The sequence below is a fragment of the Salvia splendens genome, chromosome 3 (genome assembly GCF_004379255.2).
Source record: "Salvia splendens isolate huo1 chromosome 3, SspV2, whole genome shotgun sequence".
In the NCBI taxonomy this organism is placed as follows: domain Eukaryota; kingdom Viridiplantae; phylum Streptophyta; class Magnoliopsida; order Lamiales; family Lamiaceae; genus Salvia; species Salvia splendens.
In genome coordinates, this window is record NC_056034.1 from 39,015,752 (window position 1) to 39,087,062 (window position 71,311).

The window sequence follows — 71,311 nt, forward strand, 5'->3', positions numbered from 1 at the left end:
AGGCGTGTATTTTGTGATCAAAGATAAGCAAGAATGAATAAAAATACACCTTTCAACAAATGTAAAAAATAAATATGGCGTTATTGGCCTTTACTCGCATTTACTATTTAGCAAACACATGCATTTCATCGTTCAAATAAATTTAAATTATACTACATGAATATCTGTGATTATAGCTATGTAATTAGTTGTATTTGGATATCGACATTCGACTTAATAAAAGTCGTAAATTGTCCGGATTTCGACTTGATAAAACTTCATTTGATATAATATCATCCTGTGAAGTAAATATAAGTTGAGTTTGTGGTTGGCAAATTAGTTAACTCGTGAGCAAGCTCATTAATGATATGCGTTAAATACCGAGTAAATTTTTATATTAAACTTCAATTTGATATATTTATTTTAATAAGGCGTTAAATTATTTTTAGAACGAGGAAATGATTTGAAATGAGTAATTAACGTATAGTTACAAAATTGTTTTAGCTAGTTAGACATTAACAGATTTATTGAATACTCCACAACAGTAGTAAAGTATGTGACATTAGAGCACCCACAACCGTGCTCTTGCCAACGAACATGGTTGTGGGCCCGGCGCCACTATTCCTGCCTGCTCTTAGGCAAGAGCACAACACCCACAGCTGTGCTCTTCCGCAAGGACGAACACAATTCATTTTAAATAAAAACATTTCCATAACATTAAAATTCATTAAAAACACCGAAATAATATTACAAATTACAAATAAAATAAAAAAGACATAATTAAAATCCTAAAAATTAAAAATTACATAATTAAAAAACTAAAAATTAAAAATTACATAATTAAAGCTAAAAAAATCCCCGTGGAAGACTACTCATCCGGCGGCACTATCCCCAATTATTTTTGGAGGCCCAATATCATGGCCTCGTGCGATCGAAGTTGCGAGGGGATCATAGTTGACCTATCGGCCATATTAAGTTGGGCCAAAAGGGTCCACAACGAGTTGGTGGGGGGTGGAGGTGGCGCATAGGGAATGGGAAAGGGAGCGGGGTCGGGAGCATCACCGGATGGAGACGCGGCGCGACGGCGGTTGGCCGCCGCCTTCTTCCTTCCTTGCGGTCGGCGTTGAGAACCGCTTGGGCCGGCGTCGGGGCTACCCAAGTTAGCTCCGGCGAGTTGGCTAACCACGTCTTCGGAGCTGGAGTCGGATAGGGATACCGACCTTGACCGTTTGGAGGAGCCGCTAGAGGAGGATGTTACGCATCCCCTATACTTCGGATGCGATCGCGTCTCCTGCCAAATGTTGATGTACTTGAACGCCTTGTAGTTCATGGATTGGTAGGTCGACATGGCGGAACTGATGATGTCGACCTCGCTCCGGCCGCTCCCCGCCGACCCCTCTTCCTGGAGGTAATACCCCTGGAACTTGTTAATTTCGTCTTTGGCTCGGTAGATGGTGTTGCGCACCATACTCTCATTGCGCTCGATTATTCCCTCCGGCCGGTTTTCATTGTACCGGCGACAGATACGCCACCAAAAGTGATCGCCGGATTCGTTCGTGCCAACCTCCGGATCTTCGGAGATTGACAAATACGCCTTGAACAATTGCTCCATCTCCGCCGGCGAGTACGGTGTGCGGACACCGCGAGTAGGAGGAGTAGGATTTTGGGAGGGGGCGGTCGACCTCGCTCTAGGCTCGGGTGTCCACCCATATCGCCCTTCGGGGGCATATTGGTCGTCGATTGGGTATGGCCGGTAGCCACCCGGAATGCCCGAACTTTGGGTTTGAGGAGAGGTCGAATATTCTGTTTCCGGACTAGGAAACGGTTGTGAACCGAACCACTCGGGGTTCCAACCGTGGGAGTCCGAGGGGTTATTGCCGTGGCTAGACATTGTTATGTTGTATGTGTGGAAGAAAGATTGAGAATGGAGATGTGAGAATGTAGATGAGAATGGAAATGAGAGAATGTGGTGTGAATTTTTGGGTGTGAAAGTGGGGGTATTTATAGATGAAAATGTGTATTTTTGGGGGAAAAAAAGTGGTAGAAAACGATAAAAAACGGATATATTTTTTTTGGGAAGTGGAAAAATATTTTTTTTTATTTTTAATCGGTGTTTTTAATTAAAAACCAATTTTTTTTAAAAAAAATAAATAAATTCAAAGGCAACGGCTTTGTCGTTGCCCAATCGCAGCACGCCACGTCATCGAGCAGCGCCGTGCCAGCGGCAGACGACGTCTTCTGTGCCGCTGGCACGGACGGACGGACCCCGTCCGTCCACGACTGTGCATGCTCTTATATAAGAAGAGGACGTAAATGGATTGATTGAAATGATTTGTGAAAATGTACTAGACAAAGTTGACGCCTTGCCTACACTTGTGCTATCAACCTAATAAATTAGCCAAGATGGAAATCTTCACATGCTCCGATGACAGCTGTGTGCCTGAAAAGGTGAGGCCGGAATCCGAGTCCACCACTCTGGCTGTGCAATCACCTCTATTGAATAGTAGTAGTAGTAAACTCCAACCACATTCCATTCTTCCCACATTCCCAATCCAAACCTATGACCAACCATTACAATCAAACCATCTCTTTTCGAAACATTTACTCAAAATGAGATGTTCCTCTTCCTCTTCCTCTTCCTCTTCCTCTTCCTCTTCGTCGCGGGGGAGGCTGTATAGGGGAGTGCGTCAGCGGCACTGGGGGAACAGGACGAGAGTGTGGCTGGGAACGTTCGACACCGACACGGCGGCTTACATTCTCAGAGGCGATCACGCTAACCTTAATTTCCCCGATCGGAAGCACATGATCAAGGCCAGCGGCGGCGACGCCACTCATCGTCATCGTGGTAAAAAGAAATCAGAAGCGGAAGTGATGGAGATGATGAATGTTGATGGGGATGCTGTTAGGAATTCTTGTGTTCATCTAATGAGCGCAGCGGAAATTGCAGACAAGAATAACAGATCTAGATTCATAATCATATTGCTAGTTGAGCACGTAATACACAACGAAACTAAATCTTACTTGTTGTTGTGTTTTCTTCTACGATTGTGTCCTGCAAGTTGAATCCACTACTATCGAGGTCCACGTGTATTCTGATCCGATACAGGAACAATTCATCGGTACAATCGCTCTATAGAGAAAGCTAGGAATTCTCTACAAAGCTTTACGTATTTTCTCTCTAATGTTACGATATTTCTTATCTCCCACAATGGAGATTAAATAACCATTATATAGACAAAGAGTCATTAGGGTTTCATGATTGTTGGGCTTATAGACTAATTATAATTGTAGCCCAACTATAATTATTTAATCCATATTAATCTAATCTAGCCCATATCCTTTCAATCTCCCACTTGGACTAGCATTAGATATAATACGCAGTTCCAACTTTGTACCCTTGAGCGGATCAAAATACACTTATAGTGTGACCCTTTAGACCCTCATTATCGACGACGATCTAATCGAAGTCTGCACAAAACTCCTAGACTGCGTTGGCAGCGTAGCTCGATATATGAAGGACGTTTACGTGAATTCGGTAAACAAGCCTTTACACAAAGTTTATAGTAACATCCTTTCATTCACGAACCACCCGATTGAGCCTAAGATTTGTCATGTGTCATCCAAATAGCTCAATCACTTTATCTCATCTTTATTAAATGACCCATTCGATCATATTCAATTACTTTAATTGAATATATCTTTGCATTGGCCAATGACTTAATGGTCAAGTAATATAGAGAATTTGAGTGTTCTCTCGAAATTGTAATCGAGGAATGAATCTCATTCTTGGCTCAACTACCATTTCCATTTATCTTATGATGTACCCAACACAAGTCCGTGTCTTAATCCTCCGAGGGGAGGCAAAGCGTTGTACAAGGTCAAAGCACACCACTCAACAAACAAAATGTGTAATGACCTCAGATCCAAGGACTATTACATACTTCATGTACTAATAAACTGTAGACACTCAACAAAACAGTTTAATAGTAGGGTATACCAATACTCTCCAAAGTATACCATGTGTCCATCACGAGTATCTAATATCTCATAGTTGTGAGAACAACTACATTCTCGAAGAATGTGATGCAAACCCCATGCTAACCTATAACATATCATCAATATCTCATTCTTGATGATCATTGGTTAGGGCTATTTTATAATTATACTATATCATTAATGTCTCACACCATTAACGACAGTCACAATTCAAGGGAACAAATATTTAGAATAAAATTCAACATTTAAAACAATTATTCCAATAAGTGCACAAAACTCATAGGAAATAAAATTTTCATATAATGTAATCAAGTAATATTGTCTCAACACAAAATGTTTCTAAGACATATAAAACTGTAACTCCCACTGATTCAAAGCCATCTACCAACATGCATAACACCTAAGCTCTCAAAGTGCTTGTTGTGTTTTGCTATACATAACGGTTTGGTGAAAGGATCAGCCAAGTTATCATCAGTGGGTACTCTTTCTAATTTTATGTCGCCTCTTTCAATTATTTCTCTGATCAGATGATATCTTCTGGGAACATGCTTGTTCCTGTTCGTAGCTCTGGGTTCTTTTGCTTGCGCAACAGCACCAGTGTTGTCACAATACAAAGGTATTGCACTATTGGCACTCGGAATGACACCCAGTTCTTTAACGAACTCTAACAAAGCAACAACTTCTTTGGCAGCTTCAGATGCAGCAATATACTCGGCTTCGGTGGTGGAATCGACAGTTGTACCTTGTTTGGAACTATTCCAACTCACTGCTCCACCATTGAGGACAAAAACATATCCAGACTGAGACTTATAGTCGTCATGGTCTGTTTGGAAACTAGCATCAGTGTACCCAGTAACTGATAACTCTGGTTGTCCACCATAGACTAAGAAATATTCTTTAGTCCTTCTAAGGTACTTAAGAATAGTCTTAACAGTTTTCCAATGTTCCTCACCGGGATTTTGCTAAAATCTGCCTGTCATGCTAAGCGCATAGGCCACATCTGGCCTAGTAGAAATCATGGCATACATAATAGATCCTATCGCCGAAGCATACGGGATCCTTTTCATGTTGTCTCTTTCTTTGTCATTAGAAGGACAATCCTTCTTTGACAATACAATGCCATGTCCCATAGGAAGAAAACCTTTCTTAGAATTCTCCATTGAGAAGCGCCTTAGCAACTTGTCAATGTAAGTGGATTGTGATAATCCCAACATTCTATTCGATCTATCTCGATAGATCTTGATTCCAATGATGTAGGAAGCATCACCCAGATCCTTCATCATAAAGGAACTAGACAACCATTCTTTCACGGATTGCATCATAGAACGATCACTTCCCATAATCAAGATGTCATCAACATATATGATGAGGAAGACAACGTTTCCATTCTCGCGTTTACTATAAACACATGGGTCCTCTTTGCTTCTGACAAAACCAAACGATTTGATTGTTCAGTCAAAACAAATATTCCAACTCCTCGAAGCTTGCTTAAGTCCATAGATGGACTTCTTTAGCTTGCACACTGCATTCGACCTTTCTTTCGATACAAAACCTTCTGGCTATGTCATATAGACATCGCCTTCTAATTCTCCATTGAGAAATGCGGTTTTGACATTCATTTGCCAAATGTCGAAATTGTAGTATGCAGCAATTGCAAGTAATATCCTAATGGACTTGATCTTAGCTACTGGCGAAAAGGTTTCATCATAGTCAATGCCTTCGCGCTGACTATAACCCTTTGCCACTAACCTAGCCTTGTAGGTTTGTACTTTGCCATCTGCATCTCTCTTCTTTTTGAAGATCCATTTGCAACCTATGGGGTAAACCCCATCTGGCAAGTCAACTAGTTCCCAGACTAAGTTGAAGTACATCGAGTCCATTTCAGATATCAAGGCTTCAAGCCACTTCTCTCGATCGGTGTCCGACACCGCCTCGGTATAGGTCTTAGGCTCATCATCATCTAAATCAACTTCATCATCTTGGTTCTCAACCATTAGATTCAGTCTCTCAGGTGCACGACGAATCCTTCTAGGCCTATTGAGTTGGTTTTCTTCTGGCTCGGGCTGTTCATTCTGATTGTGAGTAGGCCCAGGAATATCACTATGATCTTCTTGAGGTAGAGGTGATGCAACTATTGTATCATCTTGTATTTGATGCATCTCATTGTCTTGAGGAGGTTCTTCGAGAGTCCCTCTAAGGTCTCCTCTAATAGTATTTTCCCCTCCCAATAGATCATCAAAAACTCCCACTGAGTTATTGTTCAAACCATTTGACAATACATCATCCTCATTGTTAACTTGTGGTTCTTGAATTTCTTCAAGATCTACTGTATTTTGACCTTGTTTCTTGCAGACATAACTGTCTTCAAGGAACGTCACATTCCTTGATGTTATCACCTTGTGATTTTCAGTACAGTAGAAATCGTATCCCCTAGTTTGTTTAGGATATCCCACAAAGTAACACTTCTCACTTTTAGATTCCAACTTATCAGTCATTTGTTTCTTAACAAAAGCTGGACAACCCCAGGTCCGCATATAGTTAAGACAAGGCTTTTTGCCATACCATAACTCATATGGTGTTTTCTCAACTGATTTAGATGGAACTCTATTCAGAATGTAAATAGCAGTCAATAAAGCATGACCCCAGAGAAATAAAGGAAGACTAGCTAAACTCATCATGGATCGAACCATATCTAATAATGTTCGGTTTCTCCTTTCAGATACTCCATTCATTTGTGGTGTACCAGAAGGTGTCCAGTCCGACTGAATTCCATGCGATTTCAAATAATCAAGAAATTCTCGGCTCAAGTATTCCCCTCCTCGATCTGATCGAAGAGTTTTTATACTTTTCCCAAGTTGTTTCTCAACTTCACACTTAAACTCTATAAATTTCTCAAAGGCCTCAGATTTGTGTTTCATAAGATACACATATCCATACCTTGTCAAATCATCAGTAAAAGTAATGAAGTACGAATAACCACCTTTTGCTTGAGTTGGAAACGGTCCGCACACATCTGTGTGGATCAACTCTAGCACATCATTAGCACGCACCCCTTTCCCAGAAAGTGGCTTATTAGTCATCTTTCCTTTGAGACAGAATTCACAAGCACCATATGATTCAAAATCAAATGAATTTAGATAGTCTAACTTTCTCAATCTCGCTATCCTTTTCTCATTGATATGACCAAGTCTACAATGCCAAAGATAAGTAGCATTATCCGTATTACATAGCTTAAGTCTTTTATTTTGCACATTGAGAATATCCCGTTTGCATTCAAGCATATATAATCCATTCTCTAAAGAGGCATTTCCATAAAACAATCCATTATTAAAAAACGAGCACCTGATGTTTGCAAAATGGAAGGAAAAACCTTCGATGTCCAACATCGGAATGGAAATAATATTCTTTGAAATAACTGGAATGAAATAACAATTATGTAAATCTAGTCTATGTCCTGAGGGAAGATCTAATCTATAAGTTCTCACGCGTTCGGCAGCAACTTTTGCTCCATTTCCAACACGTAGGTCTACTTCCTCAGGCCTCACTTTCCTGCTGTCAATTAAACCTTGCACATTATTACAAATGTGTGAACCACAAGCGGTATCCAATACCCAGGATTGTGAGTTATTCATAGACATATTTATCTCAATGACAAACATAGTTGAGCTCCCACTCATTGCACCTTGTGCCTTGAGTTTTGGGCAGTCTCTCTGCCACTCCGTGAAATTTGACCTAGTCAATTTGTTTGTTTCCATCATACACTCATAAGATAAGTTTGACATATTATCTGAACAGAAAATAAAATGAAAAACAAATTAGAAAAGCATACAAAGATCACAATCGCATCACTAATCAAACAAGGGTTTATTGTATTGATTAGCTCCCACTAATTTTAACATATATTATGTCCCCCAAACATAAAATACGAATTTATATCTAATATAAATTTTAGTGGTCCAAGATCCAAGTCTATATTATTGCAGCCTCTGCAAGGGCTGATGACTACAATAATATCACCAGGTAGGCCTCCAAGCCAATTGTAACAACAATTTTACAATTCTTGGTTTATTAATCTAATTAATATACGTCCATATTACAATTCTTGGTTTATTAATCTAATTAATATACGTCCATAAATTATTCTGGTTGCGAGGGCTACTCAAAATAATTTAAGCAAGTCAACCCCATCACACGATGCTAACTATGCATCTATGAATGTTCCTAAACCTTGTGGATTTAGAGTAAACGCGAGGGCGCAAAACTCATGGTCGAAAAGGCTAGGAGCATCAAACAATTGTGATGGACGACGCATTTGTTTCAAAACAAGACTTATATTTTGTGGGGAATAATTTTGTGATACTAATTTTGTGAATATAATATCCAATATTAAATTTCAAACAATTACTGGGCCTCGCCTACCCAGACATAGTATAACACGGACTACACATACTGGGCGTCGCCTACCCAGACATAGTATAACACGGACTACACATACTGGGCACCGCCTACCCAGACAATAAAACAGTCTCTAACTACTATAGTTGAACTAAATAAGCATAAAACAAATAACATGCTTATCACATAGGATAGCAAATAATGCTCAATGAATAAAATCAAATTTTATTCTCCAATTAAATGTAGATTTAATTATTTATATTAATTCTAAATTAATATAAAATTATAAAATATTAATCCAATCAATATTTCTTTACAAATTAATTGTGGACTAACAATTCATATTAATTCTAAATTAATACATTCAATATCCAATATTAATTCTAAAATTCCCCCAAATCACATGAATCTGTGAAGATGGACGCCGTGAAACGCAGAGTCGTGAAAACCCTAGTTGGGAAGCTGACCTCCGCGTCGGAGCAAACCCGCACAGAGGCCATCTGCGAGCTCCACCTCCTGTCGAAGAACGACCCCGAGACCCGCCCCTTGATCGCCGACGCGGATGCCGTGCCCCTGATCGCGGAGTCGCTCTACTCCCCGTCCCCGATCCTCCAAGAGAACGCGGCCGCGGCGCTCCTGAACCTCTCCATCTCCTCCAAGGACCACCTGATCTTGTCGCGCGGCGTCCTGGACGCGCTCTCCCACGCGCTGCGGCACCCGGCGAGCCCGTCCATGGCGCAGCTCTCGGCCATGGCGATCTTCAGCCTGCTGAGCGTGGAGTCGTTCCGGCCGATCATCGGGCACAAGCGCGACATCATATTCGGGCTGGTGGAGATCGTGCGCGGGCGCTGTTCGGGGTGGCGTTGTACTCGTTGTTCCGGGCGCAGATGGTGGTGAAAGTATTTTGAAATCCAATTTCAGAATTTTGATTTCCAATTGCATTACGTAAATTGAAATCCAATTACATTACGTAAATTTTGATTGAAATCTAATTTCAATTTTCAACTTGAAATCTAATTTCTCATATGACTATACATTCCCAGAATTCAAAATTTATTCCAATTACATTGCCACGGTTAATCCACAAATAATTCGCAAACAAAACAATTATAAATCAAGCCCTGAGCTCTGATACCACTGTTAGGAATTCTTGTGTTCATCTAATGAGCGCAGCGGAAATTGCAGACAAGAATAACAGATCTAGATTCATAATCATATTGCAAGTTGAGCACGTAATACACAACGGAACTAAATCTTACTTGTTGTTGTGTTTTCTTCTACGATTGTGTCCTGCAAGTTGAATCCACTACTATCGAGGTCCACGTGTATTCTGATCCGATGCAGGAACAATTCCTCGGTACAATCGCTCTATAGAGAAAGCTAGGAATTCTCTACAAAGCTTTACGTATTCTCTCTAATGTTACGATATTTCTTATCTCCCACAATGGAGAATAAATAACCATTATATAGACAAAGAGTCATTAGGGTTTCATGATTGTTGGGCTTATAGACTAATTATAATTGTAGCCCAACTATAATTATTTAATCCGTATTAATCTAATCTAGCCCATATCCTTTCAGATGCGGTGCAGCAGTTGAGCAGAATGCCTTCGTTTGGGATGAACTTGATTGATCATCATCTTCACTTTAATCCGGATCTACTTCTATGTTATCAAATAGTAGTGTACTATCTTTGTGTTTGTTTTAATTACGATTATTTAAAAACTGAGAGATTAATTATGTGGAACAAAATTGTTTTACTACCAATTAAGTTGATTTATTAGTATCGAACTGGAAACCACTAATGATGAAGTCATTAGTCTTTATGCAATTCAAGAAAAGGTGATCCAACCCAAGCCCGCCTACTTTCTATCGTGGGCCGATCTGGGCTTGGATCATTTCAACCCAGGTGGCAATATTGCAAATGATAATAATCGCCAATTACTGCAGTAAATTTCATAATCTTTCATTTTAGAGACTCCAACTCCGTTGATATATGCGACCATGAAATAAATTTCAGTTGGCAACTCGTTAATTCAAGTAATCATGAGAATAAATAAAAAGCTATGATGGATCCTGTTTATATAAAAGGATAAAAAGCAATACACTGAAAAGTTAGGACGGAAGAAAATGAAAAAATAGGACTCTTATGTTCCAAAGTTAGGACGGAAGAAAATGAAAAAATAAGACTCTTATTGTGGAACGAAGGGAGTAATATATATAAAGCAAAAACTGGAGTCAAAACAAAGATAAACATTATGTGTAAGCGCTTAGAAAATCCTAATTTAAAAGAAAATAAAAATAAATAAATAAATTAGGAATTTTAAAATAAATCTAAAAAACTGTAAATTATTTTTTTTCCACCCTCTAAATAATGTCAGATGATCAAAATCTAACGTTACTCTAACACAAAACGTTTTCAGCCTGTTTTCGGCATCGCCAGCATTGACTGTTGCATCACATTAATTATAACAATGAAATGAGATATTTGCACCTAATATCATGGAACTTTCAAAAAGTTAGGTTTTTCTATTTGCACCTAATATCATGGAACTTTCAAAAAGTTAGGTTTTTCCCACGAACTTTGAAATTGGCAAATATTATCACGCACTTTACCCCGAGTTTGTTATTTCCCACCAATGGAAAAATTCCGGCAAATAATATCATGATACAGATTTTTTTTCGTAATTTCTCAACAACAACTTCGAGAGTTTCAAGATATTCAATATTTGAGAATAGTTTTTTCTTGAATCACCCCCTCCAAATTTGTTCTTCAATCTATTACTATAGCCGAATTTTTTTCACTGGTGGGAAATAACAAACTTGAGGAAAAGTTCGTGATATTATTTGTCAATTTTAAAGTTCGTGGGAAAAACCCAACTTTTTTAAAGTTCCATGATATTAGGTGCCAATATCTTCAATAAAATATAGTAGTACATCATTATAAGTCAAACTGAAAAAAAAAATCATTAGCAGAAGACAATAACAACCTTAAACGTTTAATTACTTTGTAATCTATGTTGGCGTGTGGCGTTATTTCAGTCGTTAGAGTGGAAAATCATGTGGTCTAATTAGGTCTTAGTTTCCGGTAAGATGATGTTCATTTTTCACTAAGAATGTACTCCACTTGTAAGTGCTCTCATGATCTTGTAAATTAGTGACGAAATCAATAAATATAATTCATGGGATCGACGACAACTTGGAAAGCCAGCGTGACCTCCATCCGTCCCTACATTTATAATAATGAGATTTTTATTTTAACTAAAATCCATATCCAATGAAAAAATATACATGTATATATATGTATTATAACAAGGCATATCGATCACAGCATTAAGCGCTCTCTCTCCGCGTAAAAAATTAATATGTCTGATCACCAACTATTCTTAGCAGACATGGAAAACTACAAACACTCTTTCTCTTTAGCAGATATCGAATTTAATAGCTATTCTCCATTAAATCAAATTTACCAAAACCCTTCAACCTTCATCCCTCTCCCCCTTCACAATCAATCATTCAACACCAAAAGAAAATCAGTGGAGATGATAACTACTTCGCCAACAACATCCAAAAACGTAAGTATTGGTTTTTTAATGTTTAAACTCGGATAATTAATTAAGTTGATTAATGACGATGTTCTCTTTTTTGTGTAAACAGACAGTAGAGAGAGGGAAGAAATTGAAACGTGAAGAGTCGAAAGAGAGGAAGTCCGCGGAAGTTGTTCATGTTAGAGCCAAGAGAGGCCAAGCTACTGATAGTCACAGTTTAGCTGAGAGAGTGAGTTTTTTTATAGAGATCATATTAATGTATACATTTCTAAATTTCCTTTTCTTGTTAGCTGATTATATTTTATATATGTATTGAATTAGGTAAGAAGAGAGAAAATTAATGAGAGGTTAAGATGCTTGCAAGACATTGTACCAGGGTGCTACAAGGTCGGTACTACTATCTGTCTTTATATAGGATAGCGATCGAAAAATAACTAAATCCGAATGCGTAACCAAATGAAACAGACCATGGCAATGTCCGTGATGTTGGATGAGATCATAAATTATGTGCAGTCATTGCAAAATCAAGTAGAGGTGCGCACGAATTTAAGATAATTATCTTATTTACACTTATTAGTGATAGTTTGGTATAAATATTTCCATTTGTCTATTTGAATTCAGTTTCTTTCCATGAAGCTCACGGCAGCTAGTGCGTTTCACGACTTCAACTCCGACGAAATAGCCTTGGAGATGGTTAAGGTAACTCTTTTTCATGCAAATAAATGAGTTTTTGATATATATATATATGTATATGATTAAAATATGTATTTAATTTGGATGTTTGATATTGATGCAGAGAGCAAACATACATAATGGAGTCATATCTGAAGAAGCTCCTTCTACACAGTTTGCTACAACAAGCTTCAACTTTGATTATTGCACTCAGTTTCCAAACAACACATGAAAATATATTCCAAATCCCATTTTTTTGTCTTCTAGATATGGCACAAGGAACGCAAGAATTATACTCAAATGTATCCATTTCATACACATGAGCAAATGAAATTTTTATAACAATTATAGACCTTATCCGGTTAAGTGTTTTTAGATAATGTTGCCTCATGAAGTCAATAAAAAAAGTGAGTACATAAATAATCTGATTAATCTTTTGTCTCAATCATTGTAATTCATTTGTTGGAGGCATATGGATAAATAGTTCTGCTTTCTTTTTCATACTTTGGGTCATTTTCTTGAGTGGATGGCTTGTCATAAAACATTATTATTAAATACTAATTATCTAGACAAAAATCTATCAACATCTTAATAAGGTAGGACCCATCAACAAATATGTCGACGATAATATGGAAGAAATTGATTCTCTAGCTATGCTCAAGTTTAATATGGCATACATGCACTTACTTCTCAAAAGCTTGTGGAGTATATTAAAATAGATAGTTCAAGTTATTGATGCGACTTGAAAGGAACATATTCGTCCTTTTATTTTACGATCTTTTCAAATACCAGGGCTGTTCAATTAAAAATCTTCATCGATCTAGTAAACAAACATCGATCTACACCATTGATCTTTATAATCTTATCTACATTCTACAATTGTCACAAAATGTATTACATATATTAGGGCTGACAATTTTCGACACGACACGATAATCCGACACGAATCCGCACGAAATTATTGGGTTGGGGTCAAGTCTTATTGGATCCGTGTCCTTATCGGGTTGACCCATTAAGAACCCGATAATTTCGGGTTGGGTTCGGGTCGGATACGGGTAACCCATTAAGAAATAATATTATTATTTTTATTATTATTTAAAAAAATATATATTACTTTAATTTTTTAATTTCTTATAAATTAGGTTTAAATAGTATAAAATGAATTTTAATTGTGTAAATTAGGTTAAAATTAAGGTTTAATCGTGTAATATTAGGTTTTAATCGTGTAATATCAGGTTCGGGTTGTTATCGTATCGTGTCAACCCATATTATATCGTGTCGATAACGGGTTCGTGTCGGGTGCGGGTCGTGTTCGGATTTGAAGGTAGCAGGTCGGGTTCGTGTTCGGATTTACAGTTTCCTTAACAGGTCGGGTTCAGGTTAAACCTTATTGGGTTGGGTCATTATCAGGTTGACCTGATAACGACCCAATCCGCACGATTTGCCAGCCCTAACATATATATTAAAATTATTATCAATTCATCATTATAAAGGCATTATTGTGTAGTACATAAAATATTATGTATATATACCAAACATGGCCATAATGGATAGTAGAATTTATTCATACAAAAGATAGTAGAATTTATTTGCTATAGTATTAGTAAACTAATTAAAACACTCTAAGATAATAGAATTCTTTTTTCTTCATAATGTCCAAGGAATTTCTCTACTGATATCCAATAAATTAAAGAACTCGGTCTCATTTTTTAGTAAATAAGTAATTGTGTTCATTTGATTATTATGACATTCAAATATTTGAGTAATAAGAAAATGTCAGTAGGAACACGTTATATGAACTCGGTCACAACGAAAATATTTCTATATTTGGAACTTTGAAAGTTCGTTTGTTGCTCAAAACTCCTAGCTATTTGATTTTGATGCAACATATAAGATTTATTTTCATGGAATCAATTAATTGTTTATTAAACAACTAAACCATCATACTCAATTATATGAACTAGATTTGGTTGGGATACCACCCAAATATAGGGAGAATATTGATAATAATTACAATTTGTGATAAGACATCCCATTTTTGGACTGGAATCTTCCGGAATGCAAATCACCTTGTTGTGCCACAAACGACGCCGTATTTTCTTGTGTTTATTGCATTTTTTTCTTCCTCTTTTCTTTCTTTTTTATGATTTATTAGTATTTTAGTGGTGACAGTTAACTGTTGTTATATAATTAGTTATTTCATAATTATGTTTAAAAAATATTTAGTCTTTTCTAAAATCTAAATAGTCAATTTTTAATTAGTCGTGTTAACAAGTTAGATTAAAGCAAAAAAAAAAGTTAATTTGTTGTCGTTTTGAGAAGAAAAAAGCTAAAAAATTACTATAATTATATGTAACTTTATAATTTGGTCTAATAAAATTGTACGTATAACTTTACTATCATTTGAATTGTACCACCAATATAATTTGGTCACATCAAAATTATTAAAAGTACAAGTTATAATAACTATTTATATACTACAATCATCAGAAATGGAAAATATAAGGAAAAAAAAAAGGTTCGTTGTCGTTTGTGGGAAGCGAATATATGGTGTCCACCATTTATGCTCTTTATATCTTAACACTATTTTTCTCCTCTAATTTACTCATGCCATTATCTTATGATATCTAAAACACAGGGAAATGTTACATCATAAGTAATACTAGTATAGTTAGTATTTATATCCATAGAAACCTTAATTTAGTAGCAAAAATAGATTAGTCTAAGTTACCATGCAAGTGAATGATCATTACCAATATCTCTGTCTATATATTGAGGGAAGGGAACAAATATGTCTATCCATGATACATGAAAGCAAGTGGGTACCTACTAATAATTCACTCACTAAATCTCAAAGATGTTGCCAATTCATGATAAGAATGATTGATAAGGGTTTAATAAACAATAAAATAGTGAAATCTCACCTATATATGCATGTCTATAGAAGTAGATGCATTGAACCCAATAGAGACAGCTTAGAGTGTGGGCATAGGGTGCCATAAAGAGTGTGGGATCTCCGACTTGTTAGCACTAACCCTTCTATTAATTAAGCCCACTTTTCTAATTCAATCTTTCTCATTGACCCTATTCCATTGCCCCTTGCTTTGAGGATATGCATGCACAAAGAGAAGCTAGGCACTATACATGTCTCACCCATACCCCACTCCAATAAACTTAGATTCCTCATATAGAGATTAAGGGCCACACAAACTCCGCCCACATTACTTTATGTATATTATACTTCCTTCGGTCCACTATAAATGAGGTTTATTCCTTTTTAAACCGTCCCACTATAAATGAGACATTTCCTTTATAGCAAAAAAAACAATACTCTATCTCTCCTTACTTTATTCTATCTCCTACTCCCTCATCCCTAACTAAGTTGAGTCGTATTCCTTTTTGGGATGTCTCAACTAAGTTGAGTCATTTACTTTTTTGACAAAAAACAAAATATTCACCACTATTACTTTATTCCATCACCTACTTTACTCTCTCTTTATATTTTTTACTCCTATTTTATTATTTTCTCCTACTTTTTAACATAATTTCTTAATCTTTGTGCCCTAAAGTTTTGATTCAACTTAGTTAGGAGAGATGAAGTACTTTTTTTCTTATTCCTACTTTATTCTCACTTCATTTAACTAATCCACTAAATACCACTACTTCAAAATCTGTTCCCAAAACAAATGTGTCACGTATAATGGAACACGTGAAGTAAGACTTATTATTAGAATTAGGATATAAAAATTTTGAGTTTGAAACAGGTGTATACAATATTAATTATTGGTGGAGGTTGAATTCTCTAAATTATTTATTCGGAACGTGGACAAGAGAATTTTCTAGAGTTGTATGTGGTGATGAGTTTTGCACAACAATTTGAATGAAACGACAATTTATGAGGATGAATAACAAAAAAAAAGTTGATAGGTAGAGGCTTAAACCACATGTAGTATTAAATTAGTCACTGAATCGTAAATACTGATGCATAAATCATAAACCCTAAATTCTAATTAAGCCATAAATATGTGTACTATGTGTTTTTATAGTGTGAGGTGAAGATGCATGGGTACAGATCATCCAAGGTTGTTTCTATCATGGGCATGATCAAGGATACTTGTAAGAAGTTGGGCTGTCAAAGTTGAAGGTTTCATAAGATGATACTCCTTATCAAGCTGTAACACAAGTGTGTAGCAGTTAGGCTGTCAAAGTAGGTTTCATAAGATTAATCCACACCCAACTTTTGAGACACCATAATATTTTGATCAAATTAGATCCACATTTTTATGATGGGAATGGTTGATGTAGAAAAATAAAACATAAATTGCAAAGAAATGAACTTACACTCAAATTCTGTAACTAACATATAGCAAGTGGCTTGTGTGATCCCTTTTTTAACAATTAGATAACCACATAGAGGTTCATAAGTCGCACGATGCACACATCTCATGCATTTTGGTTGAACAAGCAACAAGCTTCAATACTGGTGACGAGTGTTTGAGCAAGAGGATATTGTACTACAAGTCTCTTTGAAACTTCACTTTCTAGTTTTTTCGCTTTAATTTTTGCTCTTGGGAGGGAGGCATTTCCTGGAAAAACCTATAAGAGGTAAATTTTGCATATAACAATTAGTTATACATATCAAGCCAGTCGTGTCAAAACAATAGATAGATAGATAGATAGATAGATAGATAGATAGATAGATAGATAGATACAAAAATAATTAAGACAAGCATTAATAAGAAAAATTTCAACAAAGAGTTGTGACCTAAGAAGAGTGATCTCGGAACAAGCTTTTATTTATCATATACAGGTGGAAGCAAACTTATACGGTAACAGAAATCAAGTGTAAATTAACAATTTAAATTACTCTTTCGTAGTCTAATAGAATGTTCTATTTAATACATTTATTTGTTTTTTGCTGAAATGATGTTAATCCTCCCATAATTCAATACACTCCTGATAGTACAAAAAAGTTCATGAATTTTTATTTTTGGTACAGAAATATAGATAGATGTATATACTATATATGTTTATGTTTGTGTGAAGAGAGCTTGTGTGTTTTCAATGGATGCCATGTCAAAGTGTACAGGATGCCGTTTGAACCTATTAATTAAAAGCTGTGAAACACCTTGCGTGCAACTCTAATCAGCAAAGTTGTATTACTAGTCTCGGCTTCCTAACATCATGAATTATAGTCCCTATTGGAAGTAGCATGGGAAGGTTTTTATAACTAGCTGTTATTCAAATTATTTTAATGTTTCAATGATATCCAGAAAAAAACAAAGATTAATCAAGTGTTATGTTCTAAACCCAGCCAACAAGCCCACACACCATAAGAATTAAAAGAATGAAGAAAATATAATGAGATTTGAGGATCAATTAAAGCAAAGACAAGCACATGGATCATAAGCTCCAACATCAATAACCTAATTGTTATTAGGATATAGAGGTATGTGATTCCTATGACCTTACTTATCTCTCAAGCTGTATCAGGGGAAGCATAGACTTATCAGGCATCAATATACCAAATCATGCAATGTAACTATTCACATCAAATGATCAAATGCATGCAATGGAATACTAAAGAATTTACTTACTTGTAAATATGCCTTTTCCTATAATCTTTATACAAATATAAATGTAAATCTTCAGCGGTCATGCTCGCAAAACTACCACTGAGGCTTTGTTTAAGTAAGTTGCTGGAAGCTACTGGCAAATCTTTTTGCTGTCCTTTCAAATGTTCCATAAAGATGAAACCTGTAAGGAAGCATGTTGACCGTAAACTCGCAACAGAAATGACAAAAAAAAACTTAATTGAACTGATAAAAAATATGAGAAATTAGTGTCCAACAGACAAGAGAAAAAGTATGAACAGAGAACAAACATATGTGCATACTTCATAGGAGAAAATGTGAGCCACTGCTTACCAACAGTTTTTCAAAATATAGTACTCCATAAAAATCAACATTTTTTAAAATAGCTACCAGGTAAACCATGCTTTCCATCAGATACAAAATTGTATTATTCACATAAAGTGATTGACGAGATTACTGTATATGGCCATACATAATATGCCTCATGATATATCAGGATGCTTCTGTATCGCTCTCAAAAGTTACATTAGAAACAAAAGTTTCTACATTTCCGAAGGAGCATAAAAGTCTTAGGAATCTAGGATGCAACAAAAGATGTTTATCTATTGTTAGCACTGATCAAAATCAGTCAAATATTAAGGAATCAAACATTATGGAAGAAGGAACAAACAAAGTTGTTAAGATCTTTTCATTGTGTTCTTATAAATCAATTCCAAAGGAAATTTCAATGTCAATTTGGCTCACTAGATAACTTGATAGGGACAATTGCAAGTCACCCCATGAACGTTCCATGCCACTTAAGCCTTGTTGCATACATCTCCAGGTCGGGGACACTATTAATCATGAAAACAAAAAATAAAGCACCAAAAGCTAGATGAACAGAGGATGAAGGGCACTAAGAAGAACAGGATATCCTTGGAGTGGACAACTATACTACTTTCGCAGTTTTCGTACTCAAAAAGACATAAAGCCACGGAAGGGAGATCCTAAACACTGCTAGTTCTTGAACTTCGATTTCAGTCAGCTCACCCTTTTGTAAAAGAAAGTAGGAAGCGCCTTTTTCTTACACCTTTTTCCACAGTATTTCAGACTTCAGTCATATTTTCCAAAGGTTTCCGACTAAAGCATCTATAATTCAACACAAGAAACTTGTAACATAAAATCTGGATATTATACTAATTACTAAGTAGATAGTCTTATTTCGGTCATGTAGAACAAAACTTTAAATTTGGTGTTTTTTCTAATTACAAAACAATAAGATGAAAATATAGCACATAGTATATCAGGATTACACAACAATAAAGCATGGTAAGAAAGAACATACTGAAGGTCCGCAGCATATGCAAGTCAAACTTCTTTGCCAAATCTTCATGGCCAATTTTATTAGCTCGCATATTTACCAAATTCTTTAGGCCAATTAACAGATCCTAGTGCAAGCAACAACATACTTTAGAACAACCTTATCGATACAATAAAATCCTTGCATGAACAAAATCTTTCTGAATAAAGATTTTTTCAGAAAAGAGACTAAGCTTACAAGTTCAGATTCGGTTAAAGAACAGAGCCAACGAACATCATCTATGTCATTGTTGCCCAGGACATCTTTTGCATCCATTGATTCCATTCCAAGTTAAATCAATCCTTGGCTCTTCCGGTTCAGGCTGAAAATAAAACTATTTAATGAGGCCTAGAACAAAATGTTGTTTTGCCAAATTGAGTGAGATGATATCTTAATTGATCATAATTCCTAAAACTGAGGTGCACTATAGCTTCATAGGTTTTAGTTTCGCAATGTTCTTCAGCTGTTTATTACTCCTGTTTAATATTTTATGCTAAATTGATACTACTACTTTGTAATATGAAACCACCCAAATTCGATATATTTGTAAGTTTGAGGTGCAAAAACTGTGTTTGCAATTTAATAGTAGACTATTTTCAGCGACTGACCAGATTTTGAATAAAATTTGGGGTATTTCAGTGATTATAAGAGAAACACAAAACAAGAAACAGAGAGCATAATTCAGGTAAAAGATTAAGTTATGTTCTATAAAAATCTCTCAGTCCACCTTAGGCCACAGTTTATCTCTCTATCAGAGATGACAGAAAATTCAATAAAATTAAAAAAATATTTAAAACATTTATACCACAACGTAGAAATTTAACCATTACAGAGTATTTAGGAATGATTTGGTGCTCAAAATATACTAAAGCAAAGCATACCTGGACGATAAAGATCTTGGAGGAAGAATCAATTGGGGGAGAATGAATTTCGGAAAAGAAGCAGAAGAATTTCTGGAGGCGGCAGATGGAAGAAGACGAATTGCTATTATATGTAGGTTTAATTTGTTATATGTGCGTCATTCAATTATATGGCCTTTCGCCCGCCCATAGCTCAACCACAAACTCTTCTTGCCACATTATCAGCATTAAAACCCTCCTCATCAGGACAAGCAAGTAGCCCAGTAATAGCCTAGTCGCATCACCCCTAATTATATAAAACAAATAAATGACAATCACACAAAATATGAAATTAAATGTACGACACAGATACGGAAAAATTCAATAATATTATTTAAATTAAAAAAATACATTAATTTAAAATAAATTTACATTAAAAAAATACATTAATTTAAAAAAATTACATTATTTAAAAAAAATTACATTATTTAAAAAAACACGACCTCCGCCTCACTCCTCGTCTCCGTCGCCCCCCTCCCCTCACAGAAATTAAGATAGAGAGAGTACTCGTTAAAACAAGTGGTGTGAATGAAAATGAAGTGCAAATCGCGTATATATAGTGTTTGGAAAATTTTAAAAAAAAATTTAAATTCACTCACCGAAAGCTCGCCGGTCATGAGCCTGCAATGGCGGCGAGCGGAACGGCGAGCGCTCGCGAATCGGCCAGCGCTAGCCGATATTTTCGCCGAAATGGCCCTCGCCGGTTCCAATGGTTTGGCGAGCGGACCGGCGAGCGCCGGAAATCGGCTAGCCGGCCCACTCGCCGCCATTGGAGATGCTCTAATCATAATTATTTTTATAAAATAAAAGACGGCGAGGTGAGAGCAGCAACGGGTTTTTTCCCCTACGGCGCTTTCTCACCGCCGAAGAGAGAGAGGAGAGGCCGCACTGTGCACGCCGGCAACGAGAGAACGCGAGAGAGGTGAGTGCGAGAGAGAAAGAGATGTAGAAATTAGGGATTTGTCGATGGTGAAATTAGAGATGGATCGCAACAAATTGAACCAATATTGACTGCAAACTGCCTTATATTTTGACTCAAGCCCCAATAAAATAATGCAAATATGATTATATAGTAATAAATAAATTTGTCTAGAACTCTTTGCCCAAATGGTATGCAGTAGGTTACTAATACTATAAGCTATGATATGAGTATTCAAATGAATCAAAATAGTAATGGATGAAGAAAGAGGGCAACAACGTTTGACATAGCAAGTTTAGGATCTGTTGATGTTGTAAGTGGCATCACAGCCTCGAGCATAGTTGAGAAATTCGACAGTGATTTCATTAGCCACAAACGACGTTGTCTCAACCAGTTCTCGGTTTATATCCCTCCCTCCATGCCTCCTCAATCAGTTCCACAAACTTAGAGGCTGCCTCTTCCTTTGTTGTTACGCCATGTTGTTTCATGTTGCACTCCAACCTAGTCACCACTTGACCTCCTTTGCTCTCACGCTTAAATTAATTAGATATATACCAATAATTAGTTGGAAGTAAATTACTTAATAATTAATAATGGTTAGAAACTTTATAGTTAGATAAAATTAAGCTACATGGTGAGAGCCCCCATTATCGACCGAGCATAGCAGTCGAGGTTACAAGTTTGGGTTGAGTGTTGATCCAATCAATGGTTTGTTGGGTGACAGATTTCAAGCCAGGAATGGTAGCAGCAAACATGATATAAATGCAGCTGGTTATCTCCGAATTTGGAAGATAGTCTTGGAATGTAGGCACTTTTCTTTCCATAAGCCACTTTAGCTCTTCATTGTAAGCCTTCCCAAGTTGTTGCACCTATTCACCAATCTATCTTTATACTCCATATTTATATGTGCTTTTTTATTTTGAGGGAATGTAAGGAATGTTATAACCGACTGTCTGTTCGAAATAAGGAGCTGTAATGGCTTTCCCAAGTTGCTTTGCCTCGAGTTCATAGTCTTCATATACACTCATTATGAATAGATATACAATTCTCATGTATTCGGGAAGTCTCTCAGCTTCATCGATATTTTTAAAAGAATAAATTGTGGAAAAGAAGAATTTCATTCATTCAACTTGTAAATTTAAAAAATTCATCACCCTAGTATTTATAGGGTAAATGAGAATATTCTAGTTCATCAATAATTGTAAATTGGTACTCTACAATGTTTAGGAACTATGCACCACTTAGGAACTCTCCATAATGAATGTTGGACGGCATATTAATGTTGTCTCTCTTTCCAACACTTTCCAACACTTCCCTTCAAGTTAAGTAATGGGATCACTCATTCTTAACTTACCCAATACTTCGCGGAAGCTTCTTGAGTCCACAGCCTTGGTTAGGATATCTGCCAACTGATCTTCAGACTTCACGAAGGGAAGTTCTACTATCTTGGCTTCTATGTTGTCCTTGATGAAGTGCCGATCCACCTCGACATGCTTCGCCCGATCATGTTGAACTGGGTTCTCAGAAATACTAATTGATGACTTGTTATCGCAGAACAATTTACATGACTTTTGTGAGTCCATGCTCAACTCCGTCATTAGCTTCTTCAACCACAGGATCTCGGTTAGCCCACTCCTAATCCCTCGAAACTTTGCTTCAGCACTTGACAAGGCTACCACTTTCTGTTTTTTGCTCCGCTAAGTGACAAGATTCCCTCCTACAAAGGTAAAGTAGCCAGCAGTCGACTTTCTATCATTCGGATTTTCAGCCCAATCAGCATTTGTGAAACCATGAATTTCTAGGTGCCTATGTTTTTCGAACATAATCCCATGTCCCGGTGTCCCCTTTAGATATCGAACTATCCTCAGGGCTGCTTCCCAGTGAGCTGCTTGAGGTGCATGCATGAACTGACTTACCAATCCCACAACATAAGCGATGTCAGGCTTGGTATGGGATAGGTAGATCAACTTCCCAACCAGACGTTGATACCTCGTTCGGGGAGTTGACTCAGCCCCTTCAACTATCTGCAGACTGTGATTCTGTACCATAGGGGTGTCGGCTGGCTTGCAATCTAACAATCATGTTTCTGCCAATAAGTCGAGCACATATTTTCTCTGACTGATGAAGATTCCCTCTCTTGACCTTAATACCTCTATCCCCAAAAAATACTTGAGCAAGCCCAAGTCCTTTATCTGAAATTCTGCTAACAAATTTTTCCTTAATTGATCAATCTCATCTGCATCATCTCCTGTAAGTATCATATCATCCAAATAAATAATCAAGAATGTAATCTTCCCTTCTCTCTTCTTCAGGAATAGTTTGTGGTCGGAGTTGCTCTGCTTGTACACATACTTCTTCATCAAATCTCTCAAACCATGCTCTGGGTGACTGTTTGAGCCCATATAAGGTCTTCTTCAGTTTGCAGACCTTTCCTCCTTCAAACTCCCCTGTGAAGCCGGGTGGCGCCTCCATGTATATAGGTTTTGACAGATCCCCATGTAGGAATGCATTGGTCACGTCAAATTGGTGTAGTGGTCACTCTCTATTCGCCGCTATAGAAAAGAGAACTTGAATGGTACTCATCTTCGCCACAGGTGATAATGTTTCAGCATAGTCAACTCCATAAGTTTGGGTGTACCCCTTTGCTACCAACCTCGTCTTATATCGTTCAATCGACCCATCTGGCCTCCTTTTGATGGTGAATACCCATCGACATTCCACAGTATGGATTCCCTCAGGTTTCAGGCAAACTTCTCATATTTTGTTCTTCTTTAGAGCCTTCATTTCCACCAACATTGCTTCTCTCCAATGGGCGATTTTTATGGCTTCCTCTATTGTTCGAGGGAGCTCTTCTTCTTCATAGAGCGCTGCTGCGAACACCCTCGCCATCTCACTCATATTTGCCTTAGCCAGATTTGCCACAGAGTATCGGCTTCTTGAGTTAGTCTTCTCTGGGCTATAACGCTTAGGCGGTACACCACGAGTGCTCCTTGGAGGGAGTATGTATTGCCCTGTGTCACCGTCGATTTCTGCATCCTCTTCTACACAAGGATTGTTAGGGGTAATAATTGTACTATCTGAGCTAGTTTCAGGAATTACCTCAGATATCACTGGAGGAGGACATAATTGCGGTGTAGGCGGCTGAGGAGGCCCTACGGCGGATGTGATCTGCTCGGCGGTGGCACTAGCTTGCTCTGTTGGTTCCACAATTGAGTTGCCTGACTGTAGCAACACATCCCAACTAAGGGGACTAATGCTATAACTCGGATTCTCCCCCTGACTAGTACAACTCTCCCCCTGGCCCCGAGTTTGGGTGTGGAAAAAATACTCACATTCCAGGAAGTTACAATTCATGGTTGTTATTATTTTTTTGGAAACAGGATCATAGCAACGATATCCCTTTTGATTAGTCCCATATCCCAAAAACACAAACTTAAGCGCACAAGCAGAAAAATTTACTTCTTTCATGTTTGGGAATATGAACATAAACAGAGCAACCAAAAACTCTAAGCGGAAGTGTGAGGGGTTTGGGAATTTTAGCTAGTGTTGGAAAGTAGCTGCAGGGGTGTTCGCATACCCAAGATTTTAGTAGGAATGCGGTTTATTAAATACACGGCAGTAGCTACAGCTTCGGGCCACAAAAAAATTGGGACATTTGAATAAAAAAACAGGGCTCTAGTGACTTCTAAGACCAGTCTGTTTTTCTGTTCTACAACTCCATTTTGTTCAGGGGTATAAAGGCAAGTTGTTTGATGGACTAGACCTTTACTCCTAAAAAACTCTGTCATTTCTTTGTTAACAAATTCCCTACCATTATCAGACCGGAGTATCTTAATTTTGGTTTGGAATTATGTTTGAATCAAGGTGAAGAAAATGGTAAATTTTTCAAAAACCTCACACTTGTTTTTCAAAAAATATATCCAAGTTAACCTAGTGCAACCATTAACAAATATGAGAAAATACTTAAAACCATGGTCACCAATAATAGGCGCTGGGCCCACACATCAGCATTCACTAAAGAAAAAATATCCTTAACCCGTGTATCACTGGATTTGAAGGATTGTCTATGGCTTTTTGCCAAAACACAAGATTCACAAGAAATGTCTTTAAATCGAAAAAATTTAGGAAAAAGTATTTTAAGATAACCCGAGGATGGATGTCCTAATCTGCGGTGCCACAACCAGGCTTCTCGATTAGCAGATCCGTGAGCAAGCACCGCGGTGCCACCTTGTTGAGTAATCTCATCCACGTAGTAGAGGCCTTGACGCTCAGTGTCACGCCCAATTATCATCCTCGTCCTTATATCCTGTAATACACAGAAATTTGGATGCATTAGCAACGTACAATTAAGCTCTTTAGTCACATGACTAATAGACATGAGTTTATGCGACAATTTGGGCACATAAAGGCAGTTGGAGAGTTTTAGGGTTGGTGAGATTTCGATGGTCCCACTCCCACTAACGGCTGTTAACTCCCAATTGGCGGTTTGAATTGAGCTTTTTGTGGCTTCGTCAAACATGGAAAAATCATCTTTATCATAGGACATCGTATCTGTAGCACCACAGTCAAATATCCACCCACTCTCCTTAGGGTCGTTTTGTTTTTGGGCCATACACGCAATAGAAATTTTTTCTAGGGGTGCAAATGGGTTCAAGGTCACATATGATATTTCATATAACTTTGGGGTAGATTTTCGATTTTTCACATGCTTAAGGCTAATTTACACATATTTATTTCTACAGGGGCAGATAGTAAATCAGATGCATGAGGGGGTATAATTTTAACATCACATAAATCTGGGGGACCTTGTTGCAAAAAAATTGGAGGATTTGGGCTGTTAAGCCCTAACCCGTTACCTCTGTATGCAGCGCCCCCTTTTCTCTCAGCGAACGCCGCCTCTCCGATCACCTCCGTCGCCTTCCCACGTCTACCGCCTCCACCATTCCGGGAGTCCCCGTCTACAGTTCTCCCACGAGGATTGGTAGCCTCCCGTCGGGAATAATCCACCGCCGCCGCTGTCATCCATGCCGATTGCCAATCAACCCTTGACCTTCGTCCGGTATGCTTCTGCTTCCCGCAATGAGAGCACCACAATTTTGATTTATCTTGTTTGAATACTCCTCCCTTTCGGTTGGGTCCGGCGGCGCATGTCTGTGGTTATTGGTTGACGTGTTGCTGCTGCTGGGGTTGGTTTCGGGCAGTGAATCCTAGCCCCTCACCGCCCAATGATGAGTCGTCGCTGGCTGTTCCGGTCGGGGAATCTGAGTTTGCTGCCAGCGACATGATTTTGAGCCGGGTAGTTTCTCGTTTCACCCGCCCGTATGCGGTCTCGGCTGAGGGCAGGGGATGCTCTTTGAGGATATCACGTCAGATTCCGTCGTATCGTTCGTTCAGTCCAGTGAGGAACTTGAACAGACGTCTTGTTCCTATGTATCTTCGAAATTGTCCGACTCCTTTGTCACAACAATCAATCGGGTGATCCTCACACCGATCTATCTCAATCCAGATCCCATGGAGACGACGCTAGTAAGTTTCGAGTCATTTTTCTCCTTGCACGATCTTACTTGCTCTTTCCTCCAAGTCGTATAACAGGTACGGATCAGTGGTGCTTGCAAACGTGACGGACAAGCTTTCCCACAGGGCATGAGTGGTTTGGTGGTGTGCGAAGTCGACGACGATATCAGTTTCGATATTGTCGATTATCCAAGAGAACACGATCATGTCGGTCTCTTCCCATTCGGTATAGCCTTTCGCCCCTGGTTCCGAAGGCGCAGGTATACCTGTGAGGTGCCGAAGAGCTCGTCTGCCCACAACGGCTATCCTCATTAGTTTCTGCCAGAGAGGGTAGTTGTTTCCATTAAGTTTGACCGCCTGAGTAACGTTCTTACTCATTCTCAGTCTTGACTCGTTGTTGTTGTTGGGCTTTTCTTCATCGTCAGAATGATCTGCCATGGCCGAGATTTGGTATTCTCAGGCTGTGATTAATCTTATTCTGAGCCTTTCTCTGATGGCATGTTAAAAGAATAAATTGTGGAAAAGAAGAATTTCATTCATTCAACTTGCAAGCATTCCGCGAATCGAATTCGAAGAGGAGAATACTGAGGTTCGTGATGGAATGCCATACACCAAAGATGGGCCTCCACCACTCGATCTCTTGCATATGCTAATTTTGATTTCAGATCAAATTTCTTCCACAACCTTTTCAAACAATTCAATAATTAATACTAAGTAGTAGTACTATGTAAAATTTCACATATATATGTATAATTTAAAAATAAAAACAACTGTTGCTCAATAAAAAATTTGTTATTACCTGGATAGAATATAGAGCTCTTTCCTGTACAGATTCTGCAAAAAATTGAAGTTGACTTTTGCTAGTTTGAGAAGTAGTTGATTTTTGGAGTCACCCTTTTCATAAATAGAGATGAAAATCCTTGCATAGACCATTGTATTACTCCTATGAAGAGGGTGCTCCAAAGCTCTCTTCACTTTCTCTCTAAGAGGTGACTCTAACTCTGCTTCGATACGTCGCATGTAACTGTTTGAGAAAACCTCAGCCTGTTGTAATATTTCTTCGTCGTGAAATCGAACATAAGCTGCTTCGAACAAGCTTAATACGCCCTCCACGTCGTCGTCTTCCTCTTCAAACATGCCATCTTCATTAACAAACTTGTTGAAAACATCTGCAAGAGATGAATTCATCAAAATGTTCATAGCAAACAACAGAGATGAGTTTATGAAACGAAACATACTGCAAGAAATGTGGTGCCGGTGTTGCCTGAGCAGACGAAATCCAAGTGATGTAGCGAATAAATCGCAATGTTGGAGAACTTGTGCATTGTTGATTTGTTGGAGTATGTGTTCGATTTCTATCTCGAAAAGGTAGGCTAATCCCAAACGCTCGAGTTTGTCGATCAATATCATTTGATTGAGAGACGTTGTTTCTGCTATTAGCATGCATCTTGCTTTTTGCTTCAATGTTTCGATTGCTTCTGCATTTTTTTCTTGTTCCTGATAAATTAAGTAAATAATTTATGTTTATATAAATTAAGGCATGCCAAAATAATTTATAACAATCAATTACTGTACAACGTTTTATTTGCCTATAAATATATATATAAAATTTTATCAATATGTTTCTTCTCACGAATTATTTTTTGTCCCAAACATAATTGTCATACATAGAGATGCCCAAGGTTTTCGGTTTTGGCGGTTAACCGCGGAACCGTGACTTTTTTCTTGAACTGCTGGCCGGTTCCGGTTCTAAATTTTACGAACCGAAACCGTGCAGGAACCACCGGTTCTGGACGGTTCCAAATCGGAACCGTGAAAAACCGTCGGAAACCGGCGGTTCGGAACCGGAACCCTGAAATAGCCTCACGGTTCGGTTCCGGTTCTACATTTCTCGATACCGGAACCGCCGGTTTACGAACCGTGGGCATGTCTAGTCATACATATATACAGTATATTTGAATTTCTAACAAAAACCTAAATTCTTAAAAAATGAAAAAAAAAAACATTGAAAATTTATATATTTACAATACAAATAATGCATATAGATATATACCTTGTCGTCAAAAGTGAAGTTAGAGAAAATATCACCCCAAATGTTTGGAACATGATTCGTCATAGGCGGTGGTCTTACTTCCCTCATATCTACAACATTGTATGTAGCCATTTGATGATTTCTTGCCGACCTCTCAATCTCTATGATTTGTGAAATCGCAATTTATAGACAATTAAATGGGGTCACAGAAAATTAATGCATTGTGGTCTGTACACGTTACCTCAAAAAAACAAATCCTCTTCTATATTTTCCACATAAATGTAAAGAACAGAAAATAAAACTAAATACAACAATGCTGACATGGAATAAACATCAAGCCGTATCGGTGATTTAAATAATGAAGTCAGTTTCCGACACTACCTAATTTGATTTTGTTGTAATTAAATAGCAGCGTTTTCTATTTATTAGGTACTGTAGTAATTAAATTTGTTGCTTTGCGGCATCAACTCTAGAAAAAAAATGAAAGCTAAAGGATTTTGACAAAGATTCCCAGCAAAATAAATAAATAAATAAATTACACAAATGATCCCCGAACTATGTGTTTCGCACACAAATGGTCCCTAAAATCTAAAATATCATATATTCCCTGAACAAAGTGTAATCACATTCTTGGTGCTTTTTCACTATTCATCACAATTTTGTATCAAAAATGTCCCTTAACACATGGAGGGTATTTTTGAACTATTATATTGGATACGATATTTTCTCATTCTCTCTTTATAATATTAGATATGATATTTTGTTATACTTAATACCTAAAATGATATAGTTTGCACTTCACTTTTTCAATCATTTTATGTTTAGATCTTCTTTTTCCTCTTTTCTTTTGAACTTTTAGAAAAAGAAAATTAAAATTAAAAATGCTATGAAATTCTTAAATATACTAGTAGAGTATTAATCATTTGAAACTTTACAACGTATCCTGGTTAAGAAATTCAAGAAAAATCAACGTTGAAGAAGGCTCGCAAGCGACCCGAACCATGCTAGATTGCTCCATCTACAAGTCTATAATGTCAGTTTTAAATTATATGTAGACTACAAGGTCAGTCGGTTTTAATTTTAACTTGCATTCAATTTCTAGAAATTTTATCACAATTGTTAGGTTTATGTGTTTATTCGTATTAAAGTTCATGTGCAAAAACGAAAATACAACTAAAGTGTATTTAGACGTGAATTGCCTTAATAAATTCAAATTGTGGAACTAACCCTAAATTGATAATTTAATTAATTATTAATATAACTCAATTATTTGAGTAATATAGATTTCCGATTGAGTATTGACGAATTAGCCTAGTATCTTACGAATTAATAGACAGACCTTCGCTTAAGTTTAAACCGCAACTAACCCTTAATTGATAATTTAATCAATTACTAATATAACTCAATTATTGCTTAACACCTCTTTGCGGCCGTCGGTGCGCAGCATGGCAACTTTGGTAATACAGCGGCGTTTCCATTTAATGAAACTTGATATGCGACTAGAATTCATTAGTGTAACGACGCTAACTAATTTGATTTTGTTGTATTTATAATCTGGGCTTTTTATTTAGATTTGCAGCTTTGCTGCATCAACCCAATAAAAAATGAGGAGTGATAAATGAATCAAAATTGTATATACAAAGTTGGGGTATATTTGTCATTTTCTATCATTTGCAACAAATAAGGAACTCACTTATTTTACTTGTACTTTAATTTTACATTATAACCCCTTCATGTTAATTAAGGGATGGACTATAATATTTTCAATTAAATATTAAAAAATTTATTTTAGCTTTTATAGTTTTAACAAAAAAATTATAAAAAATGAGTTAAATGAAAAAAATAAAAAAAATAGTAAGAATTGATAATTAAATTAATAATAATATTAGATAAAATTTAATTTAAAAATGGATATAATAATATATTATATTGTAAAATTATTTGAAGATTAGTGTTGCTAGTATATTATATTTTTTAACACTTTCCTTCAATACTTAACGTTTTTTATTTATAAAACAATTTTTATAAACTTATTTTTCATAAATTCATTTAAATTTCATTTTATTAGAAAAACTAATTTGTATATTTTTTTAAATTTGGATCTCGTACGTACATTGTATTTTATTACATTTTCTTCAACTATTTTAATATTTGTGCTTTGGTATAATTTGAAGCTTATTATTTTAAATATTTTTCGTATAGTCAATATGTGGTCATTGATACTATTGTCAAAATTACATGAATAAAGATTATATATATATATATATATATATAGGGGTGCGTTATAATGATAACCCCAATTTCCGTAATAACCCTATAACTAAATCTGGACCACACATTTTTAAAATCACGCGGTCTAGATTAAAACTTAGATTTACTTCATAAAAAAAAAGCGCGGGGGTAAATATGTCATTTCGCTCATGATAAAATTTACGTATCCAAATTTCACTCATTTAACTTCTGAATTTCGCTCATTTTATCATTTTATCAGTCAGTCAAAAGTATCATTTTATCAACCCATAGTATCATTCTATCCGGGAAAACTATCATTCTATGCAATAAACCTAACATATATCATTTTATCATTTTATCAGTCAGTCAAAAGTATCATTTTATCGTCTGAAAATATCATTCTATCCGGAAAAACTATCATTTTATCAGTTTTAAGTCATTTTGTCACGTTAAAGTATCATTTTATCAGCTTATATGCAATTTGTTCAGCTAAACTATCATTTTTATAAGGTTACTGTCATTTTATCCGCTTAGATTATCATTTTATCAGGTAAAAGTATCATTTTATTAAACAAAAATGTCATTTTATACACAAAAAATACATATCATTCTATCGGCTGAAAGTATCATTCTACCCGGCAAAACTATCATTCTATCGGCTGAAAGTATCATTCTATCCGGCAAAACTATCATTTTATCATTTTACGTGATATTTGGCGAAATTCAAAGTATCATTTTATCAGTCAAGAGTATCATTTTATCAACTCAGAGTATCATTCTATCCGGCAAAACTATCATTCTATGCAATAAACCTATCATTTTATCATTTTACGTGATATTTGGCGAAATTCAGAGTATCATTTTATCATTCAGAGTATCATTTTATCAACTCAGAGTATCATTCTATCCGGCAAAACTATCATTCTATGCAATAAACCTATCATTTTATCAGTCAGTCAAAAGTATCATTTTATCAACTCAGAGTATCATTCTATCCGGCAAAACTATCATTCTATGCAATAAACCTATCATTTTATCATTTTACGTGATATTTGGCGAAATTCAGAGTATCATTTTATCATTCAGAGTATCATTTTATCAACTCAGAGTATCATTCTATCCGGCAAAACTATCATTCTATGCAATAAACCTATCATTTTACGTGATATTTGGCGAAATTCAGAGTATCATTTTATCAACTCAGAGTATCATTCTATCCAGCAAAACTATCATTCTATGCAATAAACCTAACATATATCATTTTATCATTTTACGTGATATTTGGCGAAATTCAGAAATTAAATGAGCGAAATGACATATTTACCCCTCCGCCTTTTTTTATGAAGTAGAGTATCATTCTATCCGGCAAAACTATCATTCTATGCAATAAACCTAAAATATATCATTTTATCATTTTACGTGATATTTGGTGAAATTCAGAAATTAAATGGGGAAATGACATATTTACCCCTCCGCCTTTTTTTTATGAAGTAAATCTAAGTTTGAATCTCAACCGCATGATTAGAAATATGTGTGGTCCAGATTTAGTTATAGGGTTATTACGATATTTAGGGGTTATCATATGATCACGACTCTATATATATATATATATATATATATATATATATATATATGGAGATATTTGGGATGTATTTATTTCCTTTTTGTATCTTTTGTTCTTTGTTCTTTTTAATCTCAGCCCCACGATTTTGTCATCCGACGGTTAGATTGGTGCCACGTGTCATTTAATAATGCAGATTTTCAGTTGAATAATGCACACCGACTAATAATGCACCATTATTATGTAATAATGCAGATTTTCAGTTGAATAATGCACACCGACTAATAATGCACCATTATAGTGTAATAATGCACCATTATAGTGTAATAATGCAGATCATATGGACCGTTGATGAATGAGATCTAACGGCCCATATTAAGAAGAATAAAGGATCTAAGGGATGAATATGAGAATAACGCTCCCCTATATATTTTGAATATATAAATAATACTAATACACTTAAAGAATGGCCATGAGCATAGATGGACGTCGAGTGTGTCGACCTTCCATAATCGAATTACCTATATCATGTTATCATTTGATGCACTATAGAATACAACAAACTACTAATAAAAAATAATTTTACAATATGGATTAAAAAAATTATAGGGATTTATTATATATTATTCACTATATCAATTTACCTGGTAGTTATACAATTAAAGGATATGCCACAAGTTGGGTGCCACGGGTTGCTATCATCAGACCATCCCTATTATGAATACTCTCTTAGTTTCAACTAAGTTAAGTCGTATTCTTCTTTGGGATGTCCCAACTAAGTTGAGTCATTTTCTTTTTTAACAAAAAGCAAAACATCCAATCACTCTTACTTTATTCCACTATCTACTTTACTCTCTCTTTATCATTCATGTTTTATTCCTCTCTCCTACTTTTCAACACAAGTTCATAACCTTCGTATCCAAAAGTTATGTCTCAACTTAGTTGGGACGGAGGGAGTACTATTTAGCGCAACACAAAAATAATTATGAAATTAGTATTAAAATATATCAGTGAAATATTGAAATTATAGTGATTTATCATAATTTCAACTTTAAATGACCTTTTCAATTTGTGCAGCACGGGCTATATATTACTCCATCCGTCTCACAAAGATTGTCTCACTTTGACTGGGTACGGATATTGAGAAATGTAATTAAAAGTGAGTTGAAAAAGTTAGTGGAATATGGGTCTTACTTTTATATATTAGTTTTATAATAAAATGTAAGTATGAATGAGTTACTGGAATATGGGGTCTACTACCAAAAATGTTAAAAAGTGAAATGAGACAAATTTTGTGGGATGAATGGAAATGAAAAAATGGGACAATCATTGTGGGACGGATGGACTATTTGGTATTTACTTCATACGATCTAAGAAGATGTTTGTTCCTCTTCTCAACAACTTACAAGTGGGCCACAACCTTCATAGTCTGTTTGACACATCAGATTAAGTATTAGATGTATCTCTACAATCAATACATATACATATACATACCTGAGCTGGAGTTGACACAATCGCCGATTGTCCACGTTTGACTTCTCCAGTAAACCTTTTGCCTCTCGGATTCTTCTTAACCTTCGGTTTAAGTACACCATTCTCATAAACTTTCTCGAACTTAGGTCGAATTTCATCGATTACGTATGCACCATCAATTGTGCACGGTAATGTGTGTATCTCAGGACACACATTTGCTCCAACCTCTATCCAAAAAGTTTCATATTCTCATAGGAACCCGTGCATATTTAGCCGCAACTTGTTGTTTCATAGGGACTCCTACAGGAATATTAAAGGCAGAAAAAAGATTAAGTAAGATTAAATCAATAATAAAAGAAATAATCAATATGGAATCTGTATCACTCATTATGATGTATTGTTGCTCTAATTGCGAGAGCACAAAGAATGTACTTTGACCCAGGTAATTTCCAACAAATAGCCCATGTTTTTCCCATTGACGCGCGAAAGACCTAAATGCTAGAGTCACATTAGCTGGATCGGTCACGTTGGGATAATACTCCATGAATTCTTGTTGGCGCGTAGTCTCAAACATCTATAAAAAAAACTTTAATTAGTTATGTAGACAAAAGATCATCTTCAAAATGACTAGAAACAAGGGTGGAAAGTAACTTAATAGGATTACCTCTTGAACTACATTAGATTGAAAAAGTGCATTCATTTCCACATCTTGCTTATTCGAATCTTCAGGCGTAAGTTTAGAAGGATCAACCCAAGGTAGGATAGGACAACTCCATATACCATGTATGCAGAGCCTCAGATCAAGCACCTCCGTTCTCTCAACCGAAAAAGGGAAACGTAGGGAAAGATGTAGACTATCTGGATCCACGTCTTGGTTCCGTGGTTCATTCCTAAATCCATGAGTTACACGACCACAACTCCCTAGTAATAGAAAGTGTAGCTATTTCGCGACTATACTAATTAAATGGTCACAAGCTCATCATAAATAAGTACTTAATTCAAGGGAAACAATGTCTCATAGTGAAAAGGGTACAACCTCATCGAATTCAGAGTAATTAACTGAGTGCATAGTCTTTTCTAAAACGATTCTTAAACTTGCAGTGGAAGGTTCCAAGACGAAGTAATATGTATGATGACATATTAAATCAGCTACCTAGCCACATATTATAAGATCTTTCCCAACACCTCCTCTGCTCTGATCATGACCTACCTGCACATTAAAAAAAATAATATGCAGGGCTGAGTATTTGATATACTCAGTGGGCTCATTGCCGAAAAAATTTCTTATTTAGTTGTCAGCCAAACTTGAGTGAGCTCGGGGTTTTTTCTTAAAATAATTCCCTGTCACTAAAACTTTTATCTTTTCAAAGGGTTGACTGCGCAGTCACATAACATCTCATGATATACCATACCTGATCTGGTGTGAACTGGGAATGTGGCCACATTCCACGACGGTCACTGGACCGGCCAACTCTAGCGCTAGCACACGGTCCCTATGTGTACACTAGTCCGAGTAGGGTTTGCGCCCTACTGGGACCCGAATTCGATTTAACTTGCTTGGCATAGCCAACAGATAGGTAATTATAAATTAAACAAGGCATGACAACTCATCTCAAAATATTCACGTTTTCACATAAAATCATGTTTTGAAAGAAAAGAAACCCACCTTGTTTGCTTAAACTCTCAAACGAGCGTTCTTTGACTTGATTTTACTTGTCCTGCGATGACGCCCCTTCATAAACAAATAATATACTTAATTTAGGCTTAAGTAATTATTTATTTAGCGTGTATGCATTCCTAAGCGTGTGCTTATTTTTACTTCCTTCTTTCTAAATCCATAACTCTTTAATCATTAATTAAATCAAACGATCTAATTTATTCGGGATCCTGCCAAACTTTTCTAGTATAGTAAATTCCCGGAATATTTTTCCTTAAATATTTTGGTCACCGCGACGAATCCCGGCTCCGCTATCGCCGTTCATCGCAAGGGAGGGTCCCAAACGGAGGCGGTGCGGCGTCTCACTCCTTCGGTCGCCGTCTGTCGGTCTTCGGTAGGCGCTGGCTCCGCGTCACGGGGGAAAATCTCCCTTCATGCCCAATTTCCACTTCCTTAATGAATTCCTTTGATGAAGGCAACCCGGCGGTGCTTTCGCCGCTGCGTTGGAAATGAGGCGAAGGCGTCGTCTCTCAGAGGACCACCGTCGACCATCTGCCGTTGTCACGCACCCGATGCCTCGGACCTCGTGGCCCTCGCCTTAACCCGCCGGTGTATGCCTTACTGCCTCACGGTAGCTTCCGGATCCGTCTCTCCTTGATCTCACTCAAGCTAAGTGCTCTAAGCGTTTATCATTTGTGTAGGACCCTTTTTATTCACCGATCATGACGTTTTGGGGATTATTGTGTTGTGAGTTCGGCCGAGATGGGTTCGACCGTTTGAGTTTGTTGATGTATTCCTACCACTCGTCTATATCCTAGTTATGTTCTAGCGCATTATTAGTGAGCTCTAGGAAGTGGCTTGTGATAAAATGTTACATGGTTTGGCTGTTATCATGGCTACGATCACTGTGCTCATACATCTTTGCCTATCATGCTATGAGTTTCTACATGATGATGTAGTATTCGAATATGAACTTGAAACGAAGTGAGGTTACCTTCACTGCAAGGTATCTCACTGCGCTTTACTCCTGGCTCGATCCCCCACACTCTCCAACTTGCTATCTTGCTGAATGAATTTGTGTGGTATGAGGGGGGTGGAACCGAGGGAGATGGCATATATATATCCCGTTTGTAACTGAAAGTTCTGTAAGACTGTTGATTTGGGCAGAAAAGGAGTCCTTGGTTGGTTGTTGGTTGTTGGTTGTTTCCCTGCATTAATGAAGGGTGTGTACTCGTGAGAATAAATGCCAATTCAAATCCCCATTTGTTGCCTTATTGCAGAGTATCTCAGTCCCTCTGTCCCTTGCTGCTACTTTCTGAATTTTGGTGTGCGGTCTTGCATGTATAAGGTGGGGACAGAGGCTGTTTGGTTGGGGTGCGGGCTCCTGCAGTTGTTTCTGCTTTGCTTTGGCTCGTTTTGGCAGGTGCACAATGGGAGTACAGCCGGTCAAATGCAGCCTTGCAGATGATCTGCAACTGCTGGGGTGGTACTGGCTGGCCTCGCTCCTTTCAGCCAAGCACGTCCTCATTTTTAGAAAGGTAATGTTTCCCTTCCCCGTTGAGTATAGGCTGTTAAACCTCTCAATTTCCTTATATATCTTTGTCTAACAGTTCGTATTTGGCAGGGACAGGGAGACTGATCTCCTCTAGGCTGCCACCTTTTCGATTCGGCCCAACGGGCCGTCGAAAATTTGGGCCGAAACCCGTGCTAAAAGGGGCACGAAGCTAGTAGTTCCATTTGTAATAGAATAGTGTCTCTACTTTGAAGTTTTTCCCCTTTCCTTTTCATCATGTATGCGAAAAATCTATAGAAATTAGTGTGTAATTTGTTTCCTTTATTTCCATCATCGAACATTTGTAATCTACAGCTTAGTTTGAAATTTATACACCGCATTTCGTTTACTTAAGAAATGAACGGATGCACTTTCACTTCATTCTGCCCTTATCTTTTTTTTTCTTTAAATTTCTAGATTCGCATCCTTTATAAAACATGTTTCCCAAAAACGGGTTGGAGACTTGTATACTCATCGTACATCAATTAATCGAAAAGATAAATTCGTTCCACGTTTCCAACGTTATTCCATAAGTCTCGAAAATTTAGTTCGTGGCTATTACAATGAGTCGGGATGCGAACTGCGGCAGTCTCGCCTTGTTCCTGAGCTTAGTCCTGGAGGACGTAGCAGTGAGAGCCGGAGAAGGCTCTCGAGACTTGGGCGATCTCGCTACACAGTTGGCTACAGCTGATCATAACGTCGTGCGAATGGAGAAAGAAATGAAGTGACAGGATCTGGCCTTTTCAAAATGAGGAGGATATTGTACCATGTTATTTATATGGGTATACTTGGAATGATTTTTTGGTTTTTCTTTATTTCAAAGAGTAAGTCGTCTAAAAACGAGGGTGAGAGGAGTGAAGAGCTAATGTCTTTTGGAGAGAATTTCGCTCCAACATTGTACTTTGGTTTCTTGCACTATGTGGAGCGGTCAGTTGGGAAAAAAAGGAAAGGGCTTGAAGGATACGTTGGAAACTTGTTTATGGTTACACAAGGTAGCGCGAGTAACGGCTTCAGTTGGATCCACTCTATGAAAGGATTCGAGATCCACGCTACGAAAGGATTTGGGCTCGAAGGCGTCAACTAATCGATACAGCGCAGAGACATCGATTAAGTCGTTTGTTTTCGTTGGATACGTTTGTGCAGCGAGTGCGTGAACTTGAAGACAAAATTACAAACGATGAACAAGAGCTGCGAATGATTTTTCAGATCTTGAAGTCAAGGTCTACTTTAACTTTATCGCGGAATCGTGAGGTTGTTTTCTTCAATGAAAACTTGCGGCCCTATTATGGTAATATTATTTATGTTTGATTATGCAGTATGGTAGTGTAGTATATTAGATGTAGATCTATGCTTCTTACATAGTAGATCTAACTCTTCATCAAGATCTATTATCTTCCTAGATTTATATTTTAATGTTAAAATGCAATTGCCCGGGCCTAGATTAGCGGCTCGATTTACTAAATGTAATTGCCCTTCGGATGTATCAAAATCAAATGTAATTGCTCTTCAGATGTATCAAAATCAAATGTAATTGCAATAAAAAAAGAGTAACGACTTCAGTTATTCAGGAATGTGGTCCTCCCCCTCCTCCTCCTGCTCTTCATCTCCGCAACGCACATCGAAACGTGATTGTTGGCACCCCCAACACAACTCCCGGCAGTAGCACTCCCGGCAACACAACTCTTTATATGGTATAGTAAAACGGTGTCATTGCAGATTAAGTGTTTAACATAATTAATGTTTACGTCATTTTTATTTCATAGTTTCGATTAGGCGATGCCTCATGATTATTTTTAGCAAATGGCTAATTATAATTAAATTTTGTACAAAAGTATATGTTTCCCCGGTGGGCTCAGCCCAATTCACCGGTGGTCCTAGGCTTGGCTGGGTCTGAATTTACAAAAAGAAGCTCAGCCTATTTCCCCGGTGCGCCTGGCTCATAAGCAATCGATGTAAGTGGAATGCATGTGCTCGATCCAAAGCTCTGTGTACATGAAAATTGTTACCAAAAATTAGGTTTTTACTACTAACTTCGCTCACAAAACAAAACCTCCTAAAATCATATGCCGTCCCACAAGTGTGACATCTTTTGTGTGACAGGGGGAGTATAATTTAGTGAATAATAAAATATTATTATGAGGATAAATATAATTAAATTTTAGTAAAATTTAATTATAATTATATAAATATATACCTAATATATTATTCCCACCGTCCCACAATAGGAGTCACTTTTATTGTGAACACGAGTTTTAAGAAATGTAAAGAATAGTAAGTTGAAAAAGTTAGTGCAATATGAGAGCCACTTTTTTATATTGGTTTTATAATAAAATGGGAGTGAAATGAGTTAGTGGAATTTGAGACATACTTACCATTTATGGTAAAAAATGAAGTGTGACTTTTATTGTGGGAGGGACCAAAATGGCAAAGTGTGACTCTTATTATGGGACGGATGGAGTACTAGATTGTTCGGAGTATTATATTTATTGAGTCAAACAATGCAATATTAATAGTGTTTTATAGCAAAGTCATATATTCACATAAAATCATTCAATCATAATAGTTTTTTCATTATAGAAAATTTTCATTTTGAAATCTTATCAATGTATATTATACTATATAAAATAATAAATAAATATATCTATATACTAGCAAAATAGTATTTATAAAAGATAAAAAAATATCATTACAAAGAAATATATTTAAAAAAAATTAAAAGAATTTTTTTTTGCAAACGAACAATTTTTCTCGTTTGAAATATCCACCCATATGTATATAATACTTGTGACATTAAAAGTTCAAAATTAAAAATAAAAAAGCAGTAGTTTAAATAATATAGTATATGGCATAATACGAGAAAATTTTCAAATAAAAGATTATCTTCCCAATTTTTACTTTGTAGAAAAGGAACAATTTATTTATCTTCATATCATTGTGATAGTTTAAATAAAATGAATAAAAAAACTTATTCCGTTAATATACTATGAATAACTGTTTTATCCAAAAATTTACTGTGAATCTTTTTAATAACGGCGAATATTTTCAAGAACAAAATAAATTACATATTTTAAACAATATAAATAAGTAAGGAAAATTATAATAGTATAATTTCCTCCTATAAATGTTAATAGGGTCAAATTAGTCATAAAAGTATGTAATTAATGAAGCTATCAATTAAAAATAATTGGATCTTATCCTATTCAAATTTGAAGGGCATTTTGTATATACAATTTTTGTTAATTTATCTTTATTCATAAAAAATACAGTAAACTTTAAGAAGTTTACCAAACCAAAGTCAGTTAAATGGGCACATTCCTGTACATTTAGTTCATATTTTGTAAATAAAAGTTGATAATGTGCAAATAAAATTTGATCAATATTCAAAATTGAAAGAGTAAATATAATGTTGTCATTTACTATTAATGCTTACTTTTTCGAAACGTGGATGACAGTATCAGCATTTAATATCTTAATTTGATAATGTACAAAAATGTGGTGTCAAATTGGCCGTCTATGTCAAACGACCTTGCACTTGTCTGCCTGTTCGTATCACTTTTTAGATTAATTAATATAGTCTTGATTAGAATTAATTATAGTCAAATTTAACACTTTCGAAAAGAAAATATAGTCAAATTTAACTTATAGTCCTAACTGTTATTAACAAAGCAAAATGGAACTCACCAGAGTAGAAATATAAACAAAAGCAGAGTCAATAGTTGCAACTTGCAACATAACAGAATTATTTATACAATTAATGTGGAACTTGGCCTTTTTCTAATTAATACTAATGAAATTCAATACCTCAGTTTTGGCCCAAGCCAAGTCTAGTTCTCCCCCCTCTCCCATTTTCTTCATCTCTTTTTTTTTTCTTACAGATTTGATCCATTCAATAGCACAATCAAATTCTCAGTTGCTGTACTAAATCTAGCAAGAACTCATAAAAATGATATTAGTACTAACGAAATTTGACGATACCAACTTCATAATTCTTCACAAAAGATACCAATGAAACAATATCACAAAATCCAGAGAGAACAATGAGAGGAAGAAAATGATCTACCAAAATCATTAACAATAATACTACTTCCGAAAACAAGTTCTACTTTTCCATATAAATATATATATATAACAAACAGCTTTACTGAGAAACTAATTCCCTCCTGCAGCAGAAAAAATCTATAATCCTGCAACTGAGTCATCATTACCAAAACTAGGTGGCTCTTGTTCTATCCCTTCAACAGGTACTAATATCCCTCCTTCACACAACATCTTACCTTCATCCGAGCTCTTCACCTCGCCATCCATCCTCCTCTCCAGATCGAAACCTCCATCTGCCACAACCTCAACGTCCACATTCTTCAGTTGCGCCTCTGCTTGTGAGCACTCCTCCGAGCCCTTGTCCCCACCGCTCTCAAACCCTTCCATGTTGCTCTTATCCGAACTCACCTCGTTGCATGCAGAGGCAGAGGGGGCAAATGCCACTTGGGGCACGAGGCCATGACCCAAGGGTGCTGCTGCGCTTGTCATGATCTGCCCGGTTCTTAACCTCTCCCGATACACTTCCATCTCCATCTTGTACCGCTCCTTGTCTCTCAGCGCCTTTTCTTGATAAACCTGATTTTGATTTATGCAAATTATTGAATCAAGAATGTATGATGATATACTAACGAACACTTGAAAACAGGATGTAATAAAGGATGAGTGTTTACCGCTCTTTCGGGTTCTTGAAGTTTATTCCATGATTCACCAATGATCCTACTTATCTCTCTGTCCTTGCCATGGTAGTGTGGTTTGAGCCTCGCGTGCTGCTCTGCAAAGAAGAAGTTGTAGCCGCTCCTGTTGGGCTTCGGGTGGGCGGGATCCCTCTTTCTAATCTCAGATTTCTTCCTGCGCTTGCGGCGTGGAGCTCCTGACTTGAGTGAGGGATTGTTGATGTGTGTTTGAAGCAGTTGATTCTCACTGTTTGGGACTTGATAGAGAACTCCCTTGAACTCCTCCATTCCGATTTTCACGGTGATGAGATATCCACTCTCGAATTTGCCATCAATCACGCCACAGACAGAAGAGCCAGCTGCTGATGGTGTTAATGATATTGCAAAATAAAACGGATGAGAATTCGTCTGCAAGATTATCCGGTGCAACTTCAAGCATCAAGTTTGAAGGTGTGTTTTGCAAAAAATCTTTATGGACTAATGCAAAAGGCAGTGTTAAGCAAAAGCTTATGGTGTTGACATGAAACTCAAATCCATCATAATTTATCTATTTCTATACTGAATTATCGACTTTAACCATTTAATATTTTCACTAACCTCAAAACAACTACGCAAATCTATCCTTGTGCCACATAGTTAGGAATGTGATGCGGCATTACATACAAATAAAAAGACCAAGCATAATTCAATTTGTGATAGATTTGTGAAATAGAAAATCAAGTACTACTATGAACTGAGCAAAACCTTGAGGAATCAATGTTTCAGCTTTTGCTTTAAGTAGTGGTGAAGCAGCATGTGTTCGTTGCGACACTGAAGGCACATACTCATGGAATCCAAGGGGAGGAGGTGTGATCGGAGGCAAAGTTTGCATAGCATCTGCAGATGATGTACACTTGATAAAATTACGAGGAATGGGAAAAAGTTTACATAGAGTATCACAGGGATCATAACTTACCAGTAGGCGCAGGAGACCAACATTTCGCCTTAAAGAAGTAGATCTGTTCGTAGTGATAAAGCAGTGAAACATAATACTTCCGAAGTATGAAAGAAGCGTTAGTAGCTGAGGATGGAAAGTTGAAAACTGCAGTGACTTCTTTCCACTTTTTTTCCTTCAAAATCTACATTTTAAGTACAAACAAATATGAGCAAACACTGAACTGGGATCATCAAATTTCAAATTTATGTCTTACACTACTAATATATCAACATGTATGCATGATGCATATTCAGTATGTATTTGTAGTGTGCACATGTCTCAAACGAGACGTAGCATTAAAACAAATGTGTATGTCAATGTTGCCATATGCAGTAACAATTAAGACTATCGGCCTACATGAATTATCAGCGTAATAAGCAGAAGAAACGAAGCATAGCGCCCTTTTAACAAGCACAAAAACAAGTTACAGGCACCGTAGTCAGATAGTAATTTGAAACTAAACACAATCTTTAATTTTCCCTTTCAGCAACATCACCACCGTGATAGTAAGATTGCAAACGGAGAAGATAGCAGATGCACAACGCTGAAATTAACACAGATGCGAAGCTTAAACTAAAAGACTGAAAACCACTAAAACGGACGAGGCTAACCTTTGCAATGCCACCACGGGAAGTAACTTCTACAAAGAGGCGATGCAAGTCCAAGTCCCTGCCCCCTACAATTGGGATCCTGAACAAAGCAATCACAACTTAATGAGTATATATGAAGTTCGAGCTTAATATTCAATAAAATTTCTCAAGTTTATCAGGGTTTCAAAACAAACTTCATACGAGTCTAGCAGTTCATCATCTTTACACTTCAGTTCCATACTTGCTTTTACAACATGATTTTACTAATTTACATACAATCCCATCATATCTTGTTTCGAATCTTTTGATGACGTCGAACACATGGAACATTCTGGAATAAGTATCAACTAGCCCTACTAAATTCTCATCCACATCAAACTAATTTATTGAGGCATAACAAAGATATGTATGGACAGTGCACTAAAACCCTGATCATGCTAGACATATAAACACATGGGAATTTTTAATCAGAATCTAATTTATGTAAACACAACTACTATAATCACAAAACTAGTCACAGCACAAAAGGCAGACAAAAATAGCCACATCTAGCATATCAAGTTATGTAGCCAAGAAAGAAACTTGAAAATCTATCTTGACTGCCCTTATTTTGTGTTAAATTTGGACATAAGTACACCATTCTTCAATTTTCATCAACATATACTACTTCGAAATAATATTAAATGAGAGTATCTTACATGAACTTAGTTCCCATAGAAATATGGAGCTTCCTCAAAGAATCCATGAAAAGGTCACGAGAGCAAACAACATTCTCATATGCAGCCAATGGAGGTGGATATGAATGATAAGTGGAAGATGCCTGAGCGCCTCCACCTCCATCATCACCTTGCTCAAGTGTCATCTTCCTCTACTTCAACGTTCAGATATTTACTACTCTTATGGACAAAAAGAAAAAAACAAAAAGGGAATCATCAAAGAAAAGGGTTAGTCTTCTTCCCAGATCAGAAAACATTAAAATAATCACAGATATGGCATGAGCAAGAAAATCCAAGCAAATGAGACATATTGTAAACACGGAACTTTTCAAGAAAAAGTAACTGTGAAACGTGTTTTTTGAGCAAACAAAATAGTGCAAAATTGAAAAAGAGACAAATCTGAAAGAAAGCTCGAACACATACAACCCAGTGTTGTGTGAGATTCACTAGAAAGGACAAAAGGGTCAAACCAAATTTTTGTAAATACATATGGTTGTGAATAGTAACTTCTGCCCTTGTTGCCTGATGAAGTAACTCCAGTAGCAAATCCCAAAGCCACAAAAGTGAAAACACAATTTAAAGTGAAAAATTTAATGGCAATCTAGCTACTTTGTAGATTTGTACATAGAGTAGAATCACACCAAATAAAAAGCAGCTGACACACTTTTTCATGCAACACTTTTTCATGCAATTGATTGATGATATATAGTCTCCCAACTACTAACATTAACCCTAAAAGCCTAAGACTTACTCATATCTCAAGGAATTAAAGCGAGTAGGTATAGAAAGAATAATTAAAGAAGTGCAGTGTGCACAAAGCTCTCAGGCCTAAAGCTGCTTATAATTTCATAAAGAAGTAAATGCCACCATTAAAGATAAGTATAGAAAATCGCATTTTTCTCTCTCCTAAAATATGTTCGCTTGCAAAAGCCTGTAAATGAACTGGCTGGATATACTGCAGGTCTATATGGGCTATATAATCTTTGGCTGACATTCGAAGATATGACATAATGTATAGTGATCCACTTAAGTACTTATTTGATACATTGCTTGCATCCAGAGGTCTATCTTATTCCTTCCAGCCCTTTTATGCTGACACTGTCACAGATTGCCCAAATAAAAATCCCTTTTTCTCGATCAACTCCCAATATTCCAATGCTGCAATGTCATTTTCGTTTTGTCACATATTCTAGGAATTTCTTCATCCTAATCCACTGCAACTATTAAAATAAAGGGAAGAAGAGTAAAAAAAAACGCATCTTTGAGAAAGAAAATAAAAAGACAATCTTGAAATGTCATCTGCCTCATGATCTTGATGTTGTATATTCTTGATTTATGACAAGAATCTGATGAAATTGCGAGCGTTGGTGTTTCAATTTCAATGTGTGAAATAATACAAAGACAGGATTCATGAAAAAGATCTCATCTTGTAGCACGAAAGTGATGGATAATAATATATAGTTTATTGGCGAATGCAGCAGAATGGGAAAAACAAATATTGGCAGGAAAGGGATTATAGAAATGACATGAAGAGTGGCTGAATGTTCACCTTTTTCCATGTTTTTGCAATGTTTATTTTGTTTGTTTCTGGCTATTCTTTTTAATAAATCTGAAAGTTTAGATTAATGATGATGGCAATACTAAGTATACGTCTCTTGATATTACTCAATTTTAAATTTTATACAGATTTATAAGAAAATTACACGAGGTTTTGACCGTAATTTTTATAACTATTTTATTTTCTTCTTTCCTTATTTTGAGAAGCTTTCTTTGACGGGCATAAATTTAGAATATTCACCCCAGAAATTATGTCCATAATATATAGAATGGACTTCAATTAATTCGATTTTAAATTCAATCTCAGGCGTATCACATCTTATTTAGAGCATCCATGATGGGACGGATGTCCCGGCGGACTTACCAAAAACACCTTCTGCCACGTCATAAGGACATCTCACTGCACTGCCGCGTCATAAGGACATCCCATTACACAATGACGGACATTCCGACGGACTTCCACAAAAAACAATAAAAAATCGGGACGTCCGTCGTGTCAACGCAATGGCAGACGTCCCGGAAAGCCACGGAACTCCGGTGTCCGCAGTGGACGTCCGTATCCGTATGCATACTGCTTAATGGCGGACGTCCCGCGCGGACGTCCGGCACGTCGGTCCGACGTCTGCCGGGACATCCGCCATTGTGGATGCTCTTATGCAACTTGCTAGCACATTTATTAAGAAATTAGTGTCAAGCATATGCGAAGTATGAACTATTTTATTTTCTCATGATACTATTTTTATATAGTCAATTAATCAACTGAAATGAAAAATAATACGCCACCGTCCCACAAGAATATGCATTCTTTCCTTTTTAGCTCGTCCCATAAGAATATGCACTTTTTAATTTTGAAAATTCGTTTCTCTCTATTGAGGTGAGACTCATTCTCCACTAACAATACTTTAATTACCTTTTCTCTCTACCTTTCTCTTACTTTACCAATTTTGCATTAAAACTCATGTCGAACCCAAAGTACATATTCTTTGGGACGGAGGGAGTATTATTACAAAATTTTTAAAAAATCTATACAGTAGAGTTGTCAACTCGGTCGGGCTAGTCTGACCTAGTCAGCTGAGCTCAGGCCCAGCCCATCAGCAAAATAAAGCGGGTCTAAGGTGATTGGCTTTGATTTGGCCATTTTGTAAACCTAGGTCCGGGACCATCTAAGACCCACCTTATATGATTAAGTTTTTTTAATGTAATTAGTTAATTAACCAATAATAATTATGTAGTTCATCTGTCAACAAAAATATAGACAATTTTTAGAACATCCACAATAGACCGGACTAGCCGGCAGACTAACACTAGGACTAGCCAAAAATACCTCCTACCACTTCATTAGGACTAGCCACCGCACTGCCACATCACTAGGACATCCCACTACACAATAGTAGACTAGCACTAGGACATCCCAACAAACAAAATCACAAATTCACAAATTCATACAAATACGGAATTAAAATTTCGACACGAATACGGGAAAAATGCAACCATTTTATACAAATTTAAAAAAACATACATAGTCAAAATAATAAAAAAATTTAAAAAGTACAATTCAACAAAAAAACAACGATTTCTACAAATTACATAAATATTAACGTGCGCTCCTCCGCGCCCACAACTCTTCAATTAAATCCTTCTGGAGTCAAATATGGGCTTATTGTTTGCGCATGTCGGCAAACGCACGGACCCGATCGGCGTCCTCGTAAGGTATCCATATTCGTACATTTGCGGTGGCCACGCCGTGGCTTGGACCAGCAACATCAGCATCTTCATTGGTCCAATCAGTCAGTTCTGTACCTTCTTGTCCGATGATCATGTTGTGCATGATAATACATGCGTACATGACATCAGCAATGCATTCGTCATACCACAACCGTGTAGGACCCTTCACCGCCGCCCATCGAGCCTGGAGCACACCAAATGCCCGCTCCACATCCTTGCGCGCCGACTCTTATCGTTGCGCAAAGTAGATCTTCTTTGGATGTCTTCACAAAGACGGGCCACCTAGGGTATATCCATCCGCCAAATAGTACCACATATCGTGCTGGTTGCCGTTGAGGACGAAACTGATAGCCGGACCAACGCCCATGCACTGCTCGTTGAAAAGGGGCGACGACTGGAGGACGTTGATGTCGTTGTTCGACCTGGCTACCCCAAAATATGCATGGAATATCCACAACCGGTAGTCAGCTTCGGCTTCAAGGATCATCGTGGGATTCTTGCCTTTGAAGTCGGTCGTGTACATCCCTTTCCAGGCGGTGGGGCAGTTCTTCCACTCCCAATGCATACAATCTATGCTATCCAATATCCCCAGAAACCCGTGCACATTCCCGTGCATCTGTATCAGAGCCTGGCAGTCTTCGGGGGTAAGCTTCCGAAGATACCTATCCCTGAATATCTCAATGACGCCCTAACAAAAATACTGGAGACAATCGCAGGCAGTCGTCTCGCCGATGTGGAGGTACTCGTCGAACGTGTCGGCCGCACCTCCGTAAGCCAACTGTCTGATTGCGGTAGTGCACTTCTGTATAAGCGAGTGACCGAGTCTGCCACTCGCATCCAACCTGAACCGGAAATACTTGTACCAACGCTCTAAAGCGTTCATGATACGCATAAATAGATCCAGGTGCATCCTAAACCGTCGCCTGAAAAAGTTGTCCCCAAACCGCGGTAGCTTAGCGAAATAGTCATCCCACAACCGTTGGTATGCAACGACGTGGTCCCTGCGAATTACAGCTCGATGATGGATGGGGCGAGGTACCGCCGGCTGCTGCTGCTGCAAGGCCGCTTGTATCAGGCGATTTATCTCCCGGGACGTATAGGCCCGCACCTCTTCGTTAATTCGCCGGCATATGTCATCAGCATCCCCACCACTACCACTCGCATTAGCCATTTCCAAATGTAGAGAGAAATGTAGAGTGAGAGAAGAAAAACTCGTTAATACAAGTGGTGCAAAAGAAAATGAACTGCAACGAGCCGTATATATAGAGTTTTGAAAAAAATAATCGAAAAATCGCTAGTCCGTCGGGAGCCCACAATAGCGGACTAGCGCACAGACTAGCGCCATATGCGACGGATGAGAGGTCGTCCGTCGCGCTAGTCCGCCGCGCTCTAGCCGGTCACAATAGTGGACTAGTGCGCTAGCCGGTCACAATAGGTGTTTTGATCCAAAGTCCAACCGGATGTTTGTTACAATGAACTGCAACTTTCTTGAAACTGAGTACTTCTTTACCCATCTTAGCGGTCAGGGGGAGAGTAATGTTAGGGATAACAATGATATGGACCCGCTAAGTTGGATCTCAATGCCACTGCCAACGCCAAGCAATCCTGATGCGGATCTAACAGAGAAAACAGTAAGCAATTCCGTTGAGCAAGTCTCTGATGTGGTAGAGTCCATTGTGGAAGGTGACATCGCCTCAAATATTTCTCCGTTAAGGTTATCCAATGTAAGTACTCCTGTGGATACAGATAATTGTTTGGCTAACACTGTAAGTGCAGAAGAAAATTCAATTGAGGCCAAAGAAAGGGAAATCGAGGAAGTCGAGGTCGAAGGAGTTGACCCTAACACTGGGAGATACATACTTCCACCAAGGTCAAACAGAGGAGTTCCACCCAAAATGTATACACCAGAGAGGATTGACAGGAAAAAGCGATACTCTATTGTGAACCTAGCCAAAGGCCATTTATCAGAGATGGCTCGGGCTTTCAAGAATGCACTATATGAGGAAGAAGAAATACCACAGACATGGGAAGAAGCTATGAAATACAAGCATTGGAGGGAAGCAATGAAGAAAGAGATTGATGCACTGATTCGAAACCACACATGGGAAAAATGTGCTCTACCAGAAGGGAGGCGACCAGTGGGTTGTCGATGGGTCTTCACTATCAAAAGAAGACCTGATGGCTCGATAGAAAGGTACAAGGCACGACTTGTCGCAAAAGGCTATACTCAGAGATATGGAGTTGACTATTCTGAAACCTTCTCTCCAGTGGCTAAGATGAACACTGTTCGGGTGTTGCTATCTATTGCTGCTAATAAGGACTGACCATTACACCAGTTTGATGTAACGAATGTCTTCCTACATGGAGAGTTGAAGAAGAAAGAAGAAGTTTACATGGAGGCACCGCCAGGATTTGCAACAGATTTTAAAGCAGGTAAAGGGTGCCGATTGAGGAAGACCTTGTATGGATTGAAGCAATCCCCAAGAGTATGGTTTGGGAAGTTTGATGGGGCAATGATTAGCTACGAATATACACAGAGCAATTCAGACCATACGCTATTTTTTAAGAAACATGGTGATAAGATCACATGTTTAATCATATATGTTGATGACATGATTATTATAGGTGACGACCTAGAAGAGATTGAGGAATTAAAGAAGAATCTTTTTCAAGAATTTGAGATAAAGGACTTAGGGAATCTCAAGTACTTTCTTGGGATTGAAGTGCTATGGTCAACCAAAGGGATTTTTCTGCGACAAATGAAGTATATCTTGGACATCCTAGCAGAGACTGGCCTACTGGAATGTAAACCAGCAGACACTCCTCTGGCAGTTAATCACGGATTACAAATCAGAGAATGAGCCAAGTTGGCTGACCGTAGTCGATATCAGCGACTAGTCGGAAAACTCATATATCTCTCGCACACTAGGCCAGATATTGCCTATGCAGTTGGGGTCGTAAGTCAGTTCATGCATAAGTCGCGGACAGATCACATGGAGGCAGCACTTAGGATTTGTCGGTATTTGAAGGAACTCCAGGGCATGGAGTATTGTTCGCCAAAAATGGGCATCTTGAGATTCATGGTTATACAGATGCTGACTGGGCAGGAAACCCAAATGATAGAAAGTCTACAGCAGGCTACTTTACCTTTGTTGGAGGTAACTTGGTAACATGGAGAAGCAAGAAACAGAAGGTGGTGGCTCTTTCGAGTGCTGAAGCAGAATTTCGTGGGATTAAAAGTGGGTTGACCGAGATTTTATGGTTAAGGAGATTGTTGAAAGAAATTAATCTCCCTCCGAGCAAGTGCCAGTTGTACTGTGATAACAAAGCCAATATAAGCATCTCACAAAATCCAGTACAACATGATCGAACGAAGCATGTGGAGGTTGACAGATACTTCATCAAAGAAAACATTGAGAATGGGATTGCTGAACTCCCTTTTGTTCGCTCTGAGGATCAACTTGCCGACATCCTAACTAAAGCAGTCAACTCAAGGAGCTTTGAAGATGTGCTTTCCAAATTGAGTTTTGGAGATCCCGCCACTCAATTTGAGGGGGAGTGTTGAGAAAAGGAAGCATCAATAAACATTAAAGGAGAATAGAGTTCCAAGAAGCATTGAAGATGTGCATGCCTTGTTCCAATAATAGTGTAGTTCCATGAATATACATTTACTGTAGGATCTCAAAGGTCACCAACATCCCTATAAATATATGGGTGTTGAGTACCATTTCATCATTCAATCAAATACAATAATCTTCTCCCATTGCTTCCTTCTCTAAATATGTTGCCTATACCATTTAACACAGTTTTAGTTGCCTTGTTGTTGGTTTTCTGGATTACAAGAGATAAACCAGGCGTAATACAACCCAAAAAAAGAATACAAAAGAAATAACTGAAACGGAATTACAATGGAAAATAAAAACAATAAACCGTAAAAGTGGAAATAAGCCGAGTCGAAGAGACCTCTTTCCGCAAGACGAGATACACCCCGGTAGTGATCTCGGATTGGCGTGTCGTCCCCAAAGATAAAACGGCTTACGTCTCTAATGAAGCAGCACCGCTATCAGCAGAGCTCCGGCGAACTGGATGGAGGTGAGGGCAAAGTTTCGACACAAAGACAATGCAGAAGAGGGAGAGAATGCATCACTATTTATAGGCCATGTGGAGGATATGGAATTAAATTCTCCATTAAGGCTATTTTGTAACGGTCGGTGGTTACAAACGTAACAGTCAGCGATTACAAATGTTGCTGACTTTACAAACGTCAATCATGGAGCATGAACCTGGACGGATGTACCTAGACACCTCTCACGTAGTTGTTCATTCCAGAAATGTATCTGGACGATCCGATCAATGTGCATGCATTCTTCGAAGCTTTCTCCGTATGCTCATTTGCCACATTGTTTTATCTACGTGCCCAAAATGAGATTAATTAATTTCATATCTCCATATATCGTGACATATTTTAATAGTATATTATTTCTCACTCACCGGGAATCGGTTTAGAGAAAGTGAATATATCACAATCATCTACTCGGAGCGTAGATCGATTATAAATAATTTAATTATTTCAAAATTAAATAATCTGTCACTTGTACGACCCGGTCCAATTGCGTTGATCGAACTACGATTCCAACACTTGTTTGGGGCGGGGTGTGTTCTTCTCGTTGTTGTCCTAGACTTTCGGCTATGAAAACGTTTTGTTTTGCCCTCCTCTATGTAGTAAATCTAGTGTGTTATATATCTTTCCTATTTATGTGGTGTTTGGTGTACATGAACCCATACTCACCAACTTTCGGTTTGAGCATTTTTTACTCTCTTTGTCTCGTATTAATCGCATTTTTCTATTTCGCCTTGCCCAAACTACTTACACTATTTATGTTTTAAGTAAGAATTATAATATTTAATTAATATACTACTAAGTATTCCATTATTAAGTTATCTCTCCTTACACTTGAGAATACACTAAAAAATCAATCTCAAATTAACAATCTAAAATGAAAAGTAGCGAGTAATATGAGACGACGGTGAGTATTATATAAAAAAAATCATTTAGAATATCTCCAACAAGGAAAGGTAAATGAAAGAGGTATATTATCTATTTACCTTTCCATAAAGTGAAATATACTCTTCCAAAAAATAACACAATCCAAAGGAAAAAGTATATAGAAAGGTAAATTATTTTTTTAAAAATAAAATAATAGTACAAAATGCATTAAAAAACATAAAGTGTAATACATTCTCAAATATCTTCCCCATTGGAGAATAGTTTTCATGAAAAGAAGGCAAATATGGTAGTTATAAGATTTTACCTCTCCATTTTCAAAATGGGAAAATGTATAATAACTTCTCAAATATCTCTCCCCTTGGAGAATGAATTTTCATAGAAAAAAGGTAATCATGGTAGTTATATAACTTTATCTCTCCATTTGCCTCTTCCCTTGGAGATGCTCTTATGTATTCAAATTCATTTGACACTTTCCATAACAAAAAGTTAATAGGATTCATGGTTTATCGGCATGTAACTTAGACTAAGGCTCCGTTTGGTACACAGAATTAGAGGTATGGCATTTGAGCCTTCAATTCCAAATCTAGTGTTCAGTATCATAAAAAATCTTGTATTTGGAATTGAATTACAATTCCAACTCCTCCAATTCCACAAATTGAATTTCATATAAAAAGTAGTGGAATTTCAATTATCTATCAAATTACACACACACTGCAGACATTGTTACACACACTGAACATATTCACACACAATGCACACATTCTTACACAGTGCACATATTTACACAAAGCCATTCTTACACACACTGCACACATTCACACACAGACACACACACTGCACACATTCACACACACTGCACACATTCACACACACACACTGCACACATTCACTTACACACATTCACACACTTACACACATTATTACACACACTGCGCACACATAGAGCACAACAAAATGATAAAATATACTAATCCCTTTGTCTCACTTTAGGAGTCCCGGTTTACCATTTTTTGGTTCACATTTTAGGAGTCCCGATTAGAATATTCCATAAATAGTAATAGACCCCACATTCCACTAATTTTTTTCCACTCACAATTTATTTTAAAATTAATATATAAAAGTAGGATCCACATTCTACTATCATTTTTCACAAACTTTCCTTTATATTTTTTAAAACCCGTGTCAAACTCAAACAGGACTCCTAAAGTGAGACGAAAGGAGTATAAATTACAAATATAATTATAATAATTGTATTTTTACAAAATAAGTATATCTTAATAATGAAAATTACAAAATATATATATATATATATATATAGGGGAGCGTTATTCTCCTATTCATCCCTTAGATCCTTTATTCTTCTTAATATGGGCCGCTAGATCTCATTCATCAACGGTCCAGATGATCTGCATTATTACACTATAATAGTGCATTATTAGTCGGTGTGCATTATTCAACTGAAAATCTGCATTACTACACTATAATGGTGCATTATTAGTCGGTGTGCATTATTCAACTGAAAATCTGCATTATTAAATGACACGTGGCACCAATCTAACCGTCGGATGACAAAATCGTGGGGCTGAGATTAAAAAGAACAAAGAACAAAAGATACAAAAAGGAAATGAATACATATATATATATATATATATATATATTATTGTGATCTCATTTCCGTATAAATAATTATAATTAGAAACCCTAATTTGTTTATTGGAGCATCCTTAAAGTCATATTATGATGAACAAAATAATATGCTCTATCTCTTTTCAACATCCCACAAATCTAACTGGTTATAATTCAACCTTGATTGATTTATTTAGTACAATGAATTTAATTTAATTTAATTTAATTATGATATATATAATTTGATAATTACATATTAAAGGATTGTTATAGAAATAATTGTATAATGAATTGCCTATAAAAGTCAGTCATAGAAAATTGGTATAAAAAGCCTTTTAAGCCAGTCCACTTAGTCGATTAAATGGTCTAATCCAATTAGACTCACATCTCAAATAAAAATGGCCCAGTCCAATTCGTTGCACTTTAAAAATTAATATGGCCCATGTTCGGCCCATTAAAATATTTTCACTTCAATTTTACTCTCACACTAAACAATACAGACGTCGCCTCTTCTCTCTCCGGTTACCGCCGTCGACGGCAGTAACATGCCCACAGCAAACCGACGTTTCGTAGCTGTTGATGAAGAATATAATTTTAATCCCTCAACTTCAAATCCTTCAGAAACAATTCATACACCGCCCAATATGTTTCAAGATGTTCTCCTTACATTCATATTACCACGGTCACCACGTGCTTGATGAAATGCCACAACGACCAAATGTCCCTGTTTACCGGTTCATGCTCAATCTCATGAACCAAAACCGCAGGTGCGAAGCACTTTATGTTTTCAAGAATCATCTACGGACGGATATTTCGGGAGTTAATGAAGTTGTGCTAGCGCTTGCTTCAAAGGCTTGTGTTGGGCACCCAAGAATTGGACGTCAGACCCATGGTTTTGCTGTGGTTTCTGGTTTTATTGCCAGTGTTTCTGTCTGTAATTCTTTGATGAACATGTACTGCAAGTCGTCGAATTTAAGGACGGCTTTGTGTATTTTTGTGAATTTGAAGAACCCTGATAGTGTTTCTTACAATACAGTGCTATCAGGGTTTGAAGACAATAAAAGCGCACTCCTTTTTGCTCGCGGGATGCATTCGTCTGGGATTGCTTTTGATTCGAGAACTTTTACTAGTGCTCTTGCCCATTGTGCAGCAGATGGCGAGGAATTTGATGTCGGGTTTCAGTTTCATTGTCTTGTCTCTAAGTTAGGTTTGGATGTAGAGAATTTTACTGGGAATGCGTTAATTACATTGTATTCGAAATGTGGAAAAGTTGAGGATGCTAAAAGAGTGTTCAATGAGATGCCCCACAAAGATTTGGTTTCATGGAACGCTATTCTCTCCGGCTATGCTCAGGAGGGCAGTAATGGATTGAGATGCATTAAGGGATTTGTTGAAATGGTGATGGAAGGGTTTAAGCTTGATCATGTCTCATTTACTAGTGTGGTTGCAGCTTGTGGTCACGAGAGGACCCTCGAGTTTGGTAAGCAGGTGCATGCTTTGTCAATGAAAAGAGGATATGGGGATCATGTCAAGGTTTGTAATGTTCTCATGTCTATGTATTCGAAATGCGAAGCTGTTGGAGATGCAGTAGCTGTCTTTGAGAATATTGTTGACCGTAATGTAGTGTCTTGGACAACAATGATCTCTATTGATGATCAGTATGCTATGAATTTGTTTAAGGAGATGATACAAGATGAAGTATGGCCGAATGATGTTACATTCATTGGATTGATTCATGCAATAACAAAACACAATATGATGCGAGAAGGCCTAATGGTGCATGCCTTCTGTATGAAGTCGAACTTCCTTTCAGAAACTAGTGTGGCAAATAGTTTCATTACCATGTATGGCAAGTTTCAGATGATTGAAGACTGTATTAAGGTGTTTGAGCTGATTGATGACAGAGAAATCATATCGTGGAATGCTCTTATTTCTGCTTATTCTCTGAATGGCATGTATCAGAAAGCTTTGCAAGTATTCTCATCAGCTTCCAAAGAATTAACACCCAACCCTTATACATTTGGTGCTGTCTTACATGCAATAGCTTCATCTGAATCGATTTCTCTTAGGCAAGGCCAACGATGCCATGGATTCTTGAAGAAACTCGCATTGGATAGTGATCCAATTGTCTCTGGTGCACTTCTTGACATGTATGCAAAACGGGGGAGCATTTTTGAATCCGAGAAGATATTTTCTGAGTTGACAGAGAAAAACCAAGTTGCTTGGACAGCCATAATCTCTGCATACTCAAGGCATGGGGACTATGAAAAAGTGATGAAGTATTTTAAGGAAATGGAGATGGAAGGCGTAAAGCCTGACTCCATTACATTTCTTTCCATTTTGACAGCATGTAGTCGCAATGGGATGGTTGATGTAGGACGTGAAGTTTTCGATTCTATGATTAGTGATCATTCTGTGGAACCATTAGCCGAGCATTATTCTTGTATTGTGGATATGTTGGGTCGGGCAGGGAAGCTGAAGGAAGCTGAAGATCTTCTGAGCCAGATCCCTGGAGGACCTGGAGTATCTGTCCTACAAAGCCTACTTGGGGCTTGTAGAATTTATGGAGATGTAGAGATGGCAACTAGAGTTGCTGATACTTTGATTGAAATGGAGCCTGATGAATCGGGTTCTTACGTTCTGATGTCTAACTTGTTTGCTGAGAAGGGGAAGTGGGAAAAGGTTGCAAAAATTAGGACAATGATGAGACGGAGAAAAGTGATCAAAGAAGTAGGATATAGTTGGGCAGATGTCGGAAAAATTGAGAGCTCACTAGGTTTGCATGGATTTTCATCTGGAGACAAGTCACATCGTCGGTCGAAAGAAATCTATGAAATGGCTGACTTGTTAGGATCAGATATGAAACGAAGAGCAAGATGCTATGAGATTTGCATATAATAGATGTGTACTGGTTATTCATACTAAGAATGCTAGAGGGATGGTTGACTTTTGCAGCATAAAATCAATCGTTGATCCTCCCGGATGTTCATTATTAGCAGATGACTCAAGGAATATGAAATGTTGATCCTCCCTGATGTTCATTATTATTCATCACACATCAGAAAGCATTTTTCTGATGAAGTGCGAGCATGGTTTTAAGCAAGACAGTCGCTTACTCGTCTGGTTTCCTGCAATAACTTATTGATTGAATGTGACGGATTTTGGTGACAGCGGAGGTGTTCATATTTATGCAGGGACTTGCTACAAGTACATGCAAACATATTTTTCACAAGTTATGCTAACATATCAGTATCAGCTTTTTGTGGTGTAAAGAGTAACTATGCACTATGTTGTTCCGATTCACTGATCATGAATATAGAGTTGGGAGTTTGATATTCTCTGGATATGTCTCCGTTGCTGCTATATTTGCTGCCCTACATAGTAGAAAAGTAGTTTTGGGGAAAGTTGTGTGCTTTTAAAGAAGAGCTTTTGGTAGGATTAGTGCATAATTATGAAACTTTAGAAAGTTATGTGCCTCTGATGGATGATAATAGGATGTTTCGAACACTGTTGTGAATCTTGTGATCAATGCTCTCCTCCACCACCAAATAGAATAGCAATGAAAGAAATTATGAACATGATGTAAATTTTACACGGTTATTAAATTCAAATATATTTGTGGAGGATGTTTGCGTGATGAATTAGCAATTCCCAATCCATTGAAGCTAATGTCTGCTGAATAAACATGGTTGAAAAATGAATACCGAAAGAACACACTCTCATAATATCTTTGGATGTACAAAAGTTTAGAAGAATGTGACTCGAACAATCTTATTTTTGGATTCTTCTCTCTTATGTGTGTGTTCTGAATGTGTGATTTATAGAAAATGATTCGGATAGTTAGAGTTAACAACTAGCATTATAAAACTATTTACTGCTTGATATAACATTTTACTTAACAATTAGCACAAAAAACTATTTAATGCTTGATATAATTAGTACATTTTCTATTTTTTAATTGGGTAAACTGCTTCTAAAATCGTGAACTTTCACAATAGTTTGGTATTTCCCGTAAACTTTAAAAGTTGCGTAAAAAATCATGAACTTTGTCGGGTTGTGCAAATTTCCCAAACGACCCGACCCGGTAGTTTTCCGGCATAAACTTATCTTATGTGGCAGCCGGAAGAGTGACTAGGCAGCCAGAACACAAAACTACGTCGTTTTGTGTTTGGCGAATAAAAAAATTTTAAAAAAAATCGCTGCATCCCTTAAATTAAATAAATCTCCCTTAATTATGTCTAAAATTTGCAAACGTAAAACGACGGGGAGAGAGAACCCATCTCAGGCGGATGCCAATTCAGCTCAGGGGAGAAAATCATCGCTTGGAGATCATCACCATTCTCCATGATAAGCGTCGGCTGTTTCGTGAGCCACTGTGGGTGGAATTCGAAGCTGGAGAGCGTGGCGGCGGGGGTACCGGTGGTGGCGATGGCGCATACGATGGATCAGGTGACGAATGCGAAGCTGGTGGAGGATTCGTGGAGGTGTAGAGTGAGGGCTGTGAGGGGGAGATTGTGGAGGCAGATGAGATTGTGCGGTGCTTAGAGATGGTGATGGACAGTGGAGATGAGAGTAGGGAGATGAGGAAAAACGCTAAGAAATGGAGGGATTTGGCAAGGGAGGCTGTTGACGACGTTGGAAGCTCTCAAGTTAATCTTAAGATGTTCGCTGAGCAGAAGAAATTTGATGTTTAATTTCTAATGTTTGGTTAGGGTAGGGTCTGGGGTTTTTTTATGGTACGTGATGATTTAAAAAATTTTAAATTTAAATCCATGTAATTGCACATATCAACTTCCACAACATCACCCACGTCAGACACACACGTCAACACTCTACTTAGCCGTAAAACCCGACTCGGGAAATCGGCACACGGGAGCAAAGTTCATGTTTCTTGATGCAACTTTTAAAGTTTATGGGAGGAAAAAAAAAAAAAACTTTTAAAGTTTATGGGAAATACCAAACTATTGTGAAAGTTCACGATTTTAGAAGCAGTTTACCATTTTTAATTTATTATCTCTCATATTTACTTCTCTATTCGGATACTTATTCGCCCTCCTGTTTGACAATTTTTTTTTCCCAAAATTTCAATTTTAGTAGTACTAATTTAAATATAATTAAATTGAATATATTATGGAGTAATTGGGAACTAATACAATTAATTATAGACGACACTTGGCGGGTCTACACACTCTAAAGTTTAAGAGCATCCACAATGGCGCCCGTCCCAGCGGACGTCCGGCCGGCGTGGCGGAGTTCCGCGGGGGACGTCCGCCATTGCGCAGCGGTGACGCGGATACGGACGTCCGCTGCGGATACCGGAGTTCCGCAGCGTTCCAGGGACGTCCGTTGCGACGTCCTTGCGGATGTCCGCCATTGCGTTGACCCCACAGACGTCCCGTTTATTTTATTTTTTTTTTAAATTCTATAAATACGGCTCGTTGAACTTCATTTCATTCGCACCACTTGTATTAACGAGTATCTCTCTATCTCTACGTTTCTTTTATATATCCAGAATGACTGGTAGTGGTAGTGGCTTTGGTGCGGGCGGTAGCGGTGCGGGTGGTAGTAGTGGAGGGTATGATGATATAATGAGGCGAATTCATGCACGTGTGCGGGAGGCAGCGGAGAGGGAGATATAGGCGGCCTTGGCTCCGGCGGTACCTCGACCCATCCATCGTCGATCTATAGTACCCCGGGACCACCTCGCTGCACACCGTCGGTTGTACGAGGATTACTTTGCTCCGGAGCCGCGATTTGGGGGGAACATATACCGGCGACGTTTTAGGATGCATCGTCCGCTCTTTCTGCGTATCGTGGGCGTTTTAGAGCGTCGATACGGGTATTTCAGGGTGCGGGAGGATGCGGCTGGTAAACCCGGCCACACTCCAATTCAGAAGTGCACTGCCGCAATCAGACAGCTGGCATACGGAGGCGCGACTGACATGTTTGTTGAGTACCTCCACATCGGCGAGACGACGCCCGCGATTGCCTAAAGTATTTTTGTCAGGGCGTTAGGGAGATATTCGAGGATAGGTATCTTCAGAAGCCTACCCCCGAAGATTGTCAGGCTCTGCTGGATATGCACGGGTCTCAACACGGGTTTTCGGGGATGATAGGCAGCATAGATTGTATGCATTGAGAGTAGAAGAACTGCCACGCTTCCTGGAAAGGGGTGTACACTACGGCTATGTTTGGTTACCAGGATTGTGTCTGAGAAAGTAATCTGATTCCTTAAATTTAAATTCATGTGTTTGTTTCCGTTTTTAATCAAACATGTAAAGTAATCAAAATCGTGAAACAAGGAAAGTTAGTACAACTTTCCAGGATGAATCATAACTTTTCTTAGGTATTCTTTTTTCCAGTTTTATGATTATTACATATTTAATGCAATATATTACAGTTTATTATTATTATTATTATTATTATTATTATTATTATTATCATTATTATTATTATTATTATCATTATCATTATTATTGTTATTATTTATTACAATGTTTTAAAAATAATTTAAAAGTATAAACCATACTTAATTTCAGGATAATAAATAACTATAATTCAAATTATCATAATTATAACTATATTATAAATATTTATTTTTATTTTTATTATCATAATAATAATTTATTAAATAATTAAATATAATTATAATTATATAATAAAATAATAATTATTAATTTATAAATTAGTAATTAACAATAAAATTGTAGTAAAATTTTAAATTATAAAATTTATTTAATTAAAAATTAAGTAAATATAATGATAATAATAATAATAATCTTATTTATTATTATATTATTATATATTATGATGTATACTATCCATCGTAATAATAAATAAAATAATATAATTATTATCATTTGTAATTAATAATTTATTAAATAATATGTATTATTATTTTTTATAAATAAAAAATGATAAGTATATTTTTAGTTTAGCGTTTAATCAAATATATACTTTCAAATCTTGATATTTTTCAAACACGGGAAAGTAAAGTTATTAGAAATCATATTTCCGGGATTCATTTTCCCAGGAATCATTTTCCTTGTCAACTTTACTTTCCCGCCAACCAAACATGGCCTACGGGTTTCAATGGAAGAATCCCACGATGATCCTTGAAGCGGTAGCTGACTACCGGCTGTGGATTTGGCATACCTATTTTGGAGTAGCCGGGTCGAACAACGACATCAACGTCCTCCAGTCGTCGCCCCTTTTCAACGACCAGTGCATGGGCGTCGCTCCGACTGTCAATTTCGTTGCCAACGGCAACCAGCACAACATGAGATATTATTTGGCTGATGGGACATACCCTATGTGGCCCGTCTTTGTGAAGGCGATCAGATGTCCAACAGAAGAAAATAAGGTATATTTTGCGGGTCGTCAGGAGGCAGTGCACAAGGATGTGGAGCGGGCATTTGGGGTGCTCCAGGCTCGATGAGCGGCAATGAAGGGTCCATCACGACTGTGGTATGCTGACAGCATCGCCGATATGATGTACGCATGTATTATCATGCATAGTATGATTGTCGAAGATGAAGGTCCAACACTGACGGATTGAGCTAATGATGATGCTGATGTTGCGGGTCCAAGCCACGGCGTGACCACCAACAATGTACGTATGGGGATACCCCATCACGAGGTCGAGCGAGTCCGTGCATTTGCCGACATGCATAAAAAATAAGCCATATTCGTCTCCAGAACGATATAATTGAAGAAGTATGGCAGTGGAAGGATCGTCGTCGATGAAATTTGTATTTATTGAAGTGTATTTTTTTTAGTTTTTTTTTGTTGAAATGTACCTTTCTTTTTTTATTTAATGACATTTTTATTCCGTAATCATGGCGAAATTTAATTGCGTAAACTGTTTAATTCCGTAAATTGTTTAATTTGGTGAATAAGTGAATTTTTATTATTGTGGGAAGTCCATTGAGATGTCCTTGGATGTCCGCCACTATGCAGTGGGAAGTCCTTATGACGTGACAGTGCAGTGGGAAGTCCTTATGAGTTATGACGTGGCCGGAGGTGGTTTTGGGATGTCCGCGGGGATGTCCGTCGGACATCCGCACCATGCTCTAAACTCCATTTTTGCTTTCGATTTGGTATCGCTTTATCTACAGTGCGCTGGATTGGTGTCTGCATAGTTGCTCAAATTAGTGTGTTCAATTGCTATTGATGTGGTTCTGAATCCTCAATTTCTTTGATTTTTCAGTGGCTCAGCCAAAATTGAAGATGAACTGGCGGAAAGAAAGACGGAGGAGAATTTTAGATGAATTTCAAAGAGTTGGTCAGAAAGCTAACCGGGTGCGAAATGGCGATAACAATATATAGGTAATTTCTTGTCCAATATTATGTAATTTGAAGGTGAAGTTTAGAAAGGGGATGCTTACTTCTATGTTATTCGGTCCGGTCGTTAGAATTGGAGGAAATTCGTCGTTTTTATGTAAATTACAGCATCATTTCGTTCTCTTGGACTTGGTCACTTATAGGATGGTAGCTTTTCATTATTTAGTGAGAAATTTCAAGATTCTTAAAGTCAGGGCTTCATTTGCTTTTATCTCCATAATTAGCAATAACACCTCACTACAAAGGCATACACATATATGGCACTTCATTTGCTTTTATCTCCATAATTCACTCTATTAGCCAGTCCCTCATAAAAATTAATCAAGTTTTAGTTCATCAAATTTCAAAATGGCTGAAGCAGCAATCCTTGTTGCTTTAGAAACCCTTCGGAATCTGCTGCTTGATGAAACCAAATTCTTGTCGGGGGTGGGCAGTCAAGTGAAGGGATTGGAATCACAGATCAAGGAGATGCAGTGTCTGCTTGAGGACACCGACAGATCAAGACATCACGGAAGCAGGAGCATTGGTTACTGGATTCTAGAAATCAGGGATCTCGTGCACCAAGCTGAAGATGTTATTGAAATGTATTCGGTTATGCAAATTTCTTTGAAAAGAGGAAGGGGCATTAGACAGTTTTTCCAAAGATTTTCTTGTGTCTCAAACCGCTGCTGCAGACTCCACAAGATCGGTCTGGAGATTTCAGAAATCAGAACAGATATTGGAAGAGTATATAAAAGCATGCAAGAATATGGGCTAAGAAGTATTGTTCAAGAAGAAAACTCAGGTCCGGCGAGTGAAAACCAAATATGGAAAAGAAAAACATATTCTTTTGAAACCAATGATTGCTTTGTTGGAATGGAGGAAGATTTGAAGCGACTTGTTTCTCTTACAGTTGATAATAACCTAAACCGGGTTATTTCTGTGTGGGGAATGGGTGGACTCGGAAAGACAACCATTGTTCGGAGAGTGTACAACCATGCTAACGTTAAGCATGCTTTTGATTCCTTTGCCTGGGTTTGTATTACTCAACAATGCCGAATTAGATTTGTCTTGGAAGAAGTCCTTAAGCAGTTAATGCCACAAAAGAAGGAAGATGCTATGCATCTAACTGATACAGAGTTGGTTGAGCAACTCTTTCAAGTCCAAAAAGATAAAAGATGTGTAATTGTATTGGATGATCTCTGGAAAATTGAGCACCGGGATTGTCTGTTGGATGTATTTGTAGATAGCAAGATTTTGATGACAACTCGAAAACAGAATGTTGCAGATGTGGGATTATCCTACAAACTTGGGCTCCTAAACATGGCTGATGGCTGGCAACTGCTCAAATGCAAAGCATTTCCACGAGGCTGTGTCCCACCAGGTTGGTGTCCTCATGACATTGTGTGTTAATTTCTGCTTGGGCATTTCTTTTTCTATTATACCATTTCTATGTCAACTATTGTGTTGATCCTCCTTATTGCACAGTGGAACATTCTCACAAATTCTTGTACACTAAATCAAAGTATAGTCTTTCCAGTCCCTGAATTTGATATGATCCAGCTTTTTCTTGGTCTTTTATATATTTTCAAAGTCAAACTTTTGAACAATACCTTATTGAATATAAACATGGACAAAGTAGTGCTGTCAGTCAAAATGATCAACTTGGTGATATGGTGTGCAGTGCTCAAATGGAAAAAAGAGGACCAATTTTTTATATTATTTAAATATTAATTTCCTTTGGCAACTTTATTTCCCCTTTTTTTGGTTTTGGTTTTGGATTTGGTTTGTTTATGTTCTTTTTGTTTTTGTTTTTCTGTTATGCATCGTGCCAGTTAATCACTGCCATCAGCCAGTCGTGCTTATGTAGATGTGTACTTGCAAACATTACAGATTATGAATCAAACTAGATAATATTTCATAACTAGAGGAACAACAATGAAGCAATATAACCTGGAAAGAGTTTCTTTCAAAAAACATGTTATAATATTAATCTGAACTGTGTTTTTCAGTTTCTAATAAGTTTCTACAATTTTTAATTTGAAAGATAAGATGAATTAATATTTATCATTAAGTTTACATTAATTTTCATCCTGTTAATTGGGCCAACTTGGATATGATATCCAAACCTGGCTATTCATAATTTGGTATTTCTATTCCAATCTTTGCCCAACTTGAACTTAAAAGTAAGTGGAGTTGCTCATATTGACTAGCAATAAAAGGTTGATGTCTTAAGGAATACTAAAATTTTGTAAGGACTATGTTGAGAACTTTTGAAGTAGAAATGATAATGGGCACGAGACAGTAAATCAGTTTTGAAGGAGGGAAAATATTATTTTCCATTGAATGTTATACTAAACACAGTTTTCCATTCTATTGTAGAGAGTCACTTTCCAAATTTACAAATATATATGCTTTAATATCTTGCAGACTTTGGGCCACAAATTGAATTGTTTGAGGAAGTTGGTAAGAAGATGGTGAAAATCTGTGGCTATCTACCATTAGTAATTTCTCTGCTGGGAGGGATCTTGAGCAAACGGCGTTCATCGAAAGAGTGGGAGTTGGTAAATAAAAATATCGATGATTACTTGTTTAGTGCTGGAAGCACGGATCAGGACAATAGGATTAATGCGGTAGTACTAGATTTAAGTTATGAGGACCTACCGTCTTACTTGAAACCTTGTTTTCTTTATATGGGTCAATTTGTAGAAGATCAATATGTATATGGTGACAATCTATACATGTTGTGGATAGCAGAAGGCTTGATTTCAGTCGAGAATCGAGCGAGTGGGGAGACATTGATGGATGTTGCAGAACTCTACTTGAGTGAATTGGCATCTAGGTGCATGGTTGAAATTGTAGCTCAGGATACTGTATCAAGTAAACGCTATGTATCCTGCCATCTTCATGATGTCGTACGAGATCTATGTTTGCTGAAGGGGAAGAAGGAGGACTTTCGTCTCAAGGTTGTGAATTGCCAAGGGGGAAGACTTGATGTGTTGAGTCCATCTGTTTTGGGTATTAAAACACGATACTTGGCAATGCATTTTAGAGGCGAAGTGGAAGTAGAACATGATGAATTGACGACCAACCATGAAGAAACTACCAAACACATTCGATCTCTCAAGTTAATTTGTCATTCAAAACAGAGGAAGATCAACTTCCCAAAAAGTGTTCTTGAATATTTCTATAACTTCAAATTGGTCAGAGTTTTAGTATTTGAAGGCTGCAACTTCCAAGGAAGAAAATTACCAAAAGAAATTGGTAATCTAATTCACCTTAGATACTTGCGGTTGCGAAATTGTGAATTTACCGAATTGCCATCCTCCATCAGCAACTTGATATACTTGTCCACGCTCGATCTATTCCATTCATGGGATGTCCGTATACCAAATGTTTTGCACAAACTGATTCAGTTAAAGCACTTGTTTCTTCCTGATTACCGAAAGACCAGCAATGCCATTGCCAGAAACTACCAGCTTAGCTTGGAAGGCCTAAGTAGGCTGGAGACGCTGATTGGGTTTGACAGCTTGTTCCATGATTGGAAATCTGTATCGAGAATGAAGAATCTCCGACGACTTCGAGCCACAGTGCATGATGTAAAAACACTATCAGAAATCATTTATGATCTCAAAACATACAGGGATAATCTGCAAGAGTCTACACTTATAATCAGAGATGGTTGTGAGCTGACTTCTTTGGAACAAGAGGTGCCAATTCTGAGGAAGCTGTTGACATGTCCCAATCTTCATTCCTTGTGGATAGACGTGCACACACCGAACCTGAAACAAGAAATCAAAACTCAACTAGTTTTCCCAAGACTTGTGTTCTTGACATTGAGAAACTGCAAAATAGAGGATGACCCGATGCAGATGCTGGAGATACTTCCTTGCCTAGAATCTTTGTGCTTATGGCCATGTTCTTATGTGGGGAAAAATATGACTTGTAGTGGATCAGGCTTCTGTAAACTCAAAACCATTCAACTGTGGGGTTTGCTGAATTTGACAGAGTGGAAAGTTGAGAAAGGAGCCATGCCGATCCTTTCTGAGCTTGAAATTAGGGACTGTCCAAAGTTGGGGAAGATTCAAGATGAACTGAGATCTATTACAAATTTGGAGGAACTGGAGATTTCCGAATTGCCAGGATTTGGAAAATGGGTTTGTGGGAGAAAGAGAGGAGTTCAACACTGTTTGCCATGCTCCTTTCGTCATCATCCCTAAATCGAATGAAAACAGGTGTCAAAAGAGGTTCAGATCAATTTCGAGCTGGATTGATAGGTAACATTTTTTGCCTAACTGGTCGAACTGCCCATTTAGCCCAAGGACTCTGCTCTAAAAATATGCCCTTGGCCTGAAATTTCTGCTTCTGAGGTCAGCCTGGACCATCTTCTAGGCTTACTATATTCCAGCCCGACCCTTACTCGAGCAAACCTCTATTCGTGATCGTGATGTAACTCCTGCTTCAGGTGAATAGCTTTTTTTACTTCCTAATGGTTAGTGCAATCCCTCTCATGACTGCTTAACTTCTGCAGACATTTTTCATATGCATGTCTTGATATTAAGCATGATTACTGAAACTGAAAACTTGCTTCGCTTAACACAACTGTTTTCCTATAATATATTATAGCCTGCTCGACCAATTTGCGTAAATATATCCCTTCAGAGTGATATACATTAAAAAAAACAGTTTTTTTTTTGTTATTTCTATAACAGTAAGTTTTCTAATCTTGCTCTGCGACTGTGGTCAATACTTTTCTTATTGAATTATAGACAATATAATATATGAGGAATAATTGCTCACTTGGTTGGCTGCATAGATCAACATTGGATCTAATATTTGGGAAGTTTGCCTATGTTTTGATTCATCCTTGTAATGGATTTTATAACTAATTTTGTTGAGAGGAATGTTATGAAACTTTATTCTTGGATTCGAATGTCTATTAGTCTTGGTTTCTTAGAGTTGAATTGGATTAGTTGAAAGTATGTTGGAGGAGGCAGTGATGTATCCAGCCTGAGGCAATTGCTATATCCTCTTATATTTTTGACAGTCAATGAATACAGATTGATCTAAAATCTTATTCAAATCCATTGTAGTCCATAGGTGCATAAGAAATGAATTGAACCAATTCTTTTGTCACATTCTTCAGCTGAAATAGAGAAAAATGTTACCGTGATGTACTTGTATTCTTTAATGTAGCTTGCATATGCACTTATATATTACCCTTATTTTTTACTGTGTTCTATGTTTACTGCATTTTCTCAGTTCATATGGAAGGATGAAAAAAAATCATAAAGCAGGAAATGCAGTTTGAGTAAAGAAATTAAAGAAAAAGGTTGATAATTCATTAATTGCGCAGCATTAATTCCATGCTTTGGATACAAGTTGTTCCTTGATTGTTAAAGAGGTAAAGCTAGACTGCTAGTTTCTTTAACATATCTTTATTCTTCTTTATCATTTTAAAAGATGATCCTTTATTTTCTAATCTTAGTAAAGTGAAATGAAAACTCAAAACAATACAGTAATAGTGAGAGATATATAAGGAATAACTTGCCTGTAGAGAAACAGACTAAGAAAGGAACTAACTTTAGACCATTTCTAATTTCTTTTGGAACTCTAACTGTTAGATCTTTATTAAACTTTTGAATATATCATCTCTGTTAAGCTACATAACTATTTTGTGTGTACTTTTTTCTCTCTAGCTGCTTACCTCACAGTTAGTAAATATACAAGTACTTGCATCGTTTTTGTTATATCATAGAAGATTGTAAATTTGTAACAAACATAAATTATTTCCTTTCCACCCTCTTAGGTTAATTGAAGAAATGAGCGATGAAGAAAGCTTACGCGACTATCAGTTTAAACTGACCATGCAACAGCAATGGGAAAAAGTGGCGATGAAATATGAGGAAGATACAAATGCCCATACCCTCATGCTTACCAAATTAGAGGACACAGCTTTCCATATAGCTATCTCCAGTTACAACCCTGATTGCTGCAACGCACCCCATGAAAGCTTCACTCTCAAAATGTACTCTTTGATGAATGATACAAATTCATTATGTAAAGTGCTCAAGATGCCTAACACGAGAGGAGACACCCCTCTCCATCTTGCAGCTGCAGTTGGATGGGAGTCCTTGTGGCTTCAGTGGATCCAAATCTCATTGAGATCCGCAATGCTAATGGTGAGACGCCATTGTTCATTGCAGCTCATCACGGCAACCTTGATACGTTTGTCTCACTCCATGGCATCTACATCAAAGATGGGAATACCGTCTTGCACTCTGCAATTTCTGGGGAATACTTCAGTAAGTGTTTTTTTGAAGATATGTTTGTATATACACATGATGAATGTGCAATAATATGGTGCTTGATATGCATTCTTGCTACAGAATTAGCCTACTTTATATTGGAGCACTACAAGAATCTTCTCAATTATTTTAATGTTGATGGAGGAACCCCTCTCCATGTTTTAGCAAGGAAGCCTAACTTGTTCAAAAGCAGCTCACAGCTTGGATCCTATGAATCAATTATCTACCACTGTCAGAATCCTAGTTTCAGATTCTCTCTATACATATCATCAGTTGCATAAGTTTTGGAGGTGCTAATGGAATTTGTGGTATGTGGATAAGTTGTATTTGTTGATGTTCTGAAGAAACAACCCAATCACAAATCCACACCGATTAACGGCTCAAGAAATGAGAAATTCCCGGAGAACTACAAGACATGTGTGAGCATCTCCCGTCTAGTATGGAATCCAATTTACGAGAGTATTAAAGGTGATCATATTTTTGGATTAAAAATCCAATCAGCTTTATGCTTCATGTATGTATTATTCTCAAATTGACCAAATTTTTTTGGGTTAAACCATATTACTTGCCCTTGCATTTCCAGCTGGCCTTTCTAGATCCGAGAAGAAAAAGAGTATTCCAAATGATGTAGAAGATCAACCGTACGAGGAGCATGGCGTTCCAATATATGAGAGTTTCTTAGGTGAATATAACCCAAATCATATTTACCGAAGAAATTATACGTATCATTTTGAAAAATAACAAGGTGTCTACCCTTTGTCTCCAGCTGGTTGTTCAAGATCCAAGAAAAAAGATGCTGCTTCTCCTGATAAAAGTATGGATTAGTTTATTAATAATAAGAAAGTGGACAATACTTGTTGCATCTCATCTATACATTTCTTGTTAATAACTGGATGTAATTGTTTGTTAACTTGCTGTTTCAGACAAAGGTGCAGAGGCAGAGAGCAAAGATTATGGTTCCTATCCTCCCAATTACACAACTTGCATTTTGATTTTCAAATTTGCCACAAAGGTCATCCTAACAGTTCTGGAGTTGGTAAGTAATAACTCTAGTTTGCTTTTGAACCAAAAAACCAGAAGTTTTAAAGAGCTCTGTCATGTACACATCAACAGGATTCTTGAAGATACAAAAGATTCACGAGAAGAAAGTACGACACTGTCATGCGATGCAGATCATGGATAAAATGATCGAGTTTTAACCAAGTTACAAATACGATAGCAATGGGCAGCGCCCCGGCCATCCCTCAGAAGCATCGAGTAGTATTCCGAATATGCCTCCCATTGCTGAAGAATCCGAGACCACAGAATCTAACATCGAAGTGAAGGACAGTACTCCACTACTGGTAGCTGCTAAAATGGGACTCCCAGAAATGGTGAAGAAGATACTTGATGCAGTTCCCGTAGCCATCCAAGATTAAGACTCGGAAGGGAAGAATGTGCTGATGTTGGCAGCAGAGCACTGGCAGACATATGTGTTTGATTTTCTGGTGCAGAGAAAGCTCCCCGAATATGTGTTTCACCATTTTGACAATGAAGGGAATAGCATCCTCCACCTCGCTGCAAAGCTGGGAGAGAAGCAGCCGTGGCGCATTCCTGGTGCTTCTCTGCTGATGCAATGGGAGATCAAATGGTACAAGGTAAGCTACTATTGTATCATATTCATAGGTTTATATTCATCTTAAGGTCGTGATCGTATAAGGCCGCCGTTGTTTGCAGCATGTGTAGAGATGCGTTCCAGCGGTGTGTTACAGTCACCACAACGTGAAGGGCGAGACTCCAAGGAAGATCTTCTCACAAACACATGAGAATTTAGTGAAGTCAGGAAACGAGTGGCTGGTCAAAACCTCAGAATCCGTGGTGGCTGGGCTCATCGCCACCTCCGCCACGGTCCCGGGCGGCCTAGACCAAAGCCACGGGTACCCTATCCTGAGAGACCGCAGAGCCTTCGACATCTTCTCAATCGCTTAGCTGATTGCGCTCTGCCTGTCCATCACGGCGCTCGTGTTCTTCCTGGCAATCATCACCTCGCTATTTCAAGTGAGACCTGCCTCGGAAGCTGCTGATGGGGCTGAGTTGTCTGTTCTTGGGCATAGTGGCGATGCTGCTGTCGGTCTGCGCGGGGCATACTTTTATACTGAGGGAGAAGCTGAGGATTGCGGCGCTGCCGATATACGCGGTGGCTATGATACCAGTCATGCTTTTTGCAATGGGGCAGTTGCGTTTATACTTAGATCTTCTAAGTGACTAGATATATATCCTCATTAATTATTGTAATCGCTCTCAATAATCTATCATTTTTTGTATAGATTTACTTTGATTCTTAGCTCTTATATGATATATCAATATTCAACTTTGCTTCTATTTTATTGTAATGATGCAGAGAGACACATAGGTCATGGAAACTCTTAT

The 71,311-nt window shown here is 37.5% G+C and overlaps 7 protein-coding genes and 1 pseudogene across 16 annotated transcripts; 4 read left to right on the plus strand and 4 right to left on the minus strand.

The window, feature by feature from the left end:
- Window positions 1-8,787: 8,787 nt before the first annotated feature.
- On the plus strand, window positions 8,788-9,267 carry LOC121796992 (U-box domain-containing protein 14-like). Its single transcript, XM_042195738.1, has one exon. The coding sequence runs from the start codon at window positions 8,788-8,790 to the stop codon at window positions 9,265-9,267; it is 480 nt and encodes a 159-aa protein (XP_042051672.1).
- Window positions 9,268-11,713: 2,446 nt separating this feature from the next.
- On the plus strand, window positions 11,714-12,979 carry LOC121794146 (transcription factor BEE 3-like). 2 transcript variants are annotated; one of them, XM_042192184.1, is made up of 6 exons: window positions 11,714-11,945; window positions 12,028-12,147; window positions 12,240-12,305; window positions 12,384-12,452; window positions 12,555-12,617; window positions 12,715-12,979. In XM_042192184.1, exons 1-6 carry the CDS (start codon window positions 11,736-11,738, stop codon window positions 12,820-12,822), a joined length of 636 nt encoding a protein of 211 aa, XP_042048118.1. In that variant the 5' UTR covers window positions 11,714-11,735; the 3' UTR covers window positions 12,823-12,979. The 2 variants fall into 2 exon arrangements, with proteins under 2 accessions (XP_042048118.1, XP_042048117.1); XM_042192183.1 differs by having other exon boundaries at window positions 12,540-12,617; window positions 12,715-12,976.
- Window positions 12,980-16,892: 3,913 nt separating this feature from the next.
- On the minus strand, window positions 16,893-20,573 carry LOC121793488. Of its 2 annotated transcripts, XR_006049118.1 has the most exons (6): window positions 20,405-20,573; window positions 19,722-19,845; window positions 19,509-19,611; window positions 18,188-18,347; window positions 17,047-17,186; window positions 16,893-17,016 (listed from the first exon to the last, which is right to left on the minus strand). XR_006049118.1 is itself a non-coding variant. In XM_042191497.1 (5 exons), exons 2-5 carry the CDS (start codon window positions 19,806-19,808, stop codon window positions 17,132-17,134), a joined length of 405 nt encoding a protein of 134 aa, XP_042047431.1. In that variant the 5' UTR covers window positions 19,809-19,845; window positions 20,405-20,562; the 3' UTR covers window positions 16,893-17,131. The 2 variants fall into 2 exon arrangements, 1 of the variants encoding a protein (XP_042047431.1); XM_042191497.1 differs by having other exon boundaries at window positions 16,893-17,186; window positions 20,405-20,562.
- A 1,011-nt stretch (window positions 20,574-21,584) lies between these two features.
- On the minus strand, window positions 21,585-29,019 carry LOC121796993 (annotated as a pseudogene).
- A 12,337-nt stretch (window positions 29,020-41,356) lies between these two features.
- On the minus strand, window positions 41,357-44,867 carry LOC121793951 (high mobility group B protein 15-like). 3 transcript variants are annotated; one of them, XM_042191973.1, is made up of 6 exons: window positions 44,339-44,867; window positions 43,662-43,740; window positions 43,030-43,192; window positions 42,819-42,950; window positions 42,072-42,433; window positions 41,357-41,976 (listed from the first exon to the last, which is right to left on the minus strand). In XM_042191973.1, the coding sequence occupies exons 1-6, from the start codon at window positions 44,500-44,502 to the stop codon at window positions 41,539-41,541; spliced, it is 1,338 nt and encodes a 445-aa protein (XP_042047907.1). In that variant the 5' UTR covers window positions 44,503-44,867; the 3' UTR covers window positions 41,357-41,538. The 3 variants fall into 3 exon arrangements, with proteins under 3 accessions (XP_042047907.1, XP_042047905.1, XP_042047906.1); XM_042191971.1 differs by having other exon boundaries at window positions 42,072-42,454; XM_042191972.1 differs by having other exon boundaries at window positions 42,072-42,436; window positions 44,339-44,866.
- A 3,459-nt stretch (window positions 44,868-48,326) lies between these two features.
- Window positions 48,327-48,809, minus strand: LOC121796994. The gene has a single exon (XM_042195739.1). It carries the CDS (start codon window positions 48,807-48,809, stop codon window positions 48,327-48,329), a length of 483 nt encoding a protein of 160 aa, XP_042051673.1.
- A 5,950-nt stretch (window positions 48,810-54,759) lies between these two features.
- On the plus strand, window positions 54,760-57,607 carry LOC121793452 (pentatricopeptide repeat-containing protein At4g32430, mitochondrial). The gene has a single exon (XM_042191456.1). It carries the CDS (start codon window positions 54,852-54,854, stop codon window positions 57,168-57,170), a length of 2,319 nt encoding a protein of 772 aa, XP_042047390.1. The 5' UTR covers window positions 54,760-54,851; the 3' UTR covers window positions 57,171-57,607.
- Window positions 57,608-62,312: 4,705 nt separating this feature from the next.
- LOC121795981 (probable disease resistance protein At1g58602) lies at window positions 62,313-71,263 on the plus strand. 6 transcript variants are annotated; one of them, XM_042194662.1, is made up of 12 exons: window positions 62,313-62,371; window positions 62,482-62,600; window positions 62,995-63,978; window positions 65,025-67,059; window positions 67,857-67,998; window positions 68,404-68,899; window positions 68,984-69,370; window positions 69,486-69,584; window positions 69,669-69,716; window positions 69,826-69,938; window positions 70,016-70,539; window positions 70,619-71,263. In XM_042194662.1, exons 3-4 carry the CDS (start codon window positions 63,084-63,086, stop codon window positions 66,812-66,814), a joined length of 2,685 nt encoding a protein of 894 aa, XP_042050596.1. In that variant the 5' UTR covers window positions 62,313-62,371; window positions 62,482-62,600; window positions 62,995-63,083; the 3' UTR covers window positions 66,815-67,059; window positions 67,857-67,998; window positions 68,404-68,899; window positions 68,984-69,370; window positions 69,486-69,584; window positions 69,669-69,716; window positions 69,826-69,938; window positions 70,016-70,539; window positions 70,619-71,263. The 6 variants fall into 6 exon arrangements, 5 of the variants coding, with proteins under 5 accessions (XP_042050596.1, XP_042050595.1, XP_042050593.1 ...); XM_042194663.1 differs by lacking the exon at window positions 62,313-62,371 and adding an exon at window positions 62,388-62,403; XM_042194661.1 differs by lacking the exon at window positions 62,313-62,371 and having other exon boundaries at window positions 62,383-62,600; window positions 65,025-67,086.
- The last annotated feature ends 48 nt before the right edge of the window (window positions 71,264-71,311 follow it).

Coding starts and splice junctions, on each gene's coding strand:
- LOC121796992 (XM_042195738.1), top strand. CDS start 8,788: ATGGACGCCGTGAAACGCAGAGTCGTGAAAACCCTAGTTGGGAAGCTG.
- LOC121794146 (XM_042192183.1), top strand. CDS start 11,736: ATGTCTGATCACCAACTATTCTTAGCAGACATGGAAAACTACAAACAC. Junction 12,148..12,239: donor GTCACAGTTTAGCTGAGAGA/GTGAGTTTTTTT, acceptor GTATTGAATTAG/GTAAGAAGAGAGAAAATTAA. Junction 12,453..12,539: donor CATTGCAAAATCAAGTAGAG/GTGCGCACGAAT, acceptor ATTTGAATTCAG/TTTCTTTCCATGAAGCTCAC.
- LOC121793488 (XM_042191497.1), bottom strand. CDS start 19,808: ATGGAATCAATGGATGCAAAAGATGTCCTGGGCAACAATGACATAGAT. Junction 18,348..19,508: donor GCATATGCTGCGGACCTTCA/GTATGTTCTTTC, acceptor GCTTCCTTACAG/GTTTCATCTTTATGGAACAT. Junction 17,187..18,187: donor AGGAAAAGGCATATTTACAA/GTAAGTAAATTC, acceptor TACCTCTTATAG/GTTTTTCCAGGAAATGCCTC.
- LOC121793951 (XM_042191971.1), bottom strand. CDS start 44,502: ATGACACTTGAGCAAGGTGATGATGGAGGTGGAGGCGCTCAGGCATCT. Junction 43,741..44,338: donor TCTATGGGAACTAAGTTCAT/GTAAGATACTCT, acceptor TGCTTTGTTCAG/GATCCCAATTGTAGGGGGCA. Junction 42,951..43,029: donor TTGGTCTCCTGCGCCTACTG/GTAAGTTATGAT, acceptor CATCATCTGCAG/ATGCTATGCAAACTTTGCCT.
- LOC121796994 (XM_042195739.1), bottom strand. CDS start 48,809: ATGGCTAATGCGAGTGGTAGTGGTGGGGATGCTGATGACATATGCCGG.
- LOC121793452 (XM_042191456.1), top strand. CDS start 54,852: ATGAAGAATATAATTTTAATCCCTCAACTTCAAATCCTTCAGAAACAA.
- LOC121795981 (XM_042194662.1), top strand. CDS start 63,084: ATGCAGTGTCTGCTTGAGGACACCGACAGATCAAGACATCACGGAAGC. Junction 63,979..65,024: donor ACGAGGCTGTGTCCCACCAG/GTTGGTGTCCTC, acceptor AATATCTTGCAG/ACTTTGGGCCACAAATTGAA.